Below are 60,948 nucleotides of genomic sequence, written 5' to 3' on the forward strand. Positions count from 1 at the left end.
GTTGGTATTACTATTATTAGCAGTAGTATTCATATTTACAGACGGTAGCATTTCTAATTGGAAGTTATAGAAAAAAATAAATGTCCTAAAGGAAGAAAGCACTTTCAGTTAAAGAGGAGCTGTCCACACTGTGGTGCTGAAATTAATCTTGGGCACTTGTTGTCGGTTTTATTGTTACCAAATACCTATAATAAATTCAGTTCAGTTCAAAGAAACAGTGTTCGAAGAAATAAATAATTTGCATATTGCAGCTCACCTCCAGAGGAGAGTCTGGTTCATCCAGGATGCTCTTTTCACTCTGTATCCGCTGCATCGTCCCTGTAGCACTGGGGTCCATTATCAGCACGTTCTGACTACCGGCTGTGCCGAACTTACAGTCACTCTTTCTGGAGTCAGTCGTCCTGCACACCTCGTAATTGTACACGTGTTGGAGAGTCCCTGTCCCCAAAGTGTCTGAGTACCGTGGTGGATAATATGGAATCACAGGGAGGTTGGAGTGAAACATGATGCGAGACTGTCTCCACCTGTAGATTTTAACTGATATAATAACCACTAAACACGTGATGAAGAGGAAGGAGACTACAGCCAGAGCCAGCACTAAGTAAAAAGTCAGGTTATCATTGTATTCCTTGTCGTGTGTAAAGTCAGTGAACTCAGACAGCACTTCAGGGAAGCTGTCCGCCACCGCCACGTTAACAATGACTGTAGCTGAACGAGAGGGCTGCCCGTTGTCCTCCACTATAACAGTCAGTCTTTGTTTCACAGCATCTTTATCAGTCACTTGGCGGATAGTTCTTATTTCTCCATTCTGTAAGCCCACTTCAAACAGCGCCCTGTCTGTGGCTTTCTGCAGTTTATAGGAGAGCCAGGCATTCTGTCCAGAGTCCACATCAACAGCCACCACTTTAGTGACCAGATAGCTCACATCTGCTGAACGAGGCACCATTTCAGCCACCAGAGAGCCACCAGTCTGGACTGGGTACAGAACCTGAGGAGGGTTGTCGTTCTGGTCCTGGATCAGTATTTTAACTGTAGCTACTGAACTCAGAGGAGGGGATCCAGCATCACGAGCAGTTACGTTGAATTCTATCCACTTGATTTGCTCGTAATCAAACGACCTCACTGCATGAATGACACCATTTTCTGAATTGACTGACACTAACGAAGACACAGCTGCACCATTAATCTCTTTCTCCTCCAGAAAGTAAGAAATCCTAGCATTTTGGCCCCAGTCTGCATCACTAGCACTCAGAGTGAACACAGAAAACCCAGGAGAGTTGTTCTCTGGTACAGTCTTACTATATTCTGATTGGTCAAATCTGGGTGGGCTGTCATTCACGTCAGACACTTTTACGTTGATGTTTTTACTGCTGGTCAGAGGCGGGGAGCCTTGGTCAGAGACGGTTATGGTGATATTATACTCGGGAATACTTTCTCTGTCTAAGAAGTCTTCGGTTACTATAGTATAATATCCTGTTAATGAAGACTCGATTTTGAAAGGTATGTCAGAGTTAATGGAGCACTTGACAACACCGTTACCATCAGAGTCTTCGTCATCAACGTTAATAACAGCTATAGTTGTACCTGGAGGAGAATCCTCGGATATAGAGTTAGAAAATGACATCAGCTGAATAGAAGGGATGTTGTCATTCTCGTCAATTATTTGAATAATAACTTTGCACGTATCTGAATATCCCCCGTGGTCACTGGCCTGAATGTTTAATTGATAAATCTTCGATTTTTCAAAATCTAGATTTCCTGCTACTTTAATCTCTCCAGTTTTAACATTTACTTCAAAACGTTGCTTTGCCACTTTGGCAAGATGAGGGATGGAATAAGTTACTTCACCATTGACTCCTTTATCTGCGTCATTGGCACCAACAGTGGTTACAACTGTTCCTTCAGGAGAATTCTCCTTCACATCCGCTTTATAAACAGGCTGGCTGCACACTGGCGCATTATCGTTAGCATCCAGCACAGTGATATGAATGCGCACTGTCCCTGATCTGTGTGGCTCCCCTCCATCTGAAGCAATCAGCACGAGTGAGTGAGTCTCCTCGTTCTCTCGGTCTAACGGGGTTTGTAAAACCATTTCGATGAATTTCCCTCCATCGGACTGACTCTGCACTTCCAATTTGAAATGATCTGAAGGTTTTAGCATGTATTTTTGAATATCATTAATTCCAACATCCGGGTCGTCTGCACTCACTAAAGAGAACCGAGTCCCAGCTGCAGCATTTTCCACTATTTTCAAACCGATTTCCTCTTTTGGGAACGACGGACTGTTGTCGTTTATGTCTATGACCTCCACTGTTACACGATAAAGCTGGATTGGATTTTCTAAAATGACTTCGAAACTGAAGCTACAGGGCGTCGTCTTTCCACACAGCTCTTCTCGGTCGATTCGCTCTTTAATAACAAGGGTGCCTTTGTCTCGGTTTAAATCAACGTACTGTCGGCTTCCTTTTGTAATGATACGAGCTTTACCTGATATGAGTCTCGCCACATCCAAACCTAAATCTCTAGCGATGTTTCCAACAAAAGACCCTTCTGCCTGCTCCTCCGGTACGGAATACCGAGCCTGTCCAGACACTGAGCTCAGCTTCAAAAGACAAAGAGTGACAAACAGTGCTTGCCATCGGCCTCCACGAGCGGTTATCCACAAACAAGACATCATAAATCCAGAAGGACAGACGCAGTAAATCCCTTTCAATGCAAAACTGATGAAAGCAAATCCATGAAATGAAAAGGTAACTGTATTTTCAGCAGAAAAAGTCCATGGAAAATGCTACTCTTTACAGCATCACAAGCCAGACCTTCTTCTCTCCAAGCAGTAAAACACTGAATGGAATTAAAGGGGTGGACCACTGCACTGCTTGTTTGGACATTAAGTCAGTGATGTATCAACAGCGGCGCTCAGAGCCCATCCAGGGTAATGTATGTGGACTGGATGTTATTAAGAATACTTTAAATGTTATATTTATATTTATTTATAAGCTTTTGGTTAAATATCAATACCTGTAATGGCATGGCTACTGACTTTTAAATATAAATATAACAATGTATTTAAATTAATTGAATATGACACTTTATATTTGCAAATACTGAGACATTTGCCCAATTAGGGTGTTAAGCAAAACAATACACAATAATAATTGTTATTATCATTGTTGGTATTACTATTATTAGCAGTGGTATTAATATTTATATACGGTAGCATTTCTAATTGGAAGTTATAGAATAAATTAAAAGTCTTCAAGCAAGAAAGCACTTTCCTTTAAAGACGAGCTGTCCACACTGTAGTGCTGAAATTCATCGTGTGCACTTGTTTTCGGTTTAACTGTAACCAACAACCTATAATAAATTCCATTCAAATCAAAGAAACAGTGTTCAAAGAAGTAAATCATTTGCATATTGCAGCTCACCTCTAGAGGAGAGTCTGGTTCATCCATGATGCTCTTTTCACTGTGTATCCGCTGCATCGTCCCTGTAGCACTGGGGTCCATTATCAGCACGTTCTGACTACCGGCTGTGCCGAACTTACAGTCACTCTTTCTGGAGTCAGTCGTCCTGCACACCTCGTAATTGTACACGTGTTGGAGAGTCCCTGTCCCCAAAGTGTCTGAGTAACGTGGTGGATAATATGGAATCACAGGGAGGTTGGAGTGAAACATGATGCGAGACTGCCTCCACCTGTAGATTTTCACTGATATAATAACCACTAAACACGTGATGAAGAGGAAGGAGACTACAGCCAGAGCCAGCACTAAGTAAAAAGTCAGGTTATCATTGTACTCCTTGTCGTGTGTAAAGTCAGTGAACTCAGACAGCACTTCAGGGAAGCTGTCCGCCACTGCCACGTTAACAATGACTGTAGCTGAACGAGAGGGCTGCCCGTTGTCCTCCACTATAACAGTCAGTCTTTGTTTCACAGCATCTTTATCAGTCACTTGGCGGATAGTTCTTATTTCTCCATTCTGTAAGCCCACTTCAAACAGCGCCCTGTCTGTGGCTTTCTGCAGTTTGTAGGAGAGCCAGGCATTCTGTCCAGAGTCCACATCAACAGCCACCACTTTAGTGACCAGATAGCTCACATCTGCTGAACGAGGCACCATTTCAGCCAACAGAGAGCCACCAGTCTGGACTGGGTACAGAACCTGAGGAGGGTTGTCGTTCTGGTCCTGGATCATTAATTTAACAGTCACATTGCTACTGAGTGGAGGGGAGCCTCCATCCTGCGCTTTGACTACGAAAAGTAACTGTTTGATTTGCTCATAATCAAATGAGCGCACTGCGTGTATCACTCCGCTTTCTGCATTAACTGACACACAATGAGAGACTGGAGACCCATTGAGATCAGAATCCTCCAGAATATAAGATATTCGGGCGTTTTGGTTTTCATCAGGATCTTTAGCTCTAACTGTGAGAACAGAAATACCTGGAGAGTTATTCTCTGTAATAAACGCATTGTAAACACTTTGTGGAAACACTGGAGCATTATCGTTCACATCAGAGACCTTTAAATGAAAGGTTCTTTTTGTAGAGAGAGGAGGCGTTCCTGCATCTGTTGCAACTACAGTGATGTTATATTCTGAAACACTTTCGCGATCTAATACAGTATCTGTTACCAAAGTATAGTAATTCCTTAAATTAGATTTAATCTTGAAAGGTGCATTTTGCTCTATTCTACAGTTTACTTGTCCGTTATCACCTGAATCTAGATCTTTCACATTTATAATGCCAATAGTTGTACCAGGAGGAGAGTCTTCTGACACAGGACTAGTGAATGACATGACGCTTATGATAGGAGCGTTATCATTTACATCAGTTACTTCAATTATCACTTTACTTGAATCCGTTAAACCTCCCTGATCTTTTGCATCGATTCTGAGCTCGAATTTTTTATCCTTCTCAAAATCTATTCGGCCCAAAACAGATAATACACCAGAGACTTGGTCTATGGACAACAAATCAGCTATATTGCTCTTAGCGTTTGAAATAGAATAAGTGATGTAACCATTCGATCCACTATCTGCGTCTGTCGCATTAACAGTAACGATATTTGTGCCTATTCCTGCGTTTTCTATCACCGTGGCCTTATAAACTGACTGATTGAAAACGGGTGCATTGTCATTGGCATCTAAAACCTTGATGTTTATATTTACGGTGCCAGATTTCTGCGGATTCCCTCCATCGACTGCAATAAGCTTTAAAGAGAGATAGGGAACCTCCTCTCGGTCTAATTGCTTCTGAAGCACCATCTCGGCATATTTACTGCCATCTGGATTCAAATGCTGCTTTAAAACGAAATTATCGTTAGAAGTTAAAACATAATTTTGAAGGCCATTGACACCGACATCCAGATCCTCTGCACTGTCCAGCACAAATCGCGCCCCAAGGTTAGCTGACTCGCTTATGTCTAACATAATATCAGATGTCTTGAATACCGGAGGATGATCATTCACATCTAACACTTCAATTGTTATGTGGTGTAGCTCCATAGGACTTTCTAAAATCACTTCAAAGCTGAAGCTGCACGGTGTTACGTCTCTACAAAGCTGCTCCCGGTCTATTCTCTCATTCACGACTAGAATCCCTTTGTCTGTCTTCAGCTCGGTGTAGTGGATGTTTTCTCCGGTCACGATACGGGCCCGACCAGAACGGAGCCTCTTCAGATCCAAACCCAGATCCTGTGCCACATTGCCGATAAGAGAGCCTTTCTTCATCTCCTCGGGTATAGAGTAGCGGATCTGCCCAGCGACGATATTAAAGAAGTAAAGCAACAAAAGAACCATTACCCGCTGAGGTCCGAAATACAAACGCCATTTGCAGAATGGTTGCTGATGCGCCATGTCAAAAATGGAAATTTTCCGAGATAAAAATAACAGATATCCTCCGCTCAGAATTCAATAACATCCACTCTTCCAGCTATTCTTTGTCCATATATACTAAAAAAGATAAATAAAGCCGAAAGACTCCAAAGAACAACTCCTCTTTTCCGAATTGCATACGTTTGCTGTTGTCCCGTCTAAGCCTACTTCAATGTGATTTTACAAAGAACATCCCTGAATTGAAAAAGAGAGATTGTGGGTAAAGATTATATTCTTGTTCAACAGCGTCACTTAGAGTTCAAAACGTGAACACCAAACGATTTAGAAGTAAATAATGAAGGAAGTTTCAAAAGCAAAGAAAAAAGATTAAAAATGATGTCTGTAACAATAATAATGATAATAATAATAATAACAGTATTGGCACTTAATTATTTGCATAGGTCACATTATATTTGCAAATGTGGAGACGATACAAATAGTTATTTTCATTATTATTATTACTGTTCGTAATCATTTTAGTTGTAGTAGAACAGGTAGAACAGTAACCTATACATATTGCAAGTTCAGTTGATTTCAGACAAACAATGTTTTAATAGGTAAATATTTTGCGTAATGCACCTCACCTCGAAAGGAGAGTCTGGTTCATCCAGGATGCTCTTTTCACTCTGTATCCGCTGCATCGTCCCTGTAGCACTGGGGTCCATTATCAGCACGTTCTGACTACCGGCTGTGCCGAACTTACAGTCACTCTTTCTGGAGTCAGTCGTCCTGCACACCTCGTAATTGTACACGTGTTGGAGAGTCCCTGTCCCCAAAGTGTCTGAGTAACGTGGTGGATAATATGGAATCACAGGGAGGTTGGAGTGAAACATGATGCGAGACTGTCTCCACCTGTAGATTTTCACTGATATAATAACCACTAAACACGTGATGAAGAGGAAGGAGACTACAGCCAGAGCCAGCACTAAGTAAAAAGTCAGGTTATCATTGTATTCCTTGTCTTGTGTAAAGTCAGTGAACTCAGAGAGCACTTCAGGGAAGCTGTCCGCCACCGCCACGTTAACAATGACTGTAGCTGAACGAGAGGGCTGCCCGTTGTCCTCCACTATAACAGTCAGTCTTTGTTTCACAGCATCTTTATCAGTCACTTGGCGGATAGTTCTTATTTCTCCATTCTGTAAGCCCACTTCAAACAGCGCCCTGTCTGTGGCTTTCTGCAGTTTATATGAGAGCCAGGCATTCTGTCCAGAGTCCACATCAACAGCCACCACTTTAGTGACCAGATAGCTCACATCTGCTGAACGAGGCACCATTTCAGCCACCAGAGAGCCACCAGTCTGGACTGGGTACAGAACCTGAGGAGGGTTGTCGTTCTGGTCCTGGATCATTATTTTCACAGTCACATTGCTACTGAGTGGAGGGGAGCCTCCATCCTGCGCTTTAACTACCAACTGAAGCTGTTTAATTTGCTCATAATCAAATGAACGAACCGCGCTGAGAACTCCAGTTTCAGAGTTTAAAGACACATAAGTAGACACTGGACTACCGCTGACTTGTGTGTCCTCTAAAAGATACGAGATTCTGGCGTTTTGATTCCAATCAGAGTCCCGCGCACTGACAGCAAATATGGAAACTCCAGGTGAATTATTCTCTGTGATGTAAGCGGAATAGACATTTTTATTAAATATTGGTGCGTTGTCATTTACGTCGGAAATTTTAAGATGTAATTTTGCTGAGCTAGAAAGTGGGGGAGAGCCCATATCAGTGGATGTTATTGTTATATTATAATCTGAGACAGATTCTCTATCAAAATATTGATCTGAGATCAAATTGTAATAGTTTGTTAGAGAGGATTCGATCTTAAAGGGAAGTTTACCATCTATAGAGCATTTTATTTGCCCATTTCGTTCAGAATCTGCATCTTTTACATTTAAAATTGCAATAGTTGTACCAGGAGGTGCATCCTCAGATACTGGGCTGGAAAATGACATAATATTTATAACTGGGGCATTGTCGTTGACGTCAACCACATCCAATATAATTTTACTTGTCCCAGTTAGGCCACCCTGATCCTTTGCCTCTACTCTCACCTCGTATTTTCTGTCTCTTTCATAATCTATCTGACCAGACACAGAAACTTTGCCGGTGTTTTCATCAACACTGAATATATCGGCTGCACTTCCTTTCATTTTAGACAAACTGTAAGTGATGAGTTTATTAGATCCACTGTCAGCGTCAGTGGCATTTACCGTAACTATGCTCGTGCCTATTATTGTGTTTTCCATCACAGATGTTTTATAGACTGATTGGTTAAATATTGGAGCGTTGTCATTGGCATCCAACACAGTGACATCTATATTTACTGTACCAGATCTCTGTGGTGTTCCTCCGTCAACTGCGATTAGTTTTAAAGACAGATGTGGATGTTGCTCTCTGTCTAAAGGCTTCTGGAGCACCATTTCAACATATTTACCTCCATCTGGATTTGCATGTTGTTTTAAAATAAAATTGTCGTTTGGTGATAAAACATAATCTTGCAACGCGTTTTGCCCCACATCTAGATCCTCTGCACTCTGCAGTGGAAACTGGACTCCGACTACAGCCGATTCACTCATTTCGAAACGGATAGGCGTATCTTTATTAGGAAAGACCGGAGCATGATCATTTATATCTAACACCTCAACTGTTACTCTGTGCAGTTCCATCGGGTTTTCTAAAATCACCTCAAAGCTGAAGCTGCACGGTGTTACGTCTCCACAAAGCTGCTCTCGGTCTATTCTCTCATTCACGACTAGAATCCCTTTGTCTGTCTTCAGCTCGGTGTAGTGGATGTTTTCTCCGGTCACGATACGGGCCCGCCCAGAACGGAGCCTCTTCAGATCCAAGCCGAGATCTTGCGCTACATTACCGATAACAGAGCCTTTCTTCATCTCCTCTGGTATAGAATAACGAATCTGACCACCTACCATGCTAACCGCATGAAGCAGCAACAGGAGCAGTCCTATTTGCCGTCGAAATCCATAAAACAATCGCCATCTTGCGCATATGATGGTGAGAGATCCTCGATCTGCCATCATGGCAACAAAGAATAAAAAATGTGATCCGTATCCAGTGGATGGTAAAGCTGGTTCTGATATATCCGTTTACTGCTGGTTACATCTAAACACGTCCTCAACCTTTACATGCAAGTCCGTGAGACCATGTTCTCTCTTTCGTGCGATGAACCTCGACAAAACACAGAGAGCCTTCTTCACTGTGTAGTCAGCCGGGGGATGGACTGAATGACGACTTAACACAGAAAATAATTTACTGACCGACAGCGTCCCTTAGAGTCTAAAAGCTGAACACCAATTAATGCCCCAACCACACAAAAGCTCTTAAACAGACAAACTGAAAACATCTCTACCTCGTGTGGAAATCCCATCTGAATACCTTTTAATAAAGTACGTTTGAATTAAAATACGTTGGCACTCAACAAATTGCATAATACCAGATTCTGTGTAAAGGTTAAACGCAAAATAACTGTTAAGAAATAACAGGAAATAAAATCTAATTCTAAAAAATGTCACATGCAGTCTAACAGGTGTACACAAAAAAACAAATAACTGACTTAAAATAATAAATAAATAAACAGCTATCTTTATGTTAAATATGCACATTTACTATCTAAAAACATATGCCTGAACAATGATTTCATTGTTTGCAAAGTCTTATCAAGATTGACGTGAAAGTTAAGAACTCGCCTGTTAACGTTGATAGCAATCAGGAATGAATTAGGACTATGTTCAACTGTCATTTGCAGCGCAAATGCAGGAAGAAGGCAAGTCACTGTAATATAGTGAAGAGAAAGTATGAAGGGTTTTCAGGTTCTGCATTAAGCTATTTCTCAGCATTGACATTTCCATTAGTTTTCTTACTTAAACTTTTCCAGGTGCTTTCATTCCCACTATGAACCAAACGAATGACATCTTTCTTTGCCAAGCAGGCACATTGTATGAACAACGAAATCAGAAATGTGGAAGTGAACTGCGCACACACGTAAATACTGATCATTATCAATCCACGATTACATTCCGCATAACACATTAAGGCAGTATAACATTGTTACAAAACAAAGTTTCAGGAACCTTTGCTTACAAAAGCTGTATATTTGAAGATTTAACAAAGAAAACTTTTCTATCAGGCAATGAGAAAAAACACGCTGTCCATGGTGCTGAATATGACCGCATGGAGAGCTTCGGTCCTCATTAATACAACTAAGATAAATGAAGAGAACAGAAGGGGGCACACAGACGAAGTAATTTTTGACTCACCTCTAGAGAGTCTGGTTCATCCAGGATGCTTTTTTCACTCTGTATCCGCTGCATCGTCCCTGTAGCACTGGGGTCCATTATCAGCACGTTCTGACTACCGGCTGTGCCGAACTTACAGTCACTCTTTCTGGAGTCAGTCGTCCTGCACACCTCGTAATTGTACACGTGTTGGAGAGTCCCTGTCCCCAAAGTGTCTGAGTAACGTGGAGGATAATATGGAATCACAGGGAGGTTGGAGTGAAACATGATGCGAGACTGTCTCCACCTGTAGATTTTCACTGATATAATAACCACTAAACACGTGATGAAGAGGAAGGAGACTACAGCCAGAGCCAGCACTAAGTAAAAAGTCAGGTTATCATTGTACTCCTTGTCTTGTGTAAAGTCAGTGAACTCAGAGAGCACTTCAGGGAAGCTGTCCGCCACCGCCACGTTAACAATGACTGTAGCTGAACGAGAGGGCTGCCCGTTGTCCTCCACTATAACAGTCAGTCTTTGTTTCACAGCATCTTTATCAGTCACTTGGCGGATAGTTCTTATTTCTCCATTCTGTAAGCCCACTTCAAACAGCGCCCTGTCTGTGGCTTTCTGCAGTTTATAGGAGAGCCAGGCATTCTGTCCAGAGTCCACATCAACAGCCACCACTTTAGTGACCAGATAGCTCACATCTGCTGAACGAGGCACCATTTCAGCCACCAGAGAGCCACCAGTCTGGACTGGGTACAGAACCTGAGGAGGGTTGTCGTTCTGGTCCTGGATCAGTATTTTCACAGTCACATTGCTACTGAGTGGAGGGGAGCCTCCATCCTGCGCTTTAACTACCAACTGAAGCTGTTTAATTTGCTCATAATCAAATGAACGAACCGCGCTGAGAACTCCAGTTTCAGAGTTTAAAGACACATAAGTAGACACTGGACTACCGCTGACTTGTGTGTCCTCTAAAAGATACGAGATTCTGGCGTTTTGATTCCAATCAGAGTCCCGCGCACTGACAGCAAATATAGAAACTCCAGGTGAATTATTCTCTGTGATGTAAGCGGAACAACTATTTTTATTAAATATTGGTGCGTTGTCATTAACGTCAGAAATTTTAAGATGTAATTTTGCTGAGGTAGAAAGTGGGGGAGAGCCCATATCAGTGGCTGTTATTGTTATATTATAATCTGAGACAGATTCTCTATCAAAATATTGATCTGAGATCAAATTGTAATAGTTTGTTAGAGAGGATTCGATCTTAAAGGGAAGTTTACCATCTATAGAGCATTTTATTTGCCCATTTCGTTCAGAATCTGCATCTTTTACGTTCAAAATAGCAATAGTTGTACCAGGAGGTGCATCCTCAGAAACTGGGCTGGAAAATGACATAATATTTATAACTGGGGCATTGTCGTTGACGTCAATTACATCAAATATAATTTTACTTGTCCCAGTTAGGCCACCCTGATCCTTTGCCTCTACCCTCACCTCGTATTTTCTGTCTCTTTCATAATCTATCTGACCAGACACAGAAACTTTGCCGGTGTTTTCATCAACACTGAATATATCGGCAGCACTTCCTTTTTTCATTTTAGACAAACTGTAAGAGATGAGTTTATTAGATCCACTGTCCGCGTCAGTGGCATTTACAGTAACTATGCTCGTGCCTATCATTGTGTTTTCCATCACAGATGCTTTATAGACTGATTGGTTAAATATCGGAACATTGTCATTGACATCTAACACAGTGACATCTATATTTACTGTACCAGATCTCTGTGGTGTTCCTCCGTCAACTGCGACTAGTTTTAAAGACAGATGTGGATGTTGCTCTCTGTCTAGAGGCTTCTGGAGCACCATTTCAACATATTTACCTCCATCTGGATTTGCATGTTGCTTTAAAATAAAATGTTCATTTGGTGATAAAACATAATCTTGCAACGCGTTTTGCCCAACATCTAGATCCTCTGCACTCTGCAGTGGAAACTGGACTCCGACTACAGCCGATTCACTAATTTCGAGTCTGATAGCCGTATCTTTATTAGGGAAGACCGGAGCATGATCATTTATATCTAACACCTCAACTGTTACTCTGTGCAGTTCCATCGGGTTTTCTAAAATCACCTCAAAGCTGAAGCTGCACGGTGTTACGTCTCCACAAAGCTGCTCTCGGTCTATTCTCTCATTCACGACTAGAATCCCTTTGTCTGTCTTCAGCTCGGTGTAGTGGATGTTTTCTCCAGTCACGATACGGGCCCGCCCAGAACGGAGCCTCTTCAGATCCAAGCCGAGATCTTGCGCTACATTACCGATAACAGAGCCTTTCTTCATCTCCTCTTGTATAGAATAACGAATCTGACCACCTACCATGTTAACCGCATGAAGCAGCAACAGGAGCAGTCCTATTTGCCGTCGAAATCCATAAAACAATCGCCATCTTGCGCATATGATGGTGAGAGATCCTCGATCTGCCATCATGGCAACAAAGAATAAAAAATGTGATCTGTATCCAGTGGATGGTAAAGCTGGTTCTGATATATCCGTTTACTGCTGGTTACATCTAAACACGCCCTCAACCTTTACATGCAAGTCCGTGAGAACATGTTCTCTCTTTCGTGCAATGAAACTCGACAAAACACAGAGAGCCTTCTTCACTGTGTAGTCAGCCGGGGGATGGACTGAATGACGACTTAACATAGAAAATAATTTACTGACCAACAGCGTCCCTTAGAGTCTAAAATCTGAACATCAATTGAGGCCCCAACCACACAAAACCTCTTAAACAGACAAACTGAAAACATCTCTACCTCGTGTGGAAATCACATCGGAATACGTTTTAATAAACTACGTTTGAATTCAAATACGTTTGCACTGAACACATTGCATAATGCCAAATTCTGTGTAAAGGTTAAACGCAAAATAACCGTTAAAATATAACAGGAAATAAAATCTCATTCTCAAAAAAGTCACCTGCAGTCTAACAGGTGTACACAAAAAAAGAAATAACTGACTTAAAATAATAAATAAATAAACAGCTATCTTTATGTAAAATATGCATGTGTAATATCTAAAAACATATTGATGACTGAACAATGATTTCAATGTTTGCAAAGTCTTATCAAGACTGATGTGAAAGTTAAGAACTCGCCTGTTAACGTTGATAGCAATCAGTAATGAATTAGGACAAGTTCAACTGTCATTTGCAGCACAAATGCAGGAAGAAGGCAAGTCACTGTAATATAGTGAAGAGAAAGTATGAAGGGTTTTCAGGTTCTGCATTAAGCTATTGCTCAGCATTGACATTTCCATTAGTTTTCTTAATAAAAAATGTCCAGGTGCCTTCATGTCCACCATGAACCAAACTAATGACATCTTTCTTTGCCAAGCAGGCACATTGTGTAAACAACGAAATCAGAAATGTGGAAGTGAACTGCGCACAAACGTAAATACTGATCATTATCAATGCACGATTACATCCCCCATAACACATTAAGGCAGTATAACATCGTTACAAAACAAAGTTAGTATGAAAATTGTTCAGGAACCTTTGCTTACAAAAGCAGTATATTTGAAGATTTAACAAAGAAAGCATTTCTATCAGGCAATGAGAAAAAATACGCTATCCATGGTGCTGAATATGACCGCATGGAGAACTTCGGTCCTCATTAATACAACTAAATAAATGAAGAGAACAGATTGGGCACACAGACGAAGTCATTTTTGACTCACCTCTAGAGGAGAGTCTGGTTCATCCAGGATGCTCTTTTCACTCTGTATCCGATGCATTGTCCCTGTAGCACTGGGGTCCATTATCAGCACATTCTGACTACCGACTGTGCCGAACTTACAGTCACTCTTTCTGGAGTCAGTCGTCCTGCACACCTCGTAATTGTACACATGTTGGAGAGTCCCTGTCCCCAAAGTGTCCGAGTAACGTGGTGGATAATATGGAATCACAGGGAGGTTGGAGTGAAACATGATGCGAGTCTGTCTCCACCTGTAGATTTTCACTGATATAATAACCACTAAACACGTGATGAAGAGGAAGGAGACTACAGCCAGAGCCAGCACTAGGTAAAAAGTCAGGTTATCATTGTACTCCTTGTCGTGTGTAAAGTCAGTGAACTCAGACAGCACTTCAGGGAAGCTGTCCGCCACCGCCACGTTAACAATGACTGTAGCTGAACGAGAGGGCTGCCCGTTGTCCTCCACTATAACAGTCAGTCTTTGTTTCACAGCATCTTTATCAGTCACTTGGCGGATAGTTCTTATTTCTCCATTCTGTAAGCCCACTTCAAACAGCGCCCTGTCTGTGGCTTTCTGCAGTTTATAGGAGAGCCAGGCATTCTGTCCAGAGTCCACATCAACAGCCACCACTTTAGTGACCAGATAGCTCACATCTGCTGAACGAGGCACCATTTCAGCCACCAGAGAGCCACCAGTCTGGACTGGGTACAGAACCTGAGGAGGGTTGTCGTTCTGGTCCTGGATCAGTATTTTCACAGTCACATTGCTACTGAGTGGAGGGGAGCCTCCATCCTGCGCTTTAACTACCAACTGAAGTTGTTTAATTTGCTCATAATCAAATGAACGAACCGCGCTGAGAACTCCAGTTTCAGAGTTTAAAGACACATAAGTAGAAACTGGACTACCGCTGACTTGTGTGTCCTCTAAAAGATACGAGATTCTGGCGTTTTGATTCCAATCAGAGTCCCGCGCACTGACAGCAAATATAGAAACTCCAGGTGAATTATTCTCTGTGATGTAAGCAGAATAGATATTTTTATTAAATATTGGTGCGTTGTCATTAACGTCAGAAATTTTAAGATGCATTTTTGCTGAGCTAAAAAGTGGGGGAGAGCCCATATCAGTGGCTGTTATTGTTATATTATAATCTGAGACAGATTCTCTATCAAAATATTGATCTGAGATCAAAGTGTAATAGTTTGTTAGAGAGGATTCGATCTTAAAGGGAAGTTTACCATCTATAGAGCATTTTATTTGCCCATTTTTCTCAGAATCTGCATCTTTTATGTTCAAAACAGCAATAGTTGTACCAGGAGGTGCATCCTCAGATACTGGGCTGGAAAATGACATAATATTTATAACTGGGGCATTGTCGTTGACGTCAACAACATCCAATATAATTTTACTTGTCCCAGTTAGGCCACCCTGATCCTTTGCCTCTACTCTCACCTCGTATTTTCTGTCTCTTTCATAATCTATCTGACCAGACACAAAAACTTTGCCGGTGTTTTCATCAACACTGAATATATCGGCTGCACTTCCTTTCATTTTAGACAAACTGTAAGTGATGAGTTTATTAGATCCACTGTCAGCGTCAGTGGCATTTACAGTAACTATGCTCGTGCCTATCATTGTGTTTTCCATCACAGATGTTTTATAGACTGATTGGTTAAATATCGGAACATTGTCATTGGCATCTAACACAGTGACATCTATATTTACTGTACCAGATCTCTGTGGTGTTCCTCCGTCAACTGCGATTAGTTTTAAAGACAGATGCGGATGTTGCTCTCTGTCTAGAGGCTTCTGGAGCACCATTTCAACATATTTACCTCCATCTGGATTTGCATGTTGTTTTAAAATAAAATTGTCGTTTGGTGATAAAACATAATCTTGCAACGCGTTTTGCCCCACATCTAGATCCTCTGCACTTTGCAGCGGAAACTGCACTCCAACTACAGCCGATTCACTAATTTCGAGTCTGATAGCCGTATCTTTATGAGGGAAGACCGGAGCATGATCATTTATATCTAACACCTCAACTGTTACTCTGTGCAGTTCGATTGGGTTTTCTAAAATCACCTCAAAGCTGAAGCTGCACGGTGTTACGTCTCCACAAAGCTGCTCTCGGTCTATTCTCTCATTCACGACTAGAATCCCTTTGTCTGTCTTCAGCTCGGTGTAGTGGATGTTTTCTCCGGTCACGATACGGGCCCGCCCAGAACGGAGCCTCTTCAGATCCAAGCCGAGATCTTGCGCTACATTACCGATAACAGAGCCTTTCTTCGTCTCCTCTGGTATAGAATAACGAATCTGACCACCTACCATGCTAACCGCATGAAGCAGCAACAGAAGCAGTCCTATTTGCCGTCGAAATCCATAAAACAATCGCCATCTTGTGCATATGTAGGTGAGAGATCCTCGATCTGCCATCATGGCAACAAAGAATAAAAAAATTTAATCTGTATCCAGTGGATGGTAAAGCTGGTTCTGATATATCCGTTTACTGCTGGTTACATTTAAACACGTCCTCAACCTTTACATGCAAGTCCGTGAGAACATGTTCTCTCTTTCGTGCAATGAACCTCGACAAAACACAGAGAGCCTTCTTCACTGTGTAGTCAGCCGGGGGATGGACTGAATGACGACTTAACACAGAAAATAATTTACTGACCGACAGCGTCCCTTAGAGTCTAAAAGCTGAACACCAATTAAGACCCCAACCACACAAAAGCTCTTAAACAGACAAACTGAAAACATCTCTACCTCGTGTGGAAATCACATCGGAATGCCTTTTAATAAACTACGTTTGAATTAAAATACGTTTCCACTCAACAAATTGCAGAATGCCAGATTCTGTGTAAAAGTTAAACGCAAAATAACTGTTAAAAAATAAAAGGAAATAAAATCTAATTCTCAAAGAAGTCACCTAAAAGTCCATCCAGTATTACACAACGAAACAAATAACTGATTTAAAATAAAGAAATGGTTATCTTCATTTAAAATATGCATATGTAATTTCTAAGAAACATATGAATGACTCAGAACAGTGATTCATCTGTTTCCAAAATCTTATCAAGACTGATGTGAAAGTAAAGCACTCACCTCTTAAATACGTTGATAGCCAAAAATACTGAATTAGGACACATTAAGGAAGTATAACATAGTTACAAAACAAAGTTTAGTATGACAATAGTTCAGGAACCTTTGCTTTCCAAAGCTGTATATTTGAAGATACAACAGACTCAGCATTTCTATCAGGCCATGTGATAAAAGACACTGTCCATGGTGCTGAAAATAACCACATGGAGTACAAAGATTTTTATCACTGCAACGAGATAAAGAAGAAGAACAAAGGGGGAATAGAGACAAAGCTACAATGTTTGACTCACCTCCAGAGGAGAGTCTGGTTCATCCAGGATGCTTTTTTCACTCTGTATCCGCTGCATCGTCCCTGTAGCACTGGGGTCCATTATCAGCACGTTCTGACTACCGGCTGTGCCGAACTTACAGTCACTCTTTCTGGAGTCAGTCGTCCTGCACACCTCGTAATTGTACACGTGTTGGAGAGTCCCTGTCCCCAAAGTGTCTGAGTAACGTGGTGGATAATATGGAATCACAGGGAGGTTGGAGTGAAACATGATGCGAGACTGTCTCCACCTGTAGATTTTCACTGATATAATAACCACTAAACACGTGATGAAGAGGAAGGAGACTACAGCCAGAGCCAGCACTAAGTAAAAAGTCAGGTTATCATTGTACTCCTTGTCGTGTGTAAAGTCAGTGAACTCAGACAGCACTTCAGGGAAGCTGTCCGCCACCGCCACGTTAACAATGACTGTAGCTGAACGAGAGGGCTGCCCGTTGTCCTCCACTATAACAGTCAGTCTTTGTTTCACAGCATCTTTATCAGTCACTTGGCGGATAGTTCTTATTTCTCCATTCTGTAAGCCCACTTCAAACAGCGCCCTGTCTGTGGCTTTCTGCAGTTTGTAGGAGAGCCAGGCATTCTGTTCAGAGTCCACATCAACAGCCACCACTTTAGTGACCAGATAGCTCACATCTGCTGAACGAGGCACCATTTCAGCCACCAGAGAGCCACCAGTCTGGACTGGGTACAGAACCTGAGGAGGGTTGTCGTTCTGGTCCTGGATCAGTATTTTCACAGTCACATTGCTACTGAGTGGAGGGGAGCCTCCATCCTGCGCTTTAACTATCAACTGAAGCTGTTTAATTTGCTCATAATCAAATGAACGAACCGCGCTGAGAACTCCAGTTTCAGAGTTTAAAGACACATAAGTAGACACTGGACTACCGCTGACTTGTGTTTCCTCTAAAAGATACGAGATTCTGGCGTTTTGATTCCAATCAGAGTCCCGCGCACTGACAGCAAATATAGAAACTCCAGGTGAATTATTCTCTGTGATGTAAGCGGAATAGCTGTTTTTATTAAATATTGGTGCGTTGTCATTTACGTCAGAAATTTTAAGATGTAATTTTGCTGAGGTAGAAAGTGGGGGAGAGCCCATATCAGTGGCTGTTATTGTTATATTATAATCTGAGACAGATTCTCTATCAAAATATTGATCTGAGATCAAATTGTAATAGTTTGTTAGAGAGGATTCGATCTTAAAGGGAAGTTTACCATCTATAGAGCATTTTATTTGCCCATTTTTCTCAGAATCTGCATCTTTTATGTTCAAAACAGCAATAGTTGTACCAGGAGGTGCATCCTCAGATACTGGGCTGGAAAATGACATAATATTTATAACTGGGGCATTGTCGTTGACGTCAAAAACGTCAACTACAACTTTACTTGTTCCAATCAAGCCACCCTGATCCTTTGCCTCTACCCTCACCTCGTATTTTCTGTCTCTTTCATAATCTATCTGACCAGACACAGAAACTTTGCCGGTGTTTTCATCAACACTGAATATATCGGCTGCACTTCCTTTCATTTTAGACAAACTGTAAGAAATTAGTCCATACGAGCCACTGTCAGCGTCAGTGGCATTTACTGTAACAATGCTTGTGCCTTTCAGTGCGTTTTCCATCACAGATGTTTTATAGACTGATTGGTTAAATACTGGTACATTGTCGTTCGCATCTAACACAGTGACATCTATGTTTACTGTACCAGATCTCTGTGGTGTTCCTCCGTCAACTGCGATTAGTTTTAAAGACAGATGTGAATGTTGCTCTCTGTCTAAAGGCTTCTGGAGCACAATTTCACAATATTTAGTTCCATCTGGATTTGCATGTTGCTTCAAAATAAAATGTTCGTTTGGTGATAAAACATAATCTTGCAACGCGTTTTGCCCCACATCTAGATCCTCTGCACTCTGCAGTGGAAACTGGACTCCGACTACAGCCGATTCACTCATTTCAAACGGATAGGCGTATCTTTATTAGGAAAGACCGGAGCATGATCATTTATATCTAACACCTCAACAGTTACTCTGTGCAGTTCGATCGGGTTTTCTAAAATCACCTCAAAGCTGAAGCTGCACGGTGTTACGTCTCCACAAAGCTGCTCTCGGTCTATTCTCTCATTCACGACTAGAATCCCTTTGTCTGTCTTCAGCTCGGTGTAGTGGATGTTTTCTCCGGTCACGATACGGGCCCGCCCAGAACGGAGCCTCTTCAGATCCAAGCCGAGATCTTGCGCTACATTACCGATAACAGAGCCTTTCTTCATCTCCTCTGGTATAGAATAACGAATCTGACCACCTACCATGTTAACCGCATGAAGCAGCAACAGAAGCAGTCCTATTTGCCGTCGAAATCCATAAAACAATCGCCATCTTGCGCATATGATGGTTAGAGATCCTCGATCTGCCATCATGGCAACAAAGAATAAAAAATGTGATCTGTATCCAGTGGATGGTAAAGCTGGTTCTGATATATCCGTTTACTGCTGGTTACAGCTAAACACGTCCTCAACATTTACATGCAAGTCCGTGAGAACATGTTCTCTCTTTCGTGCAATGAACCTCGACAAAACACAGAGAGCCTTCTTCACTGTGTAGTCAGCCGGGGGATGGACTGAATGACGACTTAACACAGAAAATAATTTACTAACCAACAGCGTCCCTTAGAGTCTAAAAGCTGAACACCAATTAAGACCACAACCACACAAAAGCTCTTAAAACAGACAAACTGAAAACATCTCTACCTCGTGTGGAAATCACATCGGAATACCTTTTGATAAAGTATGTTTGAATTAAAATACGTTTCCACTCCACAAATACTATTCTTGGTAAAAGTGAAACGTAAAATCACTTTTTTAAATTGACAGGGAAATTAATTTAATTCTTACAAAAATTGCCGAAGTGTACAAAAAGAACAAATTAAATTAAGCTTAAAATATAATGAATACAAGTATTATCTTGATGTGAAATATGCATGTTTAAAATATAAAAGCATATTAATGACTCAATACAATGATTCAACTGTTTTCAGTTTGTAAGTTATTGTAATGACTGCATTCTTTCTTCAACTTGTCTAGGTGCTTCTAAGTACTAACAGCATCCATTGCCAAACAGCCTTATTGTATAAACAACAAATTTAGAAATGTTGGAGTAAACTATGTGTGCACACGTCAAGATTGAACAAATATTATTGCAGCATTACTTTTCCCCAAAACACATTAAGGCGGTATAGCATTGTTAAAACGCAAGTTAGTACGAAAAGCGTTCCGGAGCCTTTGATTTCAAAAGCTGTTTATTTGAAGATATAACAGATGCAGCATTTCAATCAAGCCATGTGAAAAAACACGTTGTCCACGGTGCTGAAAATGACCTCATGGACTGCATCGGTCTTCATAATTACAATTAAAGAAAAAAGAAGAACAAATGGGCCACACAGACGAAGCTACAATGTTTGACTCACCTCTAGAGGAGAGTCTGGTTCATCCAGGATGCTCTTTTCACTCTGTATCCGCTGCATCGTCCCTGTAGCACTGGGGTCCATTATCAGCACGTTCTGACTACCGGCTGTGCCGAACTTACAGTCACTCTTTCTGGAGTCAGTCGTCCTGCACACCTCGTAATTGTACACGTGTTGGAGAGTCCCTGTCCCCAAAGTGTCTGAGTAACGTGGTGGATAATATGGAATCACAGGGAGGTTGGAGTGAAACATGATGCGAGACTGTCTCCACCTGTAGATTTTCACTGATATAATAACCACTAAACAAGTGATGAAGAGGAAGGAGACTACAGCCAGAGCCAGCACTAAGTAAAAAGTCAGGTTATCATTGTACTCCTTGTCGTGTGTAAAGTCAGTGAACTCAGACAGCACTTCAGGGAAGCTGTCCGCCACCGCCACGTTAACAATGACTGTAGCTGAACGAGAGGGCTGCCCGTTGTCCTCCACTATAACAGTCAGTCTTTGTTTCACAGCATCTTTATCAGTCACTTGGCGGATAGTTCTTATTTCTCCATTCTGTAAGCCCACTTCAAACAGCGCCCTGTCTGTGGCTTTCTGCAGTTTATAGGAGAGCCAGGCATTCTGTCCAGAGTCCACATCAACAGCCACCACTTTAGTGACCAGATAGCTCACATCTGCTGAACGAGGCACCATTTCAGCCACCAGAGAGCCACCAGTCTGGACTGGGTACAGAACCTGAGGAGGGTTGTCGTTCTGGTCCTGGATCATTATGTTCACAGTCACATTGCTATTAAGTGGAGGGGAGCCTCCATCCTGTGCTTTAACAGTGAATACAAGTTGCTTGATCTGCTCATAATCAAATGAGCGCACTGCGTGTATTACTCCGCTTTCTGCATTTACAGAAACATATACAGAAACTGGAGATCCACCTATCTCACAGTCTTCCAAAATATAAGAAACACGGGCGTTCTGGTTTTCATCGGGATCTTTAGCATTGACACTTAGTACAGATACACCGGGAGAATTATTCTCTGTGATGAATGCACTATAAGAGACATGTGGAAATACAGGGGGATTATCATTGACATCTGAGACCTTAAGATAAAAGGTTCTTTTCGTTGAGAGGGGGGGCGAGCCTGTGTCCGAGGCAATAACAGTGATGTTACATTCTGAGAGATGTTCACGATCTAATGCAGCATCTGTGATCAATGCATAATAATTTCTCACATTGGATTTAATTTTAAAAGGAACATTGCCTTCGATCGTGCATCTTACTTGTCCGTTTTCACCCGAATCTATATCTTTAGCATTAATTATGCCAATAGTTGTACCCGCGGGGGAGTCTTCTGACACAGGACTCGTGAATGACATGACGCTAATGACCGGGGCATTATCATTTACATCGATTACCTCAATTTCAACTTTGCTAGAATCCGTCAGTCCTCCTTGATCTTTTGCTTCAACCCTGAACTCAAATTTTTTGTCTTTTTCAAAATCTATTTCCCGAGCCACATATATTCTTCCAGTAGCCTCATCTATATTGAACAAATCAGCTATCCCTGCTTTTGATTTTGAAAATGCATACCCTATCTTTCCGTTTGAACCACTATCTACGTCGCTTGCATTCACAGTAACAATGTGTGCGCCTTTTGGTGCATTTTCAATCACCGTGGCCTTATACAGTGTCTGATTAAATACAGGAGCATTATCATTGGCATCAAGAATATTAACATCTATATTTACTGTACCCGATCTCTGTGGATTCCCGCCGTCCACAGCCAGCAGTTTTAGAGACAGGCGTGGCTGCTCTTCTCTGTCTAAGGGTTTCTGAAGCACCATTTCAGCATATTTACTGCCGTCCGGGTTGACATGTTGTTTCAGAACAAAATTATCGTTCGGTGTTAAAATGTAATTCTGAAGACCGTTTTGCCCAACATCAGCATCGTCCGCACTCTCTAAAACAAAACGAGAACCAAGCACAGCTGATTCGCTTATTTCAAATTTCAAGTGACTGTTTTGGAAAGTGGGAACATTGTCGTTTATGTCCAATACTTCTATGGTCACAGGGTGCAACTCCATTGGTTTTTCCAATAAAATCTCAAAGGTGAAGCTACACGGTGTTACGTCTCCACAAAGCTGCTCCCGGTCTATTCTCTCATTCACGACCAAAGTTCCTTTGTCTGTCTTCAGCTCGGTGTAGTGGATGCTCTCTCCGGTCACGATACGGGCCCGACCAGAACGGAGCCTTTTCAGATCCAGACCAAGATCTTGTGCGACGTTACCAACAAGGGACCCTTTCTTCATCTCCTCTGGGATCGAATACCGGATCTGTGCCTCCGCTTGATTAAGAAAAATGAATTGAAAAATAAAAAGATACGCTGCCCCTCGCAATCGTCCAAACAATCGCCATCTTACTCCTCCGTCTCGAAGATGTTCTTTAAATGCCATGTGAAAACAGGGTCTTAAAGCAAACCGAACAATGGGATGAAGATTTTAACTCACTGAAGAAAACGCATACAGTCCAGGTTAATTAAGATTATCGTTAAAGTGTAAATGGACTGTGTCTCCGATGAGCCCCAGCTCGTATAAAACACAGATCATCTCCTCTTGCATAACGCAGTAACAGGGGAGGGACAGCACTGCATCACCCTGCACGCTAGAAATGATTTACCAGGCAACAGCGTCACTTAGAGGCTAAAATATAAAACTTAAAACTAAGACATCCAATTTCACAAGTTTGGTGTTTCAGATTATATACTCTATGGTAGTGGCATATTTGGTAATAAAAACACGTTAACGAGTGCTCAATCTAATGCCAGGCAAGTCAATTTCTTCATGAAATGAGGAAAAAGGAAAATGCTCTCTTGCATTGCCAGGAAACCTTTACCTAATATTTAACATTCTAATGTTTTTCTTTGGGCACAATTATAAATGTGCAAGAACTTAACCCTACTGCTGTCTCCATAAAATATCAACTAAACCAGAGCCTAGGGTGTGCACAAAGAAATAAAGACAGTCATACCCTATGAAATGTGCACTGACTGAATATGTAAAAATATAGTTTACCAATCTCTAAAATGTTGTGAAATGTTTTGTCGCTTAATACTACTACTAGCTTTATTATACTACTAATACGAATAAAAACAACAAATACAACAACAACACAAGTAACAGGCTTAGGTCCAAGGAATGGCTTGTGTGCCACAGGCCATGCTGTATTATGGGGCGTCCCGGTAGCTCACCCGGTAGCACAGGCGACCCATATATAAAGGCTGAGTCCTTGCTACTGGTTCGAGTCTGACCTGTACGTCATTCCCCTTCACTCTCTCTCCCCCTTTCACAATCTACACTTCCCACTATCATAAAGGCATGAAAAGCCAAAAAAATATAACTTTAATTGCTGTATTATTATTATTATTTAAAACATTACTGAGTTATAAAGCAATAGATTCAACCAAGGTCTCTTCAGACTGCCAGCACAACCTCCTCAAGCAGTAACTCAGTGCAAAGCAGATTTTCAGCACCATGGACAGCGAAGGAGTTGCAGAAAACAGACCATAAAAACCATCCTGTAACACGTTTTGTAAATGTCTACTACTCCAGCTACAATCAGTTGTATCAGTACAAACATATGAAAGTGAACCTTCCATCAGCATTTGCATAAAGTCTAACAGAACAACTTACCAGAGTAGACATGTGAGATACAGCTGATGACCGCTCTCCATTCTGTAGAGTTTCAGTTCCAGCGTCATCCACACTAACCAAACTTTGACTCAGTGGTTGCACATATTTGATGTCACTCTTTCTGGAGTCAGTCATCCGCAGCAACAATGCAGACAATGTTAGACAAAGTCTACTTAGGCAACAGCACCACCAACGGTGACTATGAAAAATAACACCATCATCGGTATGTGTGCAGCAATGCTTGAACTGTATGCTCCGTATAATCTAGTCTAGTGAATCCAAACGAGCCCTTACTGCCTAACATTTAATGTTGCAAATGTACAACATCAAAATTAAGTGAAAAATAAAAGAGTTTAGAATAAAACAACGCTACCTTTTTATGTTTTCTCAGTATCTTTTTATACAGATAATTGGCCATTGTAATGTTAAGATATGAATTAATATGAATTTGGTAAGCCTGGAATGCTTTGTATTGTATTGGGAAGAGAGTCCCTGTAATCATACAACTTCCTGCAGGTCCTTTTCAAATTTAACTTTAAGTGCCAAGAACAAATTGTGGACACACACACACACACACACACACACACACACACACACACACACACACACACACACACACACACACACACACACACACACAAAGTAAAACAGCGCAGAGTAGTCTATAGATAGATACAGTAGATAACCTTTTCTCTCTTGATCCAAACTGACTGACAAGTCCAGTGACCTACATTTGAGCAGTGGATTTCCCATCTAGTGTGAAACCACTGCAACACTCATCCATGAGCATGAACGGATACTGACACATTTCACAGCAGTACATTTCTTTTCTATGTAGCTACAACATGATGTTTGCACATGCATATTTTTTAATAGGTCACGATAGTGCCTTGCATCCCCCCCTGTTCACGCACAATTTTTACATATACTGCCGCAGAGCATAACATTCTGCACTTCATGATTGTGCATTATTCAGGCTATGACTGCACAGCAGGATGATTAATATTTATGTAGTTTAAAACCTCAGGTGGAATCACAGCACACAAAAATAAGAGCAATGCAGCTGCCTCTGTAACAAGACTTCTGCCTAAAATTTCAGTCTTGTATGAATATGATTTCCAAAGCAGTATTTGGGAAGATATGTGTCGAACAAACATGCCTCATATTAGGTTTGCAAGTTGGTCTCAATGCAGTTTGTGTGTGGTGAAAAAGAGATACAGAGGAAAAAGAGAGAGTAAAGAAAAGACATGGAAAATGGATGGGAATTCATTCTGGGTCAATGGTGTTTCATATCAATAGTGTGAGTTTGTGTATGTTGTTGACGAGCCTGTAATACTAACATCTGTGTGAGATCTGTGTGAGATTTTAAAGAGAAAGGAAATGGAAATCATCTTACCTGCTGGATCGAAATGTCGTTGTATTTAAGGAGTGCACCGAGAAAAGAAAGGAGAAAAAAACACAGTTAGTATGAATCCTGAAAAATAGAAATGAATGAGAACTCGTCACAGTCTTTTACATTCATATGGAGTATGTACATATCCATAGTGAAGTAAGGAATAATATAATGGTCTGATCTTTTGACAAATCAGACGCTTTGATGATATTTTACTAACCACCATCATTGAAATTTTATGACAAGCATTATTATAGAAGTTTCAACATGTGCTTCCTTTTACTTAACACACACAAAGATAACTAATGATACTGCATGATTTATTAAAGCAGACCGTGAGTCCTTACTACAGTTGATTGTTGAGGCAAGTATAGGAATCGTAATGTTTTATAAATCAGTAAACCTCTAGTTTAGTAGTCAAGAGCATCCATAAGACACTTATAATTCATTATAAGTCACATCTATAATGTTTTATGACTGTTATATTATATTGTGCATCAGAGATGTGTTTATGAGGGTAGTTAAAAAAGCATCATGAATGCATTTTACTTCATTACAAATTCCCCTATAATGTTGTTATAGAAAGTGCTACCAAAAATAAATATCATCAAAGCTAAAACTTCATTCTGCTCAGCTCTGTTCTGCACACTCCAGATTATTATTAGCAAACTAAAAATAGAGCCGTGCTCTCCTTTTTAAATTGAGTCTTCAGAAGGTGACTTTCACTGTCAATTGGCAGCAAGTTCCTTACATGTGTTGAAATGCTGCCAAGGAAGGACAGCTCTCGCCTGTAATTTAACCTACGGTTGATTACGTTTTTTAAAAAACTTTCAGGGTTAAAGTTACTCTTTTTTGTAGCATTTAACTTACATTACACTATGCTTACTTTATTGTTTAACCAGCCTCACTTACCTGCCCTCATCTTGTGATTTTATTATTTAGAACAACGTCATGAATATATTATCAACTCAAGTGAAATTATTGTTATTTAATTCAATGACAGTTTATCTTATTACAACCAAAGTAGAATGCAAGATTCACCTTCTTGGGTGACAACATATATTCAAATTAAGTGACAAGAAGATAATTACCTCGAAAGATATTGTATCTGTGTTATTAAGAAATACAAATAAAGAAGTGCAGCTGAAAGGTTTTGTTAGAAAGTACCCACTCCTAGAATTCTATACAAAATGTGTCAGTGGTTTTCCAACATTTATTCCCTTACTCTGTGCTTGATGTTTATATGAAACAAAACTAACTTATCGTCAGTATTAAAAAAGACACTAAAAACTGATGCTTGTGTTAATTAAAATCAGCCGTGCTTGCAAACCACACTGCTTAATAAAACAAGATTCTTGTGACCTAGATAATAATAAACAAAACTGAAGTGCTGTGTGTTCTTTCACTCTACTTCTATATCTGAAATTAGGGGCACAAAGGAGCCTGCAGCTATAACACGAACAGGAACACACATGAATTCACATGAGAATTATTTTGATGACAAAACCTCTCTGATTCCACAACCATGACACAGTCAGTTGCAGGCAGGAACACACACACACACACACACACACACACACACACACACACACACACGCACACACACGCACACGCACACACACACACACACACACACACACACACACACACACACACACACACACACACACACACACACCATGTATCTGTTGTATAAGACTCTAGCCACTGATTTTTGTAGTATATGCTTTACTAGCACAATTCTACACACAATATGTGCAATTATCCAGTGCAATAAGTTAAAGGTCTATATAAATCACTTTCTTTCCTTTGCTTCTTTGACTCTTGAGCTGCTGTAACAATTGAATTTCTCTGGTGTTGAATTAATTAAGTTCTAATCTGATTTTATCTAAGAGCTCAGGTTGATATTTTATGCAATAGTTAACCTTTTCAAAAAGAATCATCTGTAACACTTTCTATGAAGACACCAGCTAAAGTGCATTATAAGGGCATTTAGTAAATGTGTTTTATCACTGTTGATATTGTGTGTTTATGAGTGTAGCCATGAAGGATTAATAATGCATTATAACTCATTATCAATGCCCTCATAATGCACTAAATATGTGGTCTTCATCGAAAGTGTTACCGAACCATCCTCATATCGCCAGGGAAATAATATTAAGCACTGTTTTGGTAGTGTTGGTATTGAAGCATTACAATACTTACTTATTGTTGTCTACAGATTCAAATGCAAGCACTTTAACATCGTACAATAAAATATATACTGAACATTCTTCAAGTTAGCAGGAAAGTTATGGTAAAAGAAACACTACAACAATCTGCAATTATCTACATGTATTGTTTTGCATTACTTTTGTATGCTATTATTATTATTATTATTATTATTATTATTATTATTATTATTAGCATAATAAAATATTCACTGTCCATGTTTGATGGCAAAGCAGAGAAGTTAGAGGATCTATAGGAGGTTCATTTGAGGGTTTTTTAAGAGTATGTTGCAAATTCTTGTTGCTCCAACCTGAGGGGAGGCATGTTGTATTACAAAGACACACATGACATTCAAGAAGTGAAAGGTGTATATATGTATATAGCGATTAGGTCATTTTATTTGTATTTTTTTTATCCTGTTTCATTTTTAATTATCACTCAATATATTTTTTTCCCTTTGACTCTTTAACTGCTGTATCAGTTTAATCCCCCCTTATTCTCATATTATCATCATATTGTCCTTATATTATACTTATGCAAGTCTGTCAGGGTGTAAGTTTTCCTTTTATTTTTGCTGATGACCATCAGTTTTGTTATCTGTTATTCATTTCCTTCATTCCTGTCCTTTACACGTGATGTGCAAAAGGTCATAAGGCCAATGAAGAACTAAAACACAATCTTCTCTTCAAGTTTATTTTTCATCTGTATACACGTATAGTCTGTTTACATATTTTTAATTCATAGCATGTAGTGCAAAGCTTTTATTATGTCTCTGTCAGAAAACAAAGCAGTTATTTTGTTATTTTGTAAAAACATAACATTGCATTATCAAAAACCTGGCTGTAGTGTATTCCAAGTCAAAAAGGGGACTTTAAATAAAGGTGTGAAGGCTGTTTTACACCAAAATATTAAGAGAGTCAGAGAAAAATATACCACGGACAAAGTCAAATATTAACAGCTAGAACTACCTAAAATATATTGTTCTCATAAGATACAGTAATAAATAGAGTAGTCAGAAATGTCGACCATGCATTTAAAAAAAGAGAAAGACAAAGAGAGAGAGAGAGAGAGAGAGAGAGAGAGAGAGAGAGAGAGAGAGAGAGGGAGAGAGAGAGAGGGAGAGAGAGAGGGAGAGAGACTACTAAGTAGTGACAGAGTAGAATAATCAAAAGAGACAAGCACAACAAACACCTCTGAAACAAACTATCTGCTGCACATGTGTTCAATCTTTGATTAAAAAAAACAATCACAAACAAAACAGATGTAGATATAATAATTACCATATGTAACTACTATGATACTATTTTTGAAAATATTCCTGAAGACACACTTTCTACAACTAGGTTAAGATTGTCGTCAGCATTCCAGGTCAAGTCGTGGGGAGATGAGGTTGAGGTTATTAGCAAAATTCCAAGAACATTACAAAACATATTATTGCATTGACAACATAAATACAATTCTAACACATGTGGCAGTCGAAGGGTCAACATGTAATTCACCGCACAGGGATTATTTTTACAACATATTTACAATATGTTATGGCCGACTCTCATGTAAAAACGTAACAAGGATGCGGTGGCCCTGCCCTCACCTTCAGAGTAGCCCTGTCAGTACTCGCGCGCCTTAGCGTGTTTTTTTGATAGGCTGCACTTCTTTGCTTCAGAGTGTCAGTGTCTGTGCTTGAGGCGAAACGAAAATCGCCTCTCCAAGACCCTGTGGTCAAGAAGGAATCATACCGCTCATCTTTCACCAGGGTCCCACAATGGCTTAACTCTTTAAAACTAGGGGGGCAGTAGGTCGTGGGGAAAAACGGGGAGACTAGTGGTGGTTGAACGGTAAACATAACTACGCCTGCAGAGCTTAAAATAAAACACCCCACTGATCAAAAGCATGAAAAGAGCGGAAACGGATGTCAGAGCAATGATCAAATAGAGCGTTAAGTTATGGCGGTCCTGTGACACATCTGCAAACTCAAAGAGTTCATTTAAAACAGGCAGCCCGTCACCAATCACTATGCTGACTGTAGCGGTGGCGGAGAGAGAGTCAGGCCCGTTGTCCGTTACTGAAACGACAACAGTTTGTTTTGGTTCATCGTCTTCCATGAAGGTTCGCACAGTTCTGATCTCTCCTGTATGTAGACCGACCGTAAACAGGTTAGGCCGTGTTGCTTTGATTATTCTGTAGGAGAGCCAGGCATTATGGCCAGAGTCAGCGTCCACAGCTACCACCTTAGTAACCAGGTAACCCTTAGGCGCTTCAACTGGCACCATGTCCTCAGCAATGAACCCGGAGGTTTGGACAGGATATAGAACAGCAGGTGCATTGTCATTTTGGTCCTTAATAAAAGCGTTAACAGTGCAGGTGGAGGAGAGTGGAGGGTCGCCTCCATCTCGAGCTGTCACCTTAATTTGAAAGTGAACTGACTGTTCGTAATCAAAGAGGCGTGATGTGAAGAGTTCTCCCTGTGTCAGAGTTAATGGTGATGAAGGAGGACACTTCTGACTTTGTGTCCTTTGATAATTGGTACAGTACTTTAGCATTCGATCCGTCATCAATATCCTCAGCTTTCACTTTCATCACAAACGTGCCAACGGGTTGGTTTTCCAAGATGTTGGCATTGTACTCGCTCTGCGTAAAAGTCGGGAGGTTATCGTTAATATCAGTGACCACGATGGTTAAAACTTTTACACTGGATAGTGAGGGGGAGCCTGCATCAGTGGCAGTGACTGTGATGTTATACTCGGGTTGAAGTTCTCTGTCTAGTATCCCGTCAGTCACTAACATGTAATAGTTCTTTACCTCTGATACAAACTTAAATGGGACATCGTCTGGGATTGTGCACGTGACGCGCCCACTGCTGCCAGTGTCCAGGTCATAAATATTAATCAGAGCAATCATAGTTCCTGGTTTAGAGTTTTCCACCACGTTAGCAGAGGCTGACTTTATTTCTATCATGGGTTTATTGTCATTTACGTCAATGACGTCAATTACAAGCTTACAGTGAGACGCCTGGCCACCCCCATCTTTAGCCTGGACATCCAGCTCGTGCGTACTAGCCTCTTCATAGTCAATGACACCAGCCAGCCGAACTTCTCCACTCAGAGAATTGATTTCAATAACCCCTCCCATCTTGTCTGACAGGTGGCTGAAAGAGTATGTTATTTCTCCGTAAACGCCTTCATCTGAGTCCGTGGCATTCAGCTTCGCTATGACGGTCCCTATGGCAGAGTTCTCTGGCACAGAGGCTTTGTAAACTCGTTGGCTAAAAACTGGGACATTGTCATTGGCGTCCAAAACACGGATATGGATAGATGCAGTTCCTGATCTGACTGGATTTCCCCCGTCAATTCCATTGATTTTCAGTACATGTTCAGCCTGTGCCTCCCGGTCCAAGGCCTTTTTTAGAACTAGTTCCGGATAAGCATTGCCGTTTATTTGGGTACTCATCTCCAGTGCAAAATGATCATTCGGGCTCAGTTTATATTCACGGACTGAGTTGGTTCCTAGATCAGGGGTCGTGTGCGCTCTCCAGCGGGAAGCGCCTCCCCAGAACTGTGGATTCGACTAAATCTAGTTGTATCTCTCCTGCAGCGAACACTGGGCTGTTGTCATTTATATCTGCAATATCCAAAACTAAGCTGTATGCTTTAAGGGGATTTTCAAGTAAGAGCTGGTACTGTAGGATGCAAACACTGGCTTGCGCGCAGAGCTCCTCTCGGTCTATCCGTTGGGTGATCAAAAGATTGCCTGACGCAGTGTCCAGTTCACACAGCTGGCTAGTTCCTTCTGCAACAACACGGGCTCGACGAGCATCAAACTCCGTCACTTGCATCCCCAAATCCCGCGCAACATTCCCGATTACCGACCCCCGCTGCATCTCCTCTGGAAGGATGTAACGGACTTCTCCAAACGAAACACCAAAAAGGAGGCAAAGCAATAAAAAATTCAGCCACCATTTTAAGTGTATTCGCTGGTCCATTATTAAACATGATTTCAGAAAAAGGGGAACTGTCGCCATTATAACTAAATCCTAAACATATACATCCAAATAACGAACTGAAAATGCTGCTGTAATCCAACGGCTCCTTGCTTCTCTAGTTGTGTTAATCATGCTCTATTAGGAAAACTGTCTGCTTAGATTCCTCTCTCTCTGTCCCCATTCCACCACTGCTCTCTCTCGCTCTCTCTCTCTCTCTCTCTCTCTCTCTCTCTCTCTGTCTCTCTCTCTCGCTCTCTCTCTCTCTCTCTCGCTCTCTCTCTCCCTCTCTCTCTGCCTTTCTCTCCCTCTCTCTGCCTCTCTCTGCCTCTCTCTGCCTCTCTCTTTCTCCTTCACACAAACACACACTCACACATACACAGTCCCTCTCTGCTTCTCTCCATCATACACCCACACATCCACAAACAGCATGCATGCACAGCCCTCGGCTCTAACCCAATACTCCACTTCCACTGACACAGATAAAGTGAGACACGCCATAGCATCCATGAGTCAGACATTATAGAAGAGCGTCACCAAGAGACTGAGATGATTATTACAACAGTGGAAAGTACACTCTAAAAAGTGTATATCAGTAGTAGTTGAAGTACAGTAATGTTTTGTATTCATTTAATTTAATATATCTGCTTTAGTGATGGCAATCTACTTTCGTGGATTATATCAATTTGAAATTATACTTTGTTCCCTTAACCTGATATTCTTTTATCAGTGAACTCGTATCCGTTAGGTTTATTGGGAACCTGACGTGGTGACGTCATCACGTCAGGTTCGTTTTCAGATCTTGATTTCCCTCGCGACTGCAAGTGGTTGGACTTTTCTCCGGGCCAGTTACATTTGGATTTGAAAATAAGGTAAGTTTAACAAATTTGGTACAACTTTATGTTAAATCCACTGTGTGTATCACTTACAGTAAAACTAGATACTTACGCTGGTCAGTAGCTAATTAAAGTCGCTATGGTGCCAGTTAGCATCATGCTAGCGGGCTGGTGTGTACTGAACTCCCACGTGCTAATTAGCACATGCTAACACGTGCTGCAGACTCTTCTGTCTTCCCGGTCCTAAACCTGTTACCAGGCCTGTGACAACCACGTGTAATACTGTTTAACCATACACAATTAAAGCTTATAATGCTGTGTTTCCCCTACCATTGCAGCACCCTGCCGGAAATTCAAGGTGCTTTTTTTTCTTTTCTCGAATTTAAAATATAAAATGCAAATCACTTGTCGCTGCGCTGAACCACTTGTAGCTGCTGAATCACCTGCATCAGAACGATGCACCTTCACTGTCACTTCAGATCTTTCATTTCATTTTCGTTTAACAGCTGAATGACTGGTCTGTACTTCAAACCTGTGATAGTGTAAACAAAAACATTAATTTATCTGTAATTTTCATTGTAATCCATTTAGATTTTCTTATTTATTTTTGTATTATTATTATTATTATTATTATTATTATTATTATTATTATGTCAAAGGCTTGATTGTCTGTTGTATGTATTTTATGTTTGGACCCCAGGAAGATGAGCCCTCATTGCTAATGGGATCCTAAATAAATCAAATTTAATGAGATGGAATTTCATTTAAACAACTGGTTCTGTTTTTCCCAAATTATTTGGATATGTCAGGTAAAGTCCATCTTTGTTTTTTCAGTGTTGTGCATCATGTTGAGATGTAAGGACACTTCATGTGGGCCCTTCATGCGGAAATGCAACGACTGTGGAGCCTTGATCAAAAAGCACCCTTGCTTGAAAGAACCAGGCTCATACAATGGAAACAACGACTGAAATATAAGATGGGGAAACTACAGGACTCAGCTCAAAGTGCAGGGGTGTCCAGAGCTGTCAGTTGACTCCCTAAAATCCCAAGCTTCTTCAGATTGTTTCCCTGCTAAAAAAAAGTGAAGAAGTCAAAAAGAGCTGAAGCAAACTTTTATCCATCCTTCCCTACTGGTGAGACACCACAAAGCCTTGAAAAAGAAAGCCATGAACTTCTGACAGATCAGCATAAGAAACAATGAAAGGGTCATTGCAGACAAAATGCTTTGCATGTTTGCCTACAGACAACAGGAGGTAGTAAACCAAGAACCCAGCATTATGGACTTCAAGGACAGATGGCCTACACCAGGGGCGTGGAACCTATGGCTCTTTTGATGACGCCATATATGGCTCGCCGACAATTTTGAGCTGACATTTTTTAACATGATTAACAATTAATAAATCATTTTATTTTAAAGTAAAACGTTTAGCACAAATTAGTTTTTGAAAATAAAATTCCAAATATAAAATAGTCGACACCAAACATTTTAATTGGATAATGCGGAGCGATTCATTGAACGGGTCGTTGAGAGGTCGAGAAATAAACTCCTCCAACCCTTAAAACAGAAAAGAAAAAAAGATAAGGATTATTGTCTGTTCCAGGCCATGTGGACAGAGGAATTTGCATTTGTGGAGAGAGCAGGATCAGTAGTATGTTTGATATGCAACGATAAAATTGCATCCATGAAACGGACAAATGTAAAGTGGCACTTTGATACACACCATGCTTCATTTGCGTTGAAATATCCAGCTGGGGACAGCAGGAAAAAGGCCTGCAAAGAGCTACAGCGGAGAGTGCTAACCAGTCAGCAGCAACTCCTCGGATGGACCAAGCAAGGTGATGGCAATTCAGCTTTGCTGGTGCTTTGGCAATAGTAAGGAATGGAAAGCCATTCACAGATGGCGAGTATGCCAAAAGTTTCATGCTTGATGTGGCCAATTAACTGTTTGATGACTTCCCACATATAGACAGGATAATCAAACAAATAAAATGCATGCCTCTGTCAGCAAGGACTGTTCACGACCGTACCATCATGCTGGCAAATTAAGGACATAAACGCAGGGACATACTTTTCTCTCGCGTTAGATGAGCCGACAGACGTTAGCCATTTATCTCAGTTTAGCATCATTGCAAGGTATGCTGCAGGTGACACAATGCGTGAGGAAAGTGTTACTGTTTTGCCAATCTAAGGCTCAACAAGAGGAGAGGATTTATTTAAGTCTTTCATGGAGTTCACCAAAGAAAGAAATCTAGCGATAGATAAACTGATTTCTGTGTGTACTGATGGTGCACCCTGTATGTTGTGGGAAAACAAAGGATTTGTCGCGCTTCTCTGTGAACATGAAAAAAGACCCATCCTAAGTTTTCATTGTATACTGCACCAGGAGGCGCTTTGTGCTCAAACGTGCGGCGAGCAGCTTGGTGAGGTGATGTCGCTGGTCATTCGAGTGGTCAACTTTATTGTTGCCCGAGCTTTAAATCATCGCCAGTTTAAAGCACTGTCAAACGAAGTTGGGAATACATATCCCGGCTTGATTTTACACAACAACGTGCGTTGGTTGTCAAGAGGGGAAAGTGGTCAGCCGTTTTGCAGCTTGCCTGAGTGAAATCCGGACTTTTCTTGAATTGAAAGGCGTCGAGCATCCGGAGCTAGCTAACACTGAGTGGCTCCTGCAGTTTCACTATCTCGTGGACATAACTGGCCATCTGAACCAGCTCAATGTGAAAATGCAAGGTGTTGGAAATATAATCTTATCCCTTCAACAAGCAGTGTTTGCATTTGAAAGCAAACTGGAACTCTTCATAAGGGACATTGAAACAGGTCGTCTTCTGCACTTTGAAACACTGCAACAATTTAGAGATGCGTGCTTATCAAGTGAGCCCACTCAACATGTTGATCTTCAGCAGATAACTGGCTTTACGTCCAATCTCCTGCAATCATTCAAAACGCGTTTTAGAGAATTTTGTGAGTGCATTGATCTTTTTAAATTCATCACTCATCCACACGAGTGTGCAGTGGACAAAGTCGACCTGAGATGCATCCCTGGGGCCTCAATCATAGACTTTGTGCTGGAAGTTGCTGACCTGAAGGCGTCAGACATAAGACATGGGTGAGTAAGTTCAAGTCCATTAATGGAGAGTTGGAAAGACTTAATATTATAATGTAATATTGCATATTTAATTTTAATGTTGCTGATGTTGTCCAGTTACAAAACGCTGAGATTGACAATTGGCTTATTTGTTCCCAGTAAAACTCAACCTGTTCAGTGTGGTCCATAGTTTCAGTTGTCCTTTCAGTAGACTTGCATGAGAGCCAAGAATTAATTTAATTTGAGGTAAACTATGTTCACATGTAATCACTTTCTCTCATTTACTAGTTTTCCACGGGTATTATTTCTGTTATGATTACCATTGAAGGATATGATCATTTAAGGTGAAATAAAGATGAACACAACTACACTAGCCACATCCACTTAGCAGGCATACAGTGTAAATGGTGGATTGTATATTTACATCTGATGGATGGGTACCCTGTTACCCTGTTAATTATACTGTGTTACTACAAGCCAACTCTTGGTATTCTGGCTAGCCACAAATTCCCCTTCTACAATTGAAGATGTATGTCTAACAAAACTATCCAGTGAGGTTCAAAGCAAAGGTTTCCTCTGTCTTTTTGTCAACAGTAGGATGTCTCCTTTAATTCGAGCCCCAAATATATACCGGTCTATTTATTGTCCCTTTTTTTTCGTGCTTTATCTGCTACAGATGAAGACTGAGAGCAGCCGGATCCAGACAGCTGCGAGCGACCTGAATCAAACTAGTCCGGTACTTGGTCTACTGGAAGTGTGTGTGTGGTCGCCTGAATGTGACATGGTTTGTATGGACATTCTCATGAAATGCCTTTCAAAGTGTAAATCAGTATAATCTTTGTGTGTGGGTTGCGTAAATATCATTTGTGAGGACCGTACAGTTTGACACGTTACAGGTCAACATCAGAATTTACGGTTCCCTTTTTTGAGGTTTTATCTTGTTGTGTCTTTTATTGCTATTTGGCTCTGGCTATCTGGTAGGAAACAAAGTGGTCACATCTACCACAAGTGTGGACTCAAAATATATAGGAATAAATAATCAATTAAAACCATGAAAAAATAAATGACCTCCTGCAGGTAGGCATTGTCTATGTTAAAATTGGTATACCATTCATGATTGCAGCAGATTGTTTTTCCGACTTTTTCTTATTGGTCCAATGAGCATGATTATCATTTTCAAATCCAAATCTGCAGAACCCTGGAAGACAGAACTCTCCTCATTTTTAATCTCTTTGCTTGCTTTTTTTTTTGTAGATGAGCACTGAGAATAACTAAAATCAGCTCACCAGTCCAAGTCCGATGGATCCAGTTGTCCACAGTGAAAAGGTAAATTGAATGTCACATTGATATTGGATTTAAATGGATTTGCTCTTAGGACTCCATAGATATCAACATGTAAATATGAAATATGCTGCTCCAACTGTCTGACACAAATAAATCTTACAGTAAAGGTTTTGCCAACAGTGTGAAAAACATCAGCTGGTATGCGCAACCACACTTATATTACACACATACATATGCGTGTATTACACACATACATATGCGTGTATTACACATATATGCATGTACACGGGTGTATTACACATATCTATGCATGTACACGTGTGTATTACACATATTTATGCATGTACACGTGTGTATTACACATATTTATGAATGTACACGCATGTATTACACATATTTATGCATGTACACGCGTGTATTACACATATTTATGAATGTACACGCGTGTATTACACATATTTATGCATGTACACGCGTGTATTACACATATATATGCATGTACATGCATGTATTACACATGTATATGCATGTACACGCGTGTATTACACATATTTATGCATGTACACGTGTGTATTACACATATTTATGCATGTACACGCGTGTATTAGACATATTTATGCATGTACACGCGTGTATTAGACATATTTATGCATGTACGCGTGTGTATTACACATATTTATGCATGTACACGCGTGTATTACACATGTATGCATGTACATGCGTGTATTACACATATATATGCATGTACACGCGTGTATTACACCTATTTATGCATGTACACGCGTGTATTACACATATTTATGCATGTACACGCGTGTATTACACATATCTATGCATGTACACGCGTGTATTACACATATTTATGCATGTACACGCGTGTATTACACATAGTTATGCATGCGCACGCGTGTATGACACAGTTATGCATGCGCACGCGTGTATGACACGTATATATGCATGCGCACGCGTGTATATATGCATGCGCACGCGTGTATATATATGCATGCGCACGCGTGTATATATATGCATGCGCACGCGTGTATATATATGCATGCGCACGCGTGTATATATATGCATGCGCACGCGTGTATATATATGCATGCGCACGCGTGTATATATATGCATGCGCGTGTGTATATATATGCATGCGTGCGTGTATGACACGTATATACGCACGCGTGTATGACACGTATATACGCATGCGCACGCGTGTATGACACGTATATACGCATGCGCACGCGTGTATGACACGTATATACGCACGCGTGTATGACACGTATATATATATGCATGCGCACGCGTGTATGACACATTAATGCACGGGCACGCGTGTATTACACATTAATGCACGGGCACGCGTGTATTACACATTACACAGACTGGGTCATGCCCACTTCCTACACTGTTTGTCTAATGTGGATGTAAATGCAGTTAAACTGAGAATCAGCCTTTAAACTCCATAGTCTGTTTCATTAAAAAATCCCATTTGTTGAAGTACAGAGCCAAAACAACAGAAAATGTGTCACTAATGCACAGTAAACTACTTAATTCCATCCAACAGTTCAGCCACTTAAATTGATGAACATCAAAGATGTTAGAAGTTGTGGGTTATGGGTCACGACATCCGTGTTCATCGCGATTCTTCAAGACTTTTCATAGTTTTCTGTTTGTGTAATATTTTTTTCTACTTTGCATATATTACAGGATAGGATGCTGGTGAAGAACCTGGGTCCAGAAGAGGGCCAAAGAAAGTGTGGTCTAAGGCTGATTTCAGAGATCACATATGTAAAGGAAAACTGGCCACCAAAACTGAATGCAGTCACTGCTACGCTGGTGGAAGGTCCTGTGTTACCACAAAGAATGGTGCAGAATATAAGGGACTTTGCGAGAAACTGAGGAATAGCTGCAAAGAGGCAGTCACAGAAACAAAAGCTGTAAACCCACTGGCTACTATTGTAGTTATTTTTCTGTGTGTGTGGTGGTTATACCGATGACTTCATGTGTTTTATGAAGCAATCCATTTCAACACGTTCTTTATATGTTATAGCAGAAAACTAATGTCGGTTGAAAAGAGTTGTGTACCAACAGGCAAACATTAGTCTTCTTTTATTTTTTATATTGTTATCTTTATGGTCAGGAGGATGTACTTTTTTTTACACACTTGTTTATTCACATATTGTTAATATTTTTTATATTACAGTATGTGCGTGTGTGAAGTTATTCTACTGCAAGTTATTTTGTTTTGATAATAAAATAACTGTTCCATTAATGCTTATCCAGTCAGGTTATGTGTATTTGTTAATGATCATTGTCCCTTTGAAGACCAAACAGGTGTTTGTTGTGACCTTATAAGTCACATGTTTGTCAAAGAGAGAACTGTCTGTAAACCACAACAGTGTCAGGGTGGGGTGTATTTGACATCTGAAGTGACATAATCTTTCAGATTTTTTGAGGTGTTTTAATCTGACACCCAAAGATCTAGTACCTCAGGAAAGGGTAGACCATATAAACGTTTGTGTGTGTTACATTTTTATTGCACTAATTAAGGTAAGCAGAAGTTTCATTTATTAAAAAAAAAAAAATACTTTAAAGTATTTTTCCTAGATTTTAAAACGGGTCAATTCGACCCTAACTAACAGGAGGGTTAAGCCACATTCTGTAGAGTTAAAGTTGAGTTAATGGTTAAAGTGCTCAAATAGAGCACTGTCTGGCAGTTGCTCAGTCAGTAGGGGCTTGGACTGTGAGCCGTAGGGTTGCTGGTTCAAGTCACCGACCCGACCTAAAAAAAATGGAGTGTGACTGCTACTTGGAGAGGTCCCAGTTCACCTCCTGCCCTGCCGTGGTGCCCTTGAGCAAAGCACCGGACATCCCCCTTCCCCCCTCATGCCCATTGCTCCCCGGGCGCTGTACATTAGCTGCCCACTGTGTGTGTGCTCTGCATGTGTGGCAGTGTTTCATCCCTCCGATTCTATCAAGAACTCAGGTGTTTTAGCTGATTCTAAAATAACTGCCTTTTACATGTTTCCTCTCCAATGCTCAATTACAATGAGGCCATTATTGTAGCAAATGTGTGTGTAGAGATGTGTAACTATCTTAATGTGGGTCTATAAACAGATTTGTAAATGCGTAGAGTAATCTGCAACTGCATACTATCGATAAAATACAAGAATTAAACAATATCCTAAAATATCCACAACTCGCTAAAACACAGATCTGAAGTGCCAGAAGTGTAACAAGAGTCGCGTGTATTTTATTTTGAGTGAAAAAAAGCAAGTTACATTTTTTTCTCAAGTGAATGCATTACACTTCTGTAATAAAATAATACAATAAAAATACAAGTCTTCAATCTCCATGTCACTCAATTGTTTTTTTTTTTACATGTGACTTGCTACACTTATTTTTAGGATATTGTTTAATTATTGCTAATATTTTTAACATTATCTTGCACTCAACACACTCTCCCAGGAGCTAAGTTGGGCCTGTTACATGGACTACATTACAAAATAAAAAGTTCCATTAGGAAGTTAATTTCCCGTTATACAATGCAATGCAACTCAAATGCAATTACTTGAGTTTGTTTCCTGCACATTAATCACAGTCTGGTCTGTGAACAGACTGCTAAACCGGCATAAAACATAATTGTCAAATGCCAAGCGTCCAGAGCTTATACACCTCCCGAGTCAGGAAAATCATTGCACACCCCTCACATCCCGGGCATTACTTGATTCAGCCTCTTCCTTCTGGTAGGGGCTAAAGAGCACTCTGCACCAACCAACACAAGAACAGTTTCTTTCCCCACATCATCACACTTACAGTTAAATCAGCCATGTGAGGTCTACAAACTATTTCTGTGTAATAACTCGGCAAAACTAAATCCTCTTACTGTACTGTTTGTTACATAGACATTGTGCATTAACAGACTTTAGCCTGTATACTGTAGATATATTAATCAATCAATATATACACATAAAACACACTGAGTGAAGAGTGACTTATTATTCACACAATATTATGAAGCAGTGAGTGTTGCTCTGCCTGTATGAGTTTTGTTTTTGGTGTGTGTCAAATGTGCAAGTATGATATATAAGAGATTCCTTATGTGATTTTAAATTGAACATGTTCTACTGATCCTACTTAACATACATATTTATGCAGCTACTCAGACAATAGAAATTGAAAATTGGTATGAGATACACTTAAATTACTGAGATGATTACAAGGTTATCAGGGTTGTTGCCTGATAAAGTATTGAGTATTATTTCACTTTATTACAGGTCAGGTTAAAGTTCAATAAATAAAGTGTTACGCCACTTAAAACAAGTAGATTTGTTAAGCGAGTTCAATTTAACATTAATAAGAATTACAATGATTATTTAAAGTTTTATGTACAAGTATGTTATATATATATATACACAATACACACACACATATATATATATATATATATATATATATATATATATATATATATATACTACACAGTATATATACACATATATATATATATATATATATATATATATATATATATATATATAGTTAATCATAAGCCAGTGACCTGAATATTCAGGAAAATAGCTTTTATTAAAGGCCAGTTAAAAACTTAGTTATGTTGATAAGCATATGAATGTCCATTAGCTATATGTATTCAGTGTTAATGATCAGTGCCAATCTAAGGCAGTGTAGACAGGACTGTCGATGCGAGGGTATCTGACAGAAACTCTGCACTCCACTGTATCAAAGCCAATAGTTTTTCTGAATCTCCATCCGTCATTTTAGGAGGCAGTGAAAGTATGCCTCCCTATAGCTATAACAGTCAAATAAAATGTTTTAATGAAAAAAAGTTACCAAAATGGTAACTCTGGTTTTGATCAAATTAAAATTTCAATATAAAATATTGCATTAAAAAGGAAAAAAGAACCTCAAATATAGTCGGTGTCAATCATCACCTAAACCTCAAAATAAACAACATATAATTTCTTTTTTTAGGCAACTGTGACACAAATCTTAAATCCCCTTCCAGGAAGGTCACCAAAAGTCTCATTTCAAGGGACGAAAAAAACAAACATATTGAAACCTGATTAAAGCAGACACTTATTTAATTGAAGAAATTAAAACAAAGAAAACCATACTATTTTAAAACAGTTTGTATCATAGCAAATCTAAAGCATAAAGCCAGCAATACAAAAGCATGACAACGGACAAAAGAATGCATCAGAAAATTGCCGTTCAACACCAAGGACAGAAAATCGAGACAAGACTGTCAAATATGTCCTACTGGTTGAAAACAAACAGTGGACATAACGTGTGTGTGTGTGTGTGTGTGTGTGTGTGTGTGTGTGGGTGTGTGTGTGTGTGTGTGTGTATATGTGTATGTGTGTGTGTCTGTGTGTGTGTCTGTGTCTGTGTGTATGTGTGTATGTGTGTCTGTGTGTATGTGTGTGTGTGTCTGTGTCTGTGTGTCTGTGTGTATGTGTATGTATGTGTGTGTGTGTATGTGTGTGTGTGTGTGTATGTGAGTATGTGTGTGTGTGTGTGTGTGTGTGTGTGTGTGTGTGTGTGTGTGTGTGTGTGTGTGTGTGTCTGTGTGTGTGTGTGTGTGTGTGTGTGTGTGTGTGTGTGTGTGTGTAAAATGTTACATATTTGGGACGGATGATATGAAGCATGTCCCTACCTCAGGAGAGCCATTACAGTCCCCAAATACATCAGCAAAGTCAGATGGACTTTTCCTCAGAGTCTGGTCAGCAGGCAGTGTGTTGTCATTGTAAGATGACACGAACTTAAAGTCACTGGTTCTAGAACCTGTTGTCAGGTAGGCGTCATAATTGTAAGCGCTGCGTAAAGTTCCTGTGCCGTCAACATCTGCGTAAGTAGGAGGGAGATAAGCGCTGGGGATGGCAACTGCTCCATCAAACAACAGTCTGGGCTTTCTCCTGCGACAAAACCTCACACCCAGGATGATGATGATGAAGGTCAGAAAAAAGGTGGACACGGACACCAGTGCGATGATCAGATAAGAGGTCAGTTTGGAGCTCTTCTCATCATAAGAAATATCCTTCAGTTCTGGCACCTCAGCCAAGTTATCAGAGATAAGTAAATACATGGAGCAGGTGGCAGAGAGAGAGGGCTGTCCGTTATCTTTCACTGCCACAATAAGGTTCTGTTTCATGCTGTCAGACTCAGAAATGTCCCGCTGTGTCCTGATCTCTCCGCTGTGGAGACCAATAGTGAAAAGTACCCGGATCAGTGGATTTGACTATATGATAGGACAGCCAGGCGTTCTGTCCGGAGTCCTGCGTCCACTGCTATCACTTTGGACACCAGAGAGCCTCCAGTGTGCAGCTTTGGGGACCAGCTCGGTCATGAAGGAGTTGCCCTCCGGGGCGGGGTACAGTATCTGAGGAGAGTTGTCGTTCACATCCGACACGAACACACTGACTGTCACGTTGCTGCTGAGAGGAGGAGAACCGTTGTCTCTGGCCGTCACGTGGACTTTAAAACTCCTGAACTGTTCATAATCAAACGACCTCACAGCGTGGATCACCCCCGTGTCTCCGTTAACAGAGAGATAGGAGGACACCGGGGCACCGTTCACCTCACCGGCTAACAGAGAATAAATCACTGTACCGTTTTGTCTCCAGTCCGAGGTCTCGAGCAGTAACGGAACATAAAGTGGAGCCAGGTATGTTATTTTCACTCACATATGCGCTGTACGACTGTTCCTCAAACACAGGTGGGTTGTCGTTGATGTCTGCTACAGATAACTGAACAGTTTTAGAGGAGGACAGAGGTGGAGAGCCCTCGTCAGTGGCACTGATTGTAATGTTGTAGTCAGACACTAGTTCACGGTCCAGTTGTCCTGTGGTCACCAGAGAATAATAGTTTTTAATAGAAGGCACCAACTTAAAAGGGACGTTTTGCTGAATGGAGCAGCGGACCTGTCTGTTATTCTCAGAGTCTCTATCCTGCACGTTAATGATGCCCACCTCTGTACCAGGTGACACGTTCTCAGGTATGGGGTTAGTCAGTGATTTCAAGTTAACTACAGGGGCGTTGTCATTAACATCAGTGATAGAAATTATGACTTTAGCATACGATGAAAGCCCCAACCCATCTTTTGCTTTAACACGTATTTCAAATGATGTAGTAGTTTCATAATCAATATCGCCAATTATTTGTATTTGACCCTCTTTACGGTCAATACTAAATATATTCTTCACGTCATCAGTAACATGCCCAAATTCATACGTCACATCTCCATTGACTCCCTCGTCTGCATCAGTCGCGCTCACTGTGACCACTACAGTGTCTACAGGAGAGTTCTCAGGCAGGACTGGCTTTATAAACGGCCTGGCTAAACACTGGGGCGTTATCATTAGCATCCAGCACAGTGACGTGTATGACTACAGTACCTGATCTCTGAGGAGAGCCTCCATCTAAAGCTGTGAGGAGCAAATTGATCTCTTGTTGTTTTTCACGATCAAGCTCCTTTTCAAGAACAAGCTCTATTGTGTTTTCATCAACGGCCAAAATGAAATTATCATTCTTTTTAAGGTTGTACTGCTGAACTGAATTCTGTCCTACATCCGCATCGTGCGCCTCCTCTATCACAAAACGAGCTCCCCTGTACTGCATGACTCTTGAATTTCTATATTAATTAAGTTTTCCTTAAACTGTGGCGAGTTATCATTAATATCTTGAATGTGAAGACTAATCCGATGGAGCTCGAGAGGATTCTCCAGCACCAGCTCGTAGTTTTAGGATGCACGAAGCCTTTTCTCCACAAAGCCCCTCTCGGTCAATCCTGTCGGCAACAATCAACTCTCCGTTATTCAGGTTTATGTCACAGTAACGTGTATCAGTCCCATCGGTGTCAATGCGGGCTCTTCTGTCAGAGAGCGCACCCCTGTCCAGCCCGAGGTCCTTGGCCATAGTTTCCAATAACTGATCCTCTTTTCATCTCCTCCGGAAAAGAATAGCTCATGTCTCCATATGCAGAATGCAAAAAAAGAAAGAGGAAATGAAACCCGCACGTTTGAAACAATATTATTTTTGAATCCATCATCGACGATGGATGATATTCCGAACAGGTTGAAGAATAAAGCGAACAACACAGCTCAACCACAAAACACGAATACAAACTGCGAGTCCAGGGTGATTGTCTCTATCTAAACGCAAGAGCACAAGAATGAGCGTCCACGCCAAAGGATAGAGGAATGCAAACATCCTAAAGCAGGTGTATAGCGCCACCGTGAGTTAAGTTCAACAACAACACTGATTAAAAAGAAAAGAAAAGTGAACTATTTAAATTGACTGTTTCCTACCTATAATTTCCGTAAATGTGTCTATGAAACAGGCACTAACACTATTTTGCTTTATAAGAACTATTGCAACTGCAGCTATCCATGAGGTACAAACCAGGAAACAACCAGGGAAGACATAACAAGCAAGTGTTACAGTATTAGTATTAGTTACTGCATAAAATGCAGACTGATATTAAGGTATGAATTCACTGTGATTGTCCTCTTTTGAATAAATAAAGTTATGACTGTTTTTAAATTGTATTTTTTGTTATTGTGAGGATCCAGTCTATCTGTGTATATATTCCTCCTTCAGGTTGTAATTCTAACCTGCTTTTTGTGTTTCACACCCTGGCTGAGCATAAAACAATGTTGCCTTAGCTGAATGCATGCCAAGGCCAGAGTGGTAGATTGTTTAGATGATTTTTAAGTCTGGGATATTACTTCTATTGTTGTCCTGTTTATATTGCCTGAAAGAAATTAATACAATGTGTCCAGATATTTCTGTTGACTTGGTTATAATTCTCTACATTTGGATACATTATTTTTTACTCTGCTTATAAAAGTGTGAAAACTAGATTTTTGTTAAATCTAGATTTGCACATCTGCAGGGTTGTAAACGTTGGAATATAGAGCACCTGCATCTGTAGTTGGAATCACAATGTAAGTAGTTGTTTGGATTGTCTAAAAGAAATGCTATGTTATGGAGTAACTCAGGCACTAAACTTTTACGGAGTTAATAATTTATATATCTATAAGTTTATATATTTTACCTGCAGCTTAAATCAAACAAAATGTATCTATGTGGTTTTATCATAACATTAACATACACTTCGGACTTCTATTAAATCACATATCAGGGAGAAACCCAAGTAGTAGCGATGTGAAGTTAATGAAAGTGTGAAGATACCTAAACAAAAAGCTTCTGAAAAGATATCAGCTGTTCAGCACCAAGGACAGAGAAATGAGCAAACACAGTCAAACATAACTAAGAGCAGTCACATGAACAAACAGAGACAAGTAGGCTGTGTGTGTGTGTGTGTGTGTGTGTGTCTGTGTGTGTGTGTGTGTGTGTGTGTGTGTGTGTGTGTGTGTGTGTGTGTGTGTCTGTGTGTGTGTGTGTGTGTGTGTGTGTGTCTGTGTGTGTGTGTTTGTGTGCGTAAAACAACCATTGTTATGTGTGTCTTGTTTAGGAACAAAGGCCATGACTCTTAAAGACCACCTGTACTAAGTATGCGACTACGGACATGTATAACACTGCCACGGCAGATCTATAGAAACTTTTGTGATTTAGTGTGATCACAAGGCCTTACCACACCACATACAGTAACATATAGAATGAACCTCTTCTGAAAAGAGAGCAAAAAACCTTCCTCCTACAATCACAGAATAGAGATAAATCATACACTTTGTCAAAGAGTATCAACAAAACAAAAGTGTATTATTGGTCTTCAACACAAAACCAAGCCTCAATATCCACAGTGAAAACAGAGACTGTATTCAATACAGATGTAATTCATAATGTTATGATCAGAATTTAAAGGTTATTAATTCAGAACGTATAATGAAGCAAGCACAATCACTGCAGAGACGTCTGTGGGGCAGACAACGTGCCACCGTCAGTTAAGTTCAACATAAACACAGATACAAAGTCAAATAACTTCTGTTTATGAAATAGACACTACAAATACTATGATGTATATGCAATATTTGCAACTGCAGATATCCATGAGTTTCAAACCAGGAAACAAGCAAATGTGTTTTCACTGCTTTTAAAAGTGGTAAACTTAAATTTTGCCGTAATCACTATAACCAAGATTTGCACATCTGCAGGGCGGTAAAATACAGCGCTCCTGGATCTGTAGTTGGATTAAAAAGGGACGTAGTTGTCTAGAACATTTAAAAGTTAAATTCATTGTATGTAGTAACAATTAGGCATTGGACCTTTACAGAGCTAAGAATTTACATATAAATGTTTTTATTTATTTTAGCAGCAGCTTAAATCAGTCAGTGTTTCTCTGTGTTTTCTTTTATCAACACATTAACCCACATGTGAACTTCCTAACTTCTGAATGGTTTATTCAATCACAGATCAGGGAAACACCAAATAAGTACTTTTGTGAAGATGATGAACTTGTGGAAAAAGATAAACAAAAGAAAAATATCAGCTATGAGCCTAGACAGTCAGAAACACATGCCATCACAGAATAGAGATACATGATACAGTGTGTCAATTGTGTATCAACAAGACAACAACAGATGCATTAGATCCATCACTGAATATAAAAGAAATGTTAATAAAACAACCAGACCTGGCAGCATAGCCAAGACACAAGTTAAGACTAATAACTTTTAAACCAGTCAATCCACAGAAAACAATCAGGCAGACATGTCTTTACCAAAACCAATGCACTAGAAAAACTATTTGGGCAACCCGGAAGTGAAAGTCCCTCATGTTGTCAGCATGTTGTGCCTAAACTGCCCGTATGAAACTCGCACTGTATCATGATGAACAAGGTGACAGATATTATGTTAAGTCATGCAACCTGAGAAAAACGTATTATTAGTCTCCAATTAGTCACTCAATGTTCACAGTGAAAACACAGACTGGATAAAATATGATCCATAATGTAATGAATAAAATAAAGGTCATTCGTTCAGAGCGTATCCTGAAGCAAGTGCAATATCCATGAAATGCTCATGGGACCGACAGATGTTCATAGGTCATTCAGCTTTTAAGGTTTATAAATCTGTTTGCTAGATACAATTATAGCATGTATGCTCTGCCCTAAGTGTAAAACAATGTGTGCATCTCCATTTATTCAAGTGGCAGACACTTCTGTCCAAAGCAATGAATGACGTCCAATCCAAGCAACAGTAGATCAAGGAGAAGCCATCTTGAATAAATGTAACAAAGCTCAGTTTTAGAGAGGGTGATGTGTCTGGTAGCAACTTTTCGCAAATAAGTCAAAACTAAAAATGACATATGATAACATATACAGGCACAGATGTATTTTCTTCTGCAACAATGATCATCTGAATGTGTGAAAGATGTGCTTTAGCATCTGAAAAAAATACGAACATGGCAACTAGAACATACAAAATCTTTCCAAAGTCATGAGTGAAACTTTGTCACATTGCAAACTTTATGCTCAAGTTGACCAGTGGTTTAGAAGTTGATTATAGCTATATATCCGTGATATATTGATACAAGCACTGCATGGAGTTATATCAAATATATATCACTCGTGAAAAGGTATAGACCGAGGTTTTGATGACAGCACTGAGACCAAAATCATGCATCTGGTGTAAATGGTTGAAGATCAGCTTTCAATTTACTTTGGGTATTTCGTTTGTAGGTATTTTTTATATTTTCGAGTAAAGTCCCCCACCCCTTAAGAGGTTAATGAAAACATTTCAGAAAACTGTGTACAATTTTGTGCACTTCCTACTCTCCAAACACATCAGCAAAGTCAGATGGACATTTCCTTAGTGTGTGTCTGTGTGTGTCTCTGTGTGTGTTGTGTGTGTACAATGTTACACATTTGGGACAGATGATATGAAGCATGTCCCTACCTCAGGAGAGCCATTACAGTCCCCAAATACATCAGCAAAGTCAGATGGACTTTTCCTCAGAGTCTGGTCAGCAGGCAGTGTGTTGTCATTGTAAGATGACACGAACTTAAAGTCACTGGTTCTAGAACCTGTTGTCAGGTAGGCGTCATAATTGTAAGCGCTGCGTAAAGTTCCTGTGCCGTCAACATCTGCGTAAGTAGGAGGGAGATAAGCGCTGGGGATGGCAACTGCTCCATCAAACAACAGTCTGGGCTTTCTACTGCGACAAAACCTCACACCCAGGATGATGATGATGAAGGTCAGAAAAAAGGTGGACACAGACACCAGCGCGATGATCAGATAAGAGGTCAGTTTGGAGTTCTTCTCATCATAAGAAATATCCTTCAGTTCTGGCACCTCAGCCAAGTTATCAGAGATAAGTAAATACATGGAGCAGGTGGCAGAGAGAGAGGGCTGTCCGTTATCTTTCACTGCCACAATAAGGTTCTGTTTCATGCTGTCAGACTCAGAAATGTCCCGCTGTGTCCTGATCTCTCCGCTGTGGAGACCAATAGTGAAAAGTCCCGGATCAGTGGATTTGACTATATGATAGGACAGCCAGGCGTTCTGTCCGGAGTCCGCGTCCACTGCTATCACTTTGGACACCAGAGAGCCTCCGTGTGCAGCTTTGGGGACCAGCTCGGTCATGAAGGAGTTGCCCTCCGGGGCGGGGTACAGTATCTGAGGAGAGTTGTCGTTCACATCCGACACGAACACACTGACGGTCACGTTACTGCTGAGAGGAGGAGAACCGTTGTCTCTGGCCGTCACGTGGACTTTAAAACTCCTGAACTGTTCATAATCAAACGACCTCACAGCGTGGATCACCCCCGTGTCTCCGTTAACAGAGAGATAGGAGGACACCGGGGCACCGTTCACCTCACCGGGTAACAGAGAATAAATCACTGTACCGTTTTGTCTCCAGTCGGGGTCTCGAGCAGTAACGGAACATAAAGTGGAGCCAGGTTTGTTATTTTCACTCACATATGCGCTGTACGACTGTTCCTCAAACACAGGTGGGTTGTCGTTGATGTCTGCTACAGATAACTGAACAGTTTTAGAGGAGGACAGAGGTGGAGAGCCCTCGTCAGTGGCACTGATTGTAATGTTGTAGTCAGACACTAGTTCACGGTCCAGTTGTCCTGTGGTCACCAGAGAATAATAGTTTTTAATAGAAGGCACCAACTTAAAAGGGACGTTTTGCTGAATGGAGCAGCGGACCTGTCTGTTATTCTCAGAGTCTCTATCCTGCACGTTAATGATGCCCACCTCTGTACCAGGTGACACGTTCTCAGGTATGGGGTTAGTCAGTGATTTCAAGTTAACTACAGGGGCGTTGTCATTAACATCAGTGATAGAAATTATGACTTTAGCATACGATGAAAGCCCCAACCCATCTTTTGCTTTAACACGTATTTCAAATGATGTCGTAGTTTCATAATCAATATCGCCAATTATTTGTATTTGACCCTCTTTACGGTCAATACTAAATATATTCTTCACGTCATCAGTAACATGCCCAAATTCATACGTCACATCTCCATTGACTCCCTCGTCTGCATCAGTCGCGCTCACTGTGACCACTACAGTGTCTACAGGAGAGTTTTCAGGCAGGCTGGCTTTATAAACGGCCTGGCTAAACACTGGGGCGTTATCATTAGCATCCAGCACAGTGACGTGTATGACTACAGTACCTGATCTCTGAGGAGAGCCTCCATCTAAAGCTGTGAGAAGCAAATTAATCTCTTGTTGTTTTTCACGATCAAGCTCCTTTTCAAGAACAAGCTCTATTGTGTTTTCATCAACGGCCAAAATGAAATTATCATTATTTTTAAGGTTGTACTGCTGAACTGAATTTTGTCCTACATCCGCATCGTGCGCCTCCTCTATCACAAAACGAGCTCCCCTGTCTGCAGACTCTCGAATTTCTATATTAATGAAGTCTTCCTTAAACTGTGGCGAGTTATCATTAATATCTTGAATGTGAAGACTAATCCGATGGAGCTCGAGAGGATTCTCCAGCACCAGCTCGTGTTTTAGGATGCACGAAGCCTTTTCTCCACAAAGCCCCTCTCGGTCAATCCTGTCGGCAACAATCAACTCTCCGTTATTCAGGTTTATGTCACAGTAACGTGTATCAGTCCCATCGGTGTCAATGCGGGCTCTTCTGTCAGAGAGCGCACCCCTGTCCAGCCCGAGGTCCTTGGCCATGTTTCCAATAACTGATCCTCTTTTCATCTCCTCCGGAAAAGAATAGCTCATGTCTCCATATGCAGAATGCAAAAAAAGAAAGAGGAAATGAAACCCGCACGTTTGAAACAATATTATTTTTGAATCCATCATCGACGATGGTGATATTCCGAACAGGTTGAAGAATAAAGCGAACAAACACAGCTCAACCACAAAACACGAATACAAACTGCGAGTCCAGGGTGATTGTCTCTATCTAAACACAAGAGCACAAGAATGAGCGTCCACGCCAAAGGATAGAGGAATGCAAACATCCTAAAGCAGGTGTATAGCGCCACCGTGAGTTAAGTTCAACAACAACACTGATTAAAAAGAAAAGAAAAGTGAACTATTTAAATTGACTGTTTCCTACCTATAATTTCCGTAAATGTGTCTATGAAACAGGCACTAACACTATTTTGCTTTATAAGAACTATTGCAACTGCAGCTATCCATGAGGTACAAACCAGGAAACAACCAGGGAAGACATAACAAGCAAGTGTTACAGTATTAGTATTAGTTACTGCATAAAATGCAGACTGATATTAAGGTATGAATTCACTGTGATTGTCCTATTTTGAATAATAAAGTTATGACTGTTTTTAAATTGTATTTTTTGTTACTGTGAGGATCCAGTCTATCTGTGTATATTTCCTCCTTCAGGTTGTAATTCTAACCTGCTTTTTGTGTTTCACACCCTGGCTGAGCATAAAATAATGTTGCCTTAGCTGAATGCATGCCAAGGCCAGAGTGGTAGATTGTTTAGATGATTTTTAAGTCTGGGATATTACTTCTATTGTTGTCCTGTTTATATTGCCTGAAAGAAATTAATACAATGTGTCCAAATATTTCTGTTGACTTGGTTATAATTCTCTACATTTGGATACATTATTTTTTCCTCAGCTTATAAAAGTGTGAAAACTAGATTTTTGTTAAATCTAGATTTGCACATGTGCAGGGTTGTAAAGGTTGGAATATAGAGCACCTGCATCTGTAGTTGGAATCACAATGTAAGTAGTTGTTTGGATTGTCTAAAATAAATGCTATGTTATGGAGTAACTCAGGCACTAAACTTTTACGGAGTTAATAATTTACATATCTATAAGTTTATATATTTTACCTGCAGCTTAAATCAAACAAACTACACTTGGACTTCTATTAAATCACATATCAGGGAGCAACCCAAGTCGTAGCGATGTGAAGTTAATGAAAGTGTGAAGATAACTAAACAAAAAACAACTAGAACATACAAAATCTTTCCAAAGTCATGAGTGAAACTTTGTCACATTGCAAACTTTATGCTCAAGTTGACCAGTGGTTTAGAAGTTGATTATAGCTATATATCCGTGATATATTGATACAAGCACTGCATGGAGTTATATCAAATATATATCACTCGTGAAAAAGTATAGACCAAGGTTTTGCAGTGTGTTGTCATTGTAAGATGACACGAACTTAAAGTCACTGGTTCTAGAACCTGTTGTCAGGTAGGCGTCATAATTGTAAGCGCTGCGTAAAGTTCCTGTGCCGTCAACATCTGCGTAAGTAGGAGGGAGATAAGCGCTGGGGATGGCAACTGCTCCATCAAACAACATCTATGTATCTATGTGGTTTTATCATAACATTAACCTACACTTGGACTTCTATTAAATCACATATCAGGGAGCAACCCAAGTCGTAGCGATGTGAAGTTAATGAAAGTGTGAAGATAACTAAACAAAAAGCAACTAGAACATACAAAATCTTTCCAAAGTCATGAGTGAAACTTTGTCACATTGCAAACTTTATGCTCAAGTTGACCAGTGGTTTAGAAGTTGATTATAGCTATATATCCGTGATATATTGATACAAGCACTGCATGGAGTTATATCAAATATATATCACTCGTGAAAAAGTATAGACCAAGGTTTTGATGACAGCACTGAGACAAAAATCATGCATCTGGTGTAAATGGTTGAAGATCAGCTTTCAATTTACTTTGGGTATTTCGTTGTAGGTATTTTTAATATTTTCGAGTAAAGTCCCCCACCCCTTAAGAGGTTAATGAAAACATTTCAGAAAATGTGTGCAATTTTGTGCACTTCCTACTCTCCAAACACATCAGCAAAGTCAATGTCTCTGTGTGTGTTGTGTGTGTACATTATCATAACATTAACCTACACTTGGACTTCTATTAAATCACATATCAGGGAGAAACCCAAGTAGTAGCGATGTGAAGTTAATGAAAGTGTGAAGATACCTAAACAAAAAGCTTCTGAAAAGATATCAGCTGTTCAGCACCAAGGACAGAGAAATGAGCAAACACAGTCAAACATAACTAAGAGCAGTCACATGAACAAACAGAGACAAGTAGGCTGTGTGTGTCTGTGTGTGTGTGTGTGTGTTTGTGTGTGTGTGTGTGTGTGTGTGTGTGTGTGTGTGTGTGTGTGTGTGTGTGTGTGTGTTTGTGTGCTTAAAACAACCATTGTTATGTGTATCTTGTTTAAGAACAAAGGCCATGACTCTTAAAGACCACCTGTACTAAGTATGCGACTACGGACATGTATAACACTGCCACGGCAGATCTATAGAAACTTTTGTGATTTAGTGTGATCACAAGGCCTTACCACACCACATACAGTAACATATAGAATGAACCTCTTCTGAAAAGAGAGCAAACAACCTTCCTCCTACAATCACAGAATAGAGATAAATCATACACTTTGTCAAAGAGTATCAACAAGACAAAAGTGTATTATTGGTCTTCAACACAAAACCAAGCCTCAATATCCACAGTGAAAACAGAGACTGTATTCAATACAGATGTAATTCATAATGTTATGATCAGAATTTAAAGGTGATTCATTCAGAACGTATAATGAAGCAAGCACAATCACTGCAGAGACGTCTGTGGGGCAGACAACGTGCCACCGTCAGTTAAGTTCAACATAAACACAGATACAAAGTCAATTAACTTCTGTTTATGAAATAGACACTACAAATACTATGATGTATACGCAATATTTGCAACTGCAGTTATCCATGAGTTTCAAACCAGGAAACAAGCAAATGTGTTTTCCCTGCTTTTAAAAGTGGTAAACTTAAATTTTGCCGTAATCATTATAACCAAGATTTGCACATCTGCAGGGCGGTAAAATACAGCGCTCCTGGATCTGTAGTTGGATTAAAAAGGGACGTAGTTGTCTAGAAAATGTAAAAGTTAAATTCATGTATGTAGTAACAATTAGGCATTGGACCTTTACAGAGCTAAGAATTTACATATAAATGTTTTTATTTATTTTACCAGCAGCTTAAATCAGTCAGTGTTTCTCTGTGTTTTCTTTTATCAACACATTAACCCACATGTGAACTTCCTAACTTCTGAATGGTTTATTCAATCACAGATCAGGGAAACACCAAATAAGTACTTTTGTGAAGATGATGAACTTGTGTAAAAAGATAAACAAAAGAAAAATATCAGCTATGAGTCTAGACAATCAGAAACATATGCCATCACAGAATAGAGATAAATGATACAGTGTGTCAATTGTGTATCAACAAGACAACAACAGATGCATTAGATCCATCACTGATTATAAAATAAATGTTAATAAAACAACCAGACCTGGCAGCATAGCCAAGACACAAGTTAAGACTAATAACTTTTAAACCAATCAATCCCCAGAAAACAATCAGGCAGACATGCCTTTACCAAAACCAATGCACTAGAAAAACTATTTGGGCAACCCGGAAGTGAAAGTCCCTCATGTTGTCAGCATGTTGTGTCTAAACTGCCCGTATGAAACTCGCACTGTATCATGATGAACAAGGTGACGGATATTATGTTAAGTCATGCAACCTGAGTAAAACATATTATTAGTCTCCTATTAGTCACTCAATGTTCACAGTGAAAACACAGACTGGATAAAATATGATCCATAATGTAATGAATAAAATAAAGGTCATTCGTTCAGAGCGTATCCTGAAGCAAGTGCAATATCCATGAAATGCTCATGGGACAGACACTATACAGCAAAATGGCAAAATGCAGTGGACTGGAATAAATGTAAAGACGTAGATACTACAGGTGATGTCATACACCTGAAGAAGCAGCAATAGACAACAGAAGCATGTTCATAGGTCATTCAGCTTTTAAGGTTTATACATCTGTTTGCTAGATACAATTATAGCATGTATGCTCTGCCCTAAGTGTAAAACAATGTGTGCATCTCCATTTATTCAAGTGGCAGACACTTCTGTCCAAAGCAATGAATGACATCCAATCCAAGCAACAGTAGATCAAGGAGAAGCCATCTTGAATAAATGTAACAAAGCTCAGTTTTAGAGAGGGTGATGTGTCTGGTAGCAACTTTTCGCAAATAAGTCAAAACTAAAAATGACATATGATAACATATACAGGCACAGATGTATTTTCTTCTGCAACAATGATCATCTGAATGTGTGAAAGATGGGCTTTAGCACTGAAAAAAATACGAACATGGCAACTAGAACATACAAAATCTTTCCAAAGTCATGAGTGAAACTTTGTCACATTGCAAACTTTATGCTCAAGTTGACCAGTGGTTTAGAAGTTGATTATAGCTATATATCCGTGATATATTGATACAAGCACTGCATGGAGTTATATCAAATATATATCACTCGTGAAAAAGTATAGACCGAGGTTTTGATGACAGCACTGAGACCAAAATCATGCATCTGGTGTAAATGGTTGAAGATCAGCTTTCAATTTACTTTGGGTATTTCGTTTGTAGGTATTTTTTATATTTTCGAGTAAAGTCCCCCACTCCTTAAGAGGTTAATGAAAACATTTCAGAAAATGTGTGCAATTTTGTGCACTTCCTACTCTCCAAACAAAAGCAAAGTCAGTGTCTCTGTGTGTGTTGTGTGTGTACAATGTTACACATTTGGGACAGATGATATGAAGCATGTCCCTACCTCAGGAGAGCCATTACAGTCCCCAAATACATCAGCAAAGTCGGATGGACTTTTCCTCAGAGTCTGGTCAACAGGCAGTGTGTTGTCATTGTAAGATGACACGAACTTAAAGTCACTGGTTCTAGAACCTGTTGTCAGGTAGGCGTCATAATTGTAAGCGCTGCGTAAAGTTCCTGTGCCGTCAACATCTGCGTAAGTAGGAGGGAGATAAGCGCTGGGGATGGCAACTGCTCCATCAAACAACAGTCTGGGCTTTCTACTGCGACAAAACCTCACACCCAGTATGATGATGATGAAGGTCAGAAAAAAGGTGGACACGGACACCAGCGCGATGATCAAATAAGAGGTCAGTTTGGAGTTCTTCTCATCATAAGAAATATCCTTCAGTTCTGGCACCTCAGCCAAGTTATCAGAGATAAGTAAATACATGGAGCAGGTGGCAGAGAGAGAGGGCTGTCCGTTATCTTTCACTGCCACAATAAGGTTCTGTTTCATGCTGTCAGACTCAGAAATGTCCCGCTGTGTCCTGATCTCTCCGCTGTGGAGACCAATTGTAAAAAGTCCCGGATCAGTGGATTTGACTATATGATAGGACAGCCAGGCGTTCTGTCCGGAGTCCGCGTCCACTGCTATCACTTTGGACACCAGAGAGCCTCCGTGTGCAGCTTTGGGGACCAGCTCGGTCATGAAGGAGTTGCCCTCCGGGGCGGGGTACAGTATCTGAGGAGAGTTGTCGTTCACATCCGATACGAACACACTGACTGTCACGTTGCTGCTGAGCGGAGGAGAACCGTTGTCTCTGGCCGTCACGTGGACTTTAAAACTCCTGAACTGTTCATAATCAAACGACCTCACAGCGTGGATCACCCCCGTGTCTCCGTTAACAGAGAGATAGGAGGACACCGAGGCACCGTTCACCTCACCGGCTAACAGAGAATAAATCACTGTACCGTTTTGTCTCCAGTCGGGGTCTCGAGCAGTAACGGAACATAAAGTAGAGCCAGGTTTGTTATTTTCACTCACATATGCGCTGTACGACTGTTCCTCAAACACAGGTGGGTTGTCGTTGATGTCTGCTACAGATAACTGAACAGTTTTAGAGGAGGACAGAGGTGGAGAGCCCTCGTCAGTGGCACTGATTGTAATGTTGTAGTCAGACACTAGTTCACGGTCCAGTTGTCCTGTGGTCACCAGAGAATAATAGTTTTTAATAGAAGGAACCAACTTAAAAGGGACGTTTTGCTGAATGGAGCAGCGGACCTGTCTGTTATTCTCAGAGTCTCTATCCTGCACGTTAATGATGCCCACCTCTGTACCAGGTGACACGTTCTCAGGTATGGGGTTAGTCAGTGATTTCAAGTTAACTACAGGGGCGTTGTCATTAACATCAGTGATAGAAATGATTGCTTTAGCATACGATGAAAGCCCTAACCCATCTTTTGCTTTAACACGTATTTCAAATGAAGTCGTAGTTTCATAATCAATATCGCCAATTATTCGTATTTGACCCTCTTTACGATCAATACTAAATATCTTCCTCACATCTTCAGTAACATGCCCAAAGTCATACGTCACATCTCCATTGACTCCCTCGTCTGCATCAGTCGCTCTCATTGTGACCACTATAGTGTCTACAGGAGAGTTTTCAGGCAGGCTGGCTTTATAAACGGCCTGGCTAAACACTGGGGCGTTATCATTAGCATCCAGCACAGTGACGTGTATGACTACAGTACCTGATCTCTGAGGAGAGCCTCCATCTAAAGCTGTGAGGAGCAAATTGATCTCTTGTTGTTTTTCACGATCAAGCTCCTTTTCAAGAACAAGCTCTATTGTGTTTTCATCAACGGCCAAAATGAAATTATCATTCTTTTTAAGGTTGTACTGCTGGACTGAATTTTGTCCTACATCCGCATCGTGCGCCTCCTCTATCACAAAACGAGCTCCCCTGACTGCAGACTCTTGGATTTCAATATTTATAAAGTCTTCGTTAAACTGTGGCGAGTTGTCATTAATATCTTGAATGTGAAGACTAATCCGATGGAGCTCGAGAGGATTCTCCAGCACCAGCTCGTGTTTTAGGATGCACGAAGCCTTTTCTCCACAAAGCCCCTCTCGGTCAATCCTGTCGGCAACAATCAACTCTCCGTTATTCAGGTTTATGTCACAGTAACGTGTATCAGTCCCATCAGTGTCAATGCGGGCTCTTCTGTCAGACAGCGCACCCCGGTCCAGCCCGAGGTCCTTGGCCATATTTCCAATAACTGATCCTCGTTTCATCTCCTCCGGAAAAGAATAGCTCATGTCTCCATATGCGCAATTCAAAAAAAGAAAGAGGAAATAGGGAACGCACACGACCATTTTTAAATCCATCGTCAAGGAAGATTTTCTAAGACGTGAAACCATCAAAGCAACACGCACAGTTCAACCAAATAACACGAATAGTAACAGCGATTCTCCGTGATTGTGGCCGTCGTTTCTAGACCACGCAATGGACGTACAAGAACGTCTGTCCACAAAGCACACAGGAATTAAACCATTTTAAGGCTGGTGTATAGCGACACCGTGAGTTGATTTCAACAATAACACTGCATTTAAAAAAACAAGACAAAGAAAAACTATTTAAAAATATTGATGCCTACATAACGTGGTCCACTGGACCTTTAAATAACACAGAAGGTACACTTACGTCGGTTTTTACAACATTTGCAACTATTGAATGTCTATAAGTACGGAAAATAATCTTTGTTGGATACAAGGGAATTATAAATATCATAGTTGTCTTCATGTGTAACTACATCCCAGCCATAAGGAGATAACTATCATCTAACAATCTTCTAATAAGAGGGAAATACATTCAGTTTTTGTCAATTAATCAGATGGATATTATTGAAAGCAGGAGATCATGACACATCTTCACCATATGTGGTCTGATAAAACAGGTAAACCTGAAAGGCTGTGTACATCAGTTGTGGGATCCTGGACTTTCAACAGGTTGTACTTTCTTTAAAGTAACCTTTATCTAAATGTACTGCAGCACAAGCAAATATGCAGAGAGGTGCTAGTACTGTATTACAAAGCATGTTATTCATATTAAAAGTACACCACACCTCAGTCATCATTGTCATCATTTCCCGGGGCTCTACACGTGTGTTATACTGAACACTATTGTATCCAGTGGGATTAAGATAGTATTTCCCCATAGAGGTGCAGTTCAGAGGGATTATTTAGATTTTTGTTTTGAGAATTTCTAATTGCTTCAAGTCTTATCTCAAAATAAAATAATTCAATTACATCATGTATTGTTATAAAGAGTTGGATTTACTACATCATACCTTACATGTGAGTGAACTAAATCACCGTTATAGAGGCTCTTGAAGTCCTGACATCACCAAGTTAGTAAAAGAGTAGAAAGCAGGGCTGTCTTTGACTACACTTGGCCTGACATCCTACAATCAGCTTCAACTTGTGTGGACAAAAGTTTCCTTATTCAACTTCCAGAAATAGAAAGTTACATGGATTATGTTTATATACATAAAAAGTGTTTACATTCTGAAAAAGAAACAACTTTAGTAGCACTATTAGCATCGGACAAAGAACTGCAAACAATATAAACTAAACACAATGCAAAAGGTCAGAAAACGTGCTGAGGGGGCATACTACTATTAATACTAAACTTCCACCACTAAACAACTATAAAGTTATATAACACTCCCAAAATACAAATATGATGTGGTTTAGTTTGAACAGTTATATGATCATACTTCTCACATAAGATGAAGAGGACATAGGGCCCAGCCTTCACCTCCCAAGTCACGGAATAGAGATACAAAATACCAAGTAACAGTCGTTCTTCTCAAGAACGCAAAGAAGAGACATAATGTTATAAAGGACCGAGTTAGCGCGAGCACTGAATATATCTCCACCACTTATATACAAACCAACAAACTAAATGTATAATACAAACAAATCACTAACTTCTCTCTAGATTTACTTCCATCTTAACCTGAGGTTAAATCAGACAGTATTCAAACACAACAAAGCTCAAAAGAGAGCGGCATGAAGTGTGCATTTTTTAGAAGAGGAGTGGACTCGCTTTAAATATAAATACTTATGTTCTTCAGACAGTGTCTTCCACCTGTGGTGTAAATTCTGCGATTACACAACAACGCCATGACTGACTAAGTCTTCCAAATCAAAAGATGCATCTAACATTCTGCCAGATACCAGACTGACACATTTCTCTGGATCGCCAAACATGAAATTTAGCAACAAAGATACCGTTTATAAATGACAGATGATGGCATATGGTGGCAGATATAATCACATAAATTATTTCCGTCTTCCAGAGTTACCATGTGATTGCATAAGAGACATCGCGACGGTCAATATTTTGAAGCTCATTACTTATAGTTACACTGCCTGACCATGTCAAGCTGATTTGTGATGTAAATCCTATTTTTCTATTGTTATTAAAACATGTGTTTCTGTCAATATGTCATGGCACTATAGGTAACTGTATTCAATGTGTGTGGATACAAGTTGCTGCAGAATATGTACTATGGTTAATGTTCATGTAATAAGATATAAAGACTAAACACTTACAATACCAAACAAGAACGGAGGGCTTCAATAAGGAAT

At 40.3% G+C, this 60,948-nt stretch overlaps 10 protein-coding genes across 10 annotated transcripts; all 10 read right to left on the bottom strand.

Moving 5' to 3' along the window:
• Positions 1-196: 196 nt before the first annotated feature.
• On the bottom strand, positions 197-2,704 carry LOC115015044 (protocadherin beta-16-like). The gene has a single exon (XM_029442209.1). The coding sequence runs from the start codon at positions 2,675-2,677 to the stop codon at positions 197-199; it is 2,481 nt and encodes an 826-aa protein (XP_029298069.1). The 5' UTR covers positions 2,678-2,704.
• A 541-nt stretch (positions 2,705-3,245) lies between these two features.
• On the bottom strand, positions 3,246-5,795 carry LOC115015045 (protocadherin beta-16-like). Its single transcript, XM_029442210.1, has 3 exons — positions 5,489-5,795; positions 3,426-4,201; positions 3,246-3,305 (listed from the first exon to the last, which is right to left on the bottom strand). The coding sequence occupies exons 1-3, from the start codon at positions 5,793-5,795 to the stop codon at positions 3,246-3,248; spliced, it is 1,143 nt and encodes a 380-aa protein (XP_029298070.1).
• Positions 5,796-6,394: 599 nt separating this feature from the next.
• Positions 6,395-8,905, bottom strand: LOC115015046 (protocadherin beta-16-like). The gene has a single exon (XM_029442212.1). The coding sequence runs from the start codon at positions 8,903-8,905 to the stop codon at positions 6,395-6,397; it is 2,511 nt and encodes an 836-aa protein (XP_029298072.1).
• A 69-nt stretch (positions 8,906-8,974) lies between these two features.
• LOC115015047 (protocadherin beta-16-like) lies at positions 8,975-12,595 on the bottom strand. Its single transcript, XM_029442213.1, has 3 exons — positions 10,145-12,595; positions 10,032-10,044; positions 8,975-9,108 (listed from the first exon to the last, which is right to left on the bottom strand). Exons 1-3 carry the CDS (start codon positions 12,593-12,595, stop codon positions 8,975-8,977), a joined length of 2,598 nt encoding a protein of 865 aa, XP_029298073.1.
• A 1,239-nt stretch (positions 12,596-13,834) lies between these two features.
• On the bottom strand, positions 13,835-16,195 carry LOC115015048 (protocadherin gamma-A7-like). The gene is made up of 2 exons (XM_029442214.1): positions 15,903-16,195; positions 13,835-14,633 (listed from the first exon to the last, which is right to left on the bottom strand). Exons 1-2 carry the CDS (start codon positions 16,193-16,195, stop codon positions 13,835-13,837), a joined length of 1,092 nt encoding a protein of 363 aa, XP_029298074.1.
• Positions 16,196-17,241: 1,046 nt separating this feature from the next.
• On the bottom strand, positions 17,242-19,664 carry LOC115014774 (protocadherin gamma-A10-like). Its single transcript, XM_029441829.1, is given in 2 exon segments — positions 17,242-19,272; positions 19,275-19,664. Coding segments are annotated over 2 exon segments (2,361 nt in total). The 5' UTR covers positions 19,605-19,664.
• Positions 19,665-20,693: 1,029 nt separating this feature from the next.
• On the bottom strand, positions 20,694-23,343 carry LOC115014757 (protocadherin gamma-A3-like). Its single transcript, XM_029441816.1, has one exon. The coding sequence runs from the start codon at positions 23,201-23,203 to the stop codon at positions 20,741-20,743; it is 2,463 nt and encodes an 820-aa protein (XP_029297676.1). The 5' UTR covers positions 23,204-23,343; the 3' UTR covers positions 20,694-20,740.
• A 6,992-nt stretch (positions 23,344-30,335) lies between these two features.
• On the bottom strand, positions 30,336-31,675 carry LOC115014783 (protocadherin gamma-A4-like). Its single transcript, XM_029441840.1, has one exon. It carries the CDS (start codon positions 31,488-31,490, stop codon positions 30,477-30,479), a length of 1,014 nt encoding a protein of 337 aa, XP_029297700.1. The 5' UTR covers positions 31,491-31,675; the 3' UTR covers positions 30,336-30,476.
• Positions 31,676-49,065: 17,390 nt separating this feature from the next.
• On the bottom strand, positions 49,066-51,518 carry LOC115015049 (protocadherin beta-15-like). Its single transcript, XM_029442215.1, has one exon. It carries the CDS (start codon positions 51,484-51,486, stop codon positions 49,066-49,068), a length of 2,421 nt encoding a protein of 806 aa, XP_029298075.1. The 5' UTR covers positions 51,487-51,518.
• A 20-nt stretch (positions 51,519-51,538) lies between these two features.
• On the bottom strand, positions 51,539-58,560 carry LOC115015050 (protocadherin gamma-A12-like). The gene is made up of 2 exons (XM_029442216.1): positions 56,311-58,560; positions 51,539-51,589 (listed from the first exon to the last, which is right to left on the bottom strand). Exons 1-2 carry the CDS (start codon positions 58,558-58,560, stop codon positions 51,539-51,541), a joined length of 2,301 nt encoding a protein of 766 aa, XP_029298076.1.
• Between the last annotated feature and the right edge of the window lie 2,388 nt (positions 58,561-60,948).

Source organism: Cottoperca gobio, chromosome 10 (assembly GCF_900634415.1).
Source record: "Cottoperca gobio chromosome 10, fCotGob3.1, whole genome shotgun sequence".
Lineage (NCBI taxonomy): Eukaryota > Metazoa > Chordata > Actinopteri > Perciformes > Bovichtidae > Cottoperca > Cottoperca gobio.

Excerpts from the sequence above, each read along its gene's own strand:
- LOC115015050 (XM_029442216.1), bottom strand. The coding sequence starts at position 58,560 with ATGGCCAAGGACCTCGGGCTGGACCGGGGTGCGCTGTCTGACAGAAGA. Across the intron at positions 51,590-56,310 it reads ACTGTAATGGCTCTCCTGAG|ATAGAGACAATCACCCTGGA; the intron begins GTAGGGACATGC and ends TCTTGTGTTTAG.
- LOC115015044 (XM_029442209.1), bottom strand. The coding sequence starts at position 2,677 with ATGATGTCTTGTTTGTGGATAACCGCTCGTGGAGGCCGATGGCAAGCA.
- LOC115015049 (XM_029442215.1), bottom strand. The coding sequence starts at position 51,486 with ATGATGGATTCAAAAATAATATTGTTTCAAACGTGCGGGTTTCATTTC.
- LOC115014783 (XM_029441840.1), bottom strand. The coding sequence starts at position 31,490 with ATGAGTACCCAAATAAACGGCAATGCTTATCCGGAACTAGTTCTAAAA.
- LOC115015047 (XM_029442213.1), bottom strand. The coding sequence starts at position 12,595 with ATGGCAGATCGAGGATCTCTCACCATCATATGCGCAAGATGGCGATTG.
- LOC115015046 (XM_029442212.1), bottom strand. The coding sequence starts at position 8,905 with ATGGCAGATCGAGGATCTCTCACCATCATATGCGCAAGATGGCGATTG.
- LOC115015045 (XM_029442210.1), bottom strand. The coding sequence starts at position 5,795 with ATGGTTCTTTTGTTGCTTTACTTCTTTAATATCGTCGCTGGGCAGATC. Across the intron at positions 4,202-5,488 it reads AAGTCCTATGGAGCTACACC|CTGTTAAATTAATGATCCAG; the intron begins ACATAACAATTG and ends GTAGCAATGTGA. Across the intron at positions 3,306-3,425 it reads AACCAGACTCTCCTCTAGAG|CACTACAGTGTGGACAGCTC; the intron begins GTGAGCTGCAAT and ends GATGAATTTCAG.
- LOC115015048 (XM_029442214.1), bottom strand. The coding sequence starts at position 16,195 with ATGGTAGGTGGTCAGATTCGTTATTCTATACCAGAGGAGACGAAGAAA. Across the intron at positions 14,634-15,902 it reads CACAGAGTAACAGTTGAGGT|CAATGTGACTGTGAAAATAC; the intron begins GTTAGATATAAA and ends TCCACTCAGTAG.
- LOC115014757 (XM_029441816.1), bottom strand. The coding sequence starts at position 23,203 with ATGGCATTTAAAGAACATCTTCGAGACGGAGGAGTAAGATGGCGATTG.